This window comes from Notamacropus eugenii, chromosome 1 (assembly GCF_028372415.1).
Source record: "Notamacropus eugenii isolate mMacEug1 chromosome 1, mMacEug1.pri_v2, whole genome shotgun sequence".
Taxonomy (NCBI): domain Eukaryota; kingdom Metazoa; phylum Chordata; class Mammalia; order Diprotodontia; family Macropodidae; genus Notamacropus; species Notamacropus eugenii.
This window is the reverse complement of record NC_092872.1, coordinates 599,803,987-599,866,280: the sequence shown is the minus strand read 5'-3', so window position 1 is coordinate 599,866,280 and position 62,294 is coordinate 599,803,987. Positions and strand designations below refer to the sequence as shown.

Below are 62,294 nucleotides of genomic sequence, written 5' to 3'. Positions count from 1 at the left end.
TCTGCGGATAGGTTTTGACGCCTCTCCCCCCCCCAAAAAAATTGGTTTAGGCATCCATGTTCTCAAATTGTAAAACAGATTTTCATTTCCTTCAGATCTATTCCACCAGGGATCTGTAATGGCCTATTAGTTCAGGGGATAGTCTGGGTTTTTTGAAAGCTATAATTCAAGCCAGGTAGTATGGAGGTACCTTATTCCTTCTAGATACTTGTGGACATTTAGAGTACTATAATAGTCACAAAATATTATCACAAAACTAACTGGTATCATTGCTTTCTAATATTTGTTTTCAGTGTGTATTGTCAACCAAAATTTTAGGCCAAATATATCTGGTTTGTTTGACATACATTGAATAAATTTGCAGTGTTCTTTGCAAGGTATCAATTACTCATCAACTATTACATATACTTCAGGAATGAACGTCTTCTGACAATTCTCAGTGGATTTGCCCCAGTGAGAATACTGGACAAAATTCATCTTGAGATTTTGCTTGCGTTCAGTTTTCAGATCAAAGTGAAGTTACCTTATATCTAGAAACTGACATCGTTTTGTTGAACAAAGGATGGCTCCTCCTCCACCTTCCCCTGGGAACTATTCCACATGGTTTTTAAGGATAGGTTTCTTCCATAGATAATGCCATGGGCAACAATTAGATCAATGAACTTTTCTAATTCATCTAATATAATGGACCAGTTATAGCATTTCTCATTACATTGTGATCCTCACTCAGTTTCTATGCATTTCTTAATGTTCCTAAACATTTGTTCACCTAAAAATTAAAAAAAAAAATGGGACTTTTCTTGATGGGCAGTAGAATATGTTATAAAGCCAGACTGAAGTGTAATATTTAGATATTGCAAGTGTTATGGCACTGCTTGAGAAGCTTCAGTCCATTGCCAGGATGTAAAGGTGTCTTTACCTTTCACATTGTGGGTCTTTATCTCTTTTGTTGTGAACTTTGGACCCAAGAATGAAACATTTCAGATTGTCATTTTAAAAAGTTACTTCACTGATGGATTCATCATTCTGGAATCAGATGAAGAATATATTTTTTCTGCCTCATACTTTGCAGTTGTAACATTTACTACATCTGAATTCACTGTCTGCGAGTTTATCATCAGATGGGATGGGTTATTATTGGATCTAAAATCTGTTCGTCAGAGCGTATTTTGGACATTTTGTCAGTAAGGATGTAAGCAAAGTTATATTATTATGACAACCAAAGCATAAATTCTGGAAATTTTAAAAATCATAAAAATAAAAAGTAAAATGGTGGAAACTACATGCAAAAATAAAAATCTGTTTTACTCTGTAAATACATTTTTCACAAAGTTCTATCAACATTTGATGAATTTTTCTGATGCTCCAAGTGGAAAAAACTAATATAGAAAAAGATGTGACCCAATAAAAATAAATGTAGGATCAGTTCCTTTTTTACAACAAACGTCCGAAGCATTTAATCATAGGCACAGTTTGATGCATCTAGTCTTCATAGGAACTATACACGTTTTCTTTTATTTGAAGTCTTTAGAATGCTAAGGAATGTTAATAATATAGAAAAGTATTCATAAAGTATGAAACAAAAACATCTAAGTTGATTTCAAGTCCCCCACCCTAAATGCATCAATTGATGCGACTAGTCCTTGTATTAATTCAAACAAAATTCAATAAAGCAGTATTAGAGTATATAACAAAATGCTTTTAATCATTCCATTGCAGCTAAGTGGCACAGTGGATAAAGCACTAGGTCTGGAATCAGTAAGTCCTGAGTTCAAATGTGACCTCAGACATTAGTTATGTGACCCCGGCAAGGGATTTAACGTCTCTGCCTGCCTTAGCTTCAATTACAGTAATAGCAGCACTGACTTCCCAGTGCATCCCAGGGTAATTGTATCAAATGAGATATTTGTGAAGTGTTTAACATAGTGCCTGGCAGCAGTAGGTGCTTAGCAGCTGTTTATCCCGAAGTCTAATCCTTTGATGACAGTCTTTTTCAAATACTTGAATATAACTCTAATGCCCCTACTGTTCCTTCCTTCTCATCTGTGGGCTAAACATTCTGTTTCTTCGGTGATAGTCATATCACACATCTCAGAGCCCTACCTGAAGTGAGCATGCCCGTAACTGTTGGTTGGCTACTTAAGATTGTTCTCCTTAAAAGTCCTAAAAAGAATTTAGTCCTTAAACTCTGTTCCCTAAAGTTCACAATCAAAATCTTTTAAAATCAACACAGGAGGCTGTTTTGGAAACATCTCAAATAATCAGTGGTATGGGACAAACTAGTAAACGCTTATTAAGCATCTAGTACAAATACAAAATCTAGAGCTTCCATTCTGAAGGGATAGGAGAGAAGAGGGGAATAAATAGCATATATATTAATAAGCATAATATAAGGTAGCAAAAGAGATCCGAATTGTTCCAAGGGTTTTCAGACAACACAACCAGCTATGGGGAACAGACTGAACAAAGATGATGGTGATACCTTTCCATAAAGACCAGGAAATTTGAAAGGAAGAGTTGAAAAGGGAGTATATTCCAGGTAAGGGGGCTAACCTTGAGAGAATGGATGAATCATTTGAATAGAATATATGAGTAATGTGAAAGGAGGCTTGAAGTTAGGTTGAAGGCAGATTCTGGAGGACCTTAGAACAAGGTACATGCTTTTTCTGAGACTAAGCCACTAATTTTTTTTTTCCCCTTTAAGTCATTGTAGGACTGTGTAGCTGGAAGATTTTGGCTGTTGTATTGATGGATTCATGAAGCGGAAGACTAGAACAAAGTAGAAAGATTGGAATGTGGAAACAAAATTGAAATTATGATAGTTCAACTGAGCAGTGGTAGTATAAAAGGGGAGGGTCCTAATGCAAGAGATGTGAAAATTGAGGGCAATTGACAACTGTCTTCTTTATGTCATCACATCCAATGATTATACCAAGGTTTTGAACTTGGGCAAATGGAAGATGGTGGGTGGTATCCCTGATGAAAAATGGCAGTAATGCTGGAGGTAAGGGAAATTTTGGAAATCCTAAGTTTGAGATGCCCATAGGACACTAAAGATTCCTCAGTTCTCTTAACTATATCCCCACATAACAGAAGAAAACTCATTATTAGATTGCCAGACACAGTAACTCTCCCTGGTTTTTCTATACAATTCCAAACTTCAGTTAACAATGATATCCTTACCAATGAGGTGAAGGTGTTTTCCATACATATGACGGTTATAACCAGCAAGACTTCTATAGGACTCAATACTAGATGTATTTGCATGATAAAATGCTCTAACTTTAATGCTGCATCAAAGACACTGCAGTATATTTAGCTTTTACATAACAGAATTATGATGTAGAAATTTTCATGAGTTTGAAAAAAAATTTCTCTACACTGTCTCTACATAGGATTAAAAATTTACAGACAATTGAGGAATCCAAAGTTATAAAAAACAGTTTTAACATTTTAATATATATTTTAAAGTATTTTAACAGTATACCATAAAATAGCTTTACAGACCCTTGCTCTTAAAATTTGTTTGTACAATTAGACAGTTGATTGTGCTTTAGTCACAATAACTACTCAAGTTTTATCTGAGTCTAGAGTTCATTAAGTACTGGATATAAAGAAGTTAATAGCTACAACGCAGTGAATTTAAAGTAAACATTCATTCATCAAAAGATTGAACATGTAAAATTTTATTTTTCCTTGAAAAGTTACAAAAATTTAAGACCACCAAACTATCATTAAATAAAAATCTAGTATCCAAATTTCTTCTGAGTAACTGGTTTTTCAAGAAAAAGCAAGTTAGTGTATGTCCTCTCTCCAAAAAATTAAAAAAAAAAAAAAAAAGGCTGAAACCCAAGGAGGGAAAACAGCCTGCAAATTTTTACTCTGGATACAGATCTAGAATGAAGTTTTTAAATTGTGGTTGTGGTGGTGAAACTCTCAAGTCACTGAATATTTTACTAAAAAAAGCTTACACGTGTGACACTAATATAAGAAATGGTCAAATTACTGCAAAAAGAGTAAAACAGACTTTCTCCAGAGAAACCTACATGGTTAAAAGCACTTTCCAGTGATTTCATGAAAACAAAATACAACTACCCACACAATTTTGTACATAGAAAATTTGGCAAAATAAAACTTAAAAGAAACACAAATTATGGGCTAAAATATTTTGTGGTTCTGTAAAATTCTTGACATGAACATATAGATTTACACCAAGGACCATATCTGAACCAAAGTACTTCACCAAAATATAGTCAATTCAAAAATTGGAACACTCCTTTAGTACTGACTGTAGAGCTCAAACTTGTCAAAGTACATCTTCGTTTTATTAGCACCAGCAGCAAGTGCAACAAAATGGTTATACTAGGGAGTTTTAAATATCAGCTGAAACCTTTTAATTATTAAAATATAACCTAGCACTAAAATTGAGTCATGGTCATTTGGAACACCTCAAGTAAATGCATATCTGGAATGCTATAGTGTTAGGTGCTTGTCATTTAAAAATTCTGATCTTAAATAACCAGGTCTGAACAATTTTGCCTTTACCAACAAGTGGCAACAAATCAAGTCAGGAAAATTTACCTAAGTGAAAATCACAACAATGAATTCCAAATAATCCCATAATCACTACATTTTGCCAGAGGAATAAAACTGCTTCAGTAATTAATAAATTCTCAGGTTCTTGCATAATTTTTAAGCACCTTGCGACAAAAACTGCTGTACTGCTGGATTCTTTGGTAACAATTACTCTTGGAATTTCAGAAATGACTAAGTCATTTATGGTCTCATTTGTACAGCCTGTAAAGAGATTATTATTGGGTTTATTATTTAAAATTCTTAATTGGTCCTTTTCTGTGCCTAAGTGATATTAAAATGAGCTCAACACTTTTACACTTTTTACACTTTTTCAATATGAAAAAGGGTCGCACTGCAGTGATCCCAAAGCTCCAACTGCTTGGCTTGATTTTTTCAGGGAAGATGCTTGGGAAAATATGGTCCCAACATTATTTCATCAAGGAATTAACTGGAAAAAATACCCTAAGACAATCACATAAATACATCCACACAGAAGGTTAGGGTGGATTGAGACAATGAAAAAAATTGTGGAGGACCTATTCACAGGAAATTAAGAAACTAAATGGGTAAAAACTAGGTTCGAAAAAGCTTATCTGAACTTTTAAAAAATATAATAATAATCAAGCCTTAGAATAAATACAATAGAGCTACTCAAACAAAGTAGAATTATAACTGCTGAGGAAAGTATATCTGAAATCATGCAGATCAGGGTCTGGAAAGTGAGATTTTAAAAAACCTTTTGATAAAGATGTGCAAGTACCAGGATTTCAGGAAAATCTGGGGATGACATTCATAAAATCCCATATTTCCTTTATGTGCCCACTGGAAATTCTATGTCTATGCTTTTGGCATGGTTTTGAGCACAGGCAATGTGTATTCAAAGTCTCTATTGTTGGATTTTCTCGGGAAATAACTTGAAGCAATCATTCTATGTTTGACAAAGCATGAAGCGACGGCTGAATTGAGTCTGTCTGTGTATGAAGTACTGTAAGATCACTTAATGTGGTAGCTATGAGGGCTTCCTGGGGGACTACAGGATCATCTGATTTACAGTCTAGATCTGTAGTAGGACTACTTTCATGTAAAGCAGTCAGAGCTCCCTGGACTGCAGTCAAGTTTTGAAAGTGGCCATTTTCTGCAAATGAGAGCAGCTTTTCTGATATTTTGGGTGATGGATAGTCCTCATCCATTTGTTCTGTTTTATGGCTGTCTTCATTCTTGGGTGAACCTTCTACAATAACAAGGAAAGATTTCCATGGTGTATTCTTATCATGTATCTACAAAGAAAACAAACATCACCATTAAGTAATTCAAGGAATAATACAAATAAAATCTCTTGAATTTGATATTTATTTCTTTATGGGTCTATCCTTTCAAACTAATAGTGTATCTTCTGCTGAAACTAGGGTTCTGTACACTTTAGTTCTTGTCTCTACAAAATTGGACCTAGTACTAATATAACTGGAAAATGCTCAGAAATCCTTAAAAAGAAAATAGTTAATTTGTTTGGGCAAATCTAAACCAGTTACAGGAACTGAGATGAAACCAATTATCCAAACTCATCTGTCCTAAGAAAAAGGGGGAGTGGAGGGGTAGGGAGAATAAATGAAATTACTCTAAAAATACAAGCCAAGAACCACAAGCATAAACTTAAAGATTTATTTATATATTAACATTAATATATTATTAATATGTAATTAACATATTATTTATTTTTAACATCATTATCTTTATTTAAAAGCTTTAAGTGGGCCAGTGATGAAGAATGTTATCAACCTCCTGACAGAGAAGCAACTAAATGTTCAGTCATATATACTTTTTGGACTTGGCCAATGTGGGAATTTGTTTTATTTGAGGTGTTTTTTTTCCCTAGTAGGGATTTTAGAAGTAAAGAAAAAAATGCTTGTTACTTGAAAACAATAAAATTTAACTAAAAAAAAACTTTTAAATGACTAGTCACATAATATACTTTGCTTAATACTATATAAAGAAAAACTACTCTACTGGTCCAAATGTGGGGCAGGGAAGAGAAGGGAGATGTCTGCACTAATTCCAAGAATGGATATATATTCTATAGCCAACATGACATGTTGAAAATAGATGAACAGAATGAAAGACTAGTATGCAATTGGAGAAGGGATTTGGAGGGGAGACAGAGGGGAAAGAATCTGTTTATTTCACTGCTATCACATGTGGGAGCCATGGATGAGGGAAAACTGGCAAGATACTACTTCTTTCCAAAAGCTCTTAATACTAACATCCCCTGGCTTGATGAGAAATAACTGTTACATTTAATCTGAACAGAATGTTCCTGAGGCAGAACTTTTTGATCAAAATAGGGTAGAAGGTTACAGAACTTCAAAACGCCCTTTTTTTTTTTTTTTGGCTAGTTGCTAAGACTCTTATTTGAAATATAAATGAGAAATGCAGAGGAATGTTGTTTATGCTTTCTTCTAGATGAGGATCATGACATCAGGGAGGTAATACTGTGACATGCAAGTGAATTGGACTGAAGTGAGGGAGGGCTGTGTAAAGTCACCAGCCTCACTTTCTCCTTCCAGGCTACCTGGGTCCAGTGGCAAGATATAAATCAGGATGACTATAGATGGCTCTGAATGCAGTGGAAGACTCGGGTCTTTTTTAGCTAGTCTTCAACAGGTTTCAGTTTGAAGTAACTCCCAATCAGTGATTAAGGTTAGGTAAGAAATGAGGCAGAGAATGGCCTTTGTTACCTACTGAAAAAAAAAAATCAATCTGGGAGAGGATAGCCTCTCAGAGTTTCTAGTCAAAACAGAAACAATTGCTCCTTTACATTTACTCTGAGCCAATCATGGCCAAACAATGACCAAATGAGGCTTGGCCTGGGACCTACTGTTGGCCATTCAATGTAAGCCTGAGTGATTTGGGTTTAAGGCACCATCCTTAAGAAAGAAATCTAGGCTGTAAATCCCAAGATATCTTGCTAGGTTTCAGTGATCAAAATTTACATTCCTTTGGGAAGAGAACTGACAAGTAAGGGTATGGGACCCTATGTTTACAGAGGAATCTGAGAGTTGTTATATATTCCATGAAACTGCATTAAATATATTTGAGCAACTTAAAAACTCTTTACAGTAAGTTGTTTTTGCTTTAAATGTTTCAGGATTTTAAGAATTTTTCATGCTTTTACACTAATTTCTGATGTTTACTATTTTAAATTTCCCCACATTTCAGTGCAATAGCCCATTTACATGCTTTTAGAGAAACCTGAGCTCAAATAGGCCAATATTTCAATATGCTTTTATGTATATATTTTTTTCTTTCAGTTTTCATTTCTGGAATGCAGCTTTTACTGGATCAATTCTTGGTCTTGAAGTTATCACACCACTATTATTCCTCTTTAAAAAATTAGAGAACTGAAAAAGACTGTCCAGTAGCTAATAGAACTTACAAAATTATACAATTTTAATTATAATTATAATGCACTGGCTCACTGAACTGAAAAAATACATTTAAGGGGGGAAGGGAACAGGTGAAAGGGACCATGTAAATCACATATTCCTACTTACTGAAGTGTGCCGTCGTAGAGTGGACTTGTCTGTGAATGTCCGTCCACATGCATTGCACATGAATGGCTTCTCTCCTGTGTGGATCCGATGATGACGCTGCAAAGCATTAAGCTGTGTGAACTGCTTACCACATTGATCACAACAATATGGACGTTCACCTGAAAAAGAAATACTATGTATTGTCAAGGTCTTTACTGTCAAATACAGACACAATTTACTAATCTAATCACACTCTGAAAGGACTCTTTTCAAATTATGATGTTCTCCACTATTAGGAGAGAGAAAAGGCAAGTGAGAGCAACCTATTTGTGTTTGCCTCCTCAGTCACAAAAGTTTCAAGCTCTGAGGTCCAAGTAATTTTGGTCAGAAAGGTGTGAGTTCAGGCTAGACCTCAGAAAGCCTGCATTCTAGTTCAAGGTGAGGGAGAGCAAAGAAGGGAAAAGTTTACACCTAATTTGCAGTTATCTTCTAAACCTATAGCAAATAAAATATGGTGATGGTAGATGAATAGAATGAAAACATGCTATGGGACTGCAGAAGTGAAGGAATAAAGACAGGACTTTCATCAATTCCAATTTAATTTCTAAATAAAATTATGCCAAACATCTTGAATCAAGGCCACAAATGCCAGAGGGTAGCCCACCTGCAGGCAACCAAATTACTGTTGAAGTCTGCAGCAGAGGAACCTATCTTGTAGAGGCCCAAGGTCAGCTCTTCACTATACCATGGATGTTCATATATGTAGCAAAAAAACCCATTATTTGATAGTTTTTTAATTTAATTTTTAAATTTAAATCCTACCCCTCTCACCCATACTGGCTGTGTGAGTCTGGGGAAGTCACTTAACCTCTCAGAGCTCTAGGCAACACCCTAGAACTCTATGCCAATCTGCACTGGTAGAGGCAGTTACTCATCAGGGTGGTGCCTGGTAAAATCACAGGACCAAACGCTAGATAGACTGATGGATGGAAGCATAGGCAGACAGACAAATGATAGGTAGAAAAATGTATAACTTGGAACACAAATCATAACATTTAACATCTTCCTATTCATATGCCTATGCCTACTCAAAAAAAATTTCACACATTTTGATAGTTGGTAAAAACCTTTAACACAAAAGGGTACAAAGTCTCTCATCATGATGCCTAGAAAGAGATGTCTAACTTCCTATCTCCAGACTGAATTAATTACTACTCTGACTGATTATTCCATTTCCAGCCACACCAGAAGCTAGGACATATTAAATGTAAAACAGCATTTGTGTCAGGAAGACATGTTAAAGTCCTGTCTATGTTTTATACTAGCTGTGTGAGTCTGACCAAAACCACAATCTCTCAGTGTCAGCAAGCAACACTTGAAGACTTTCAGTTTCTGATGAGTTGCTGATCTATAATAGGTGGAGGGAGCTTTCACGCTGGGAGTTATTTATAAGGCCATAGGAACTCCTCTTTTTCTCTAGAGATGATAATGTGTTTTAGGATCTAGTCTCCCACCACCAACTGCAAAAAATTCCACTCTTCACAATCTTTGAGGACTTACCATTCCTGCCCTCCCACAACCTTAAACTGAGCCTTGAACTGGTTCTAGAAGATAAGAAAGGCTAAAGGAAAGGGAATGTCTGCCCCTACTGAAGGAGAAAGAAAAGAAGTGTGCTTGAAGCCCTGAGTTCTAAATGGACCTCCACCCCCCAAAGTGATCACATCTGGCGGTTACATTTTAGTACAATACTATGCTTTTGGTACTTCACAAGCAGATTGGCAACTAGACTGAGAACCATGCCACAATAAAGAACAGTTTTCTGTGGGAAAAAATTTTCCAAGGTACAAAACACAAGATTTACATGCACATTTTGGCATATAACCTATTTGTAAACTAAGGATACTTTTCTTATAAAACAATTCCCTTCTCTACATAGTTCAAGTCATACCTGTATGGACTTTAATATGCTGGTAAAGTGAATTCCTCTGTGCAAATGTCCTGAAGCAAACTTCACATTTAAAGGGTTTGGATCCTGTGTGAATCCGATTGTGATGTTTCAAATACTCCTTAGAAGCAAAACTTTTGCCACATGTTTCACACATAAAAGGCCTTTCCCCTAAATGAAATATGAAAACAGATTTAAACAAAAACTTCTACTAACATACATAAGGCAGAAAGAAACAAATGATCTCAATACCAACATGTATTTTGGTCAATCAACACTGTTAATAATCTATATCATTCAATAAAATAACTAGAAGCAACTGAGCCAATGCTTGGTAAGGTTAGAATATAAGAGTTACTCATACCTAATTCAAGATTCTACAAGCATTCTTAAGAGTTACAGATAATATTTTATCATATAAGAAATAGTTTGACCTTATTAAATCCCTTATAATTAATTTTTCATGTTTATCTTATGTTTCTTCTGATTCTTATAGGTCAGATTTTCTATTCAGTTCTGGTCTTTTCCTCAAGAATACCTGAAAGTCTTTTAATTCATTAAAAACACATTCTTTTCCTTGAAAAATTACACTCAGCTTTGCTGGGTAAGTTATTCTTGGTTGCAAACCCAGCTCCTTTGCTCTTTGGAATATCATGTTCCATGCCCTCAAGTCTGTTAATGCTGTTAAATCTTGTGTTATGCTAGAACAATGCTATAACATAACAATGTTATAATATAATAACATTGTTAGACTACTCGAAAGTTACGATAAAAAAGAGTCTAGACACTACAAGAAATTAAGGGAAGTTGCCCTGAAGTTTTAGAACTAGAGGGTAAAACAGAAATTGAAAAAAATCACTAATCGCCACCTGAAAGAAAAATTCCAAAATGAAAACTCATAAGAATATTACAAAGCTCCCAGGTCAAGGAGAAATACTACAAGCAACTAGAAAGACACCATTTAAATTCTGTGGGGCAAGAGTCAGCATAACACAAAATTTAACAGCATTAACAGACTTGAGGGCATGGAACATGATATTCCAAAGAGCAAAGGAGCTGGGTTTGCAACCAAGAATAACTTACCTAGCAAAGCTGAGTGTAATTCTTCAAGGGAAAAAAATGTGTTTTTAATGAATTAAAAAACTTTCAGGTATTCTTGAGGAAAAGACCAGAACTGAATAGAAAATCTGACCTACAAGAATCAGAAGAAACATAAGATAAACATGAAAAATTAATTATAAGGGATTTAATAAGGTCAAACTATTTTTTTATATGATAAAACATTATCTGTAACTCTTAAGAATGTTATCATTACTAGGGTAGTTAGATTATACATAGATAGAAGGTTTAGGGTTGAGTTCAGTATGATGGGATTATTCTAAAAGATAAAAATTGCTAGGAGGAGGTAAAATGGAACAATGGAAGAAATGTTACAGTAGAGGGTTTGAGAGGATAGAGGGCTGGTAGTGCTAGAATCTTATTTTCATTAGAATTGGGTTTAAGAGGGAATAACATATACATCTAGAAGGATATAAAGGTCTTCTTAATTAACCTAGAAATGGGAGGGCAAGAGCATAGGATGGGGGGGGGGGATTGATCTTAGAAGAATGTGCAGATTAAAAAACAGAAGGATAAAAGGAGAGAATAAGGGAGGAATTATTAGAAGGGGTATAGATTAAGGAGACAGTGGTCAGAAGTAAATTAGACATCTGAGAAGGGATAGTGAAAAAAGGGAGGAAGAAAAGGATTAGCAGTGAGAAAAACAGCATGGAAGGACATAAGACAACTAGTAAAGTAATTCAACTACAAAGAACCTATGAAGGAATGCTATCCCTTCAGACAAAGAATGAACATGAACACACACACACACACACACGCTCTCTCTCTCTCTCTCAAATGTGTGTCAAATGGTGGCCTTTTCTAGTGTGGGGTGGGAAGGGAGACAGTTCAGAACTTAAAATGTAAGAAAAAAAATCAATTTAATTTAAAAAAGAATTATAAACTTTTCATAATGAGTTGTTTGATTATTCCCAATCAAGAATGGCTATGGATCTTTATCAGAAACATAAAAATGGATTTGGAAAGAGGAAGATTGCTGCAAAGCATATGTAAACAGCAATTCTTTAAAAAAGGGGGGGGGGGGGGGTAGGGGAATGTCCAAGATAAAGATCACTTTAGTCATCCTGCACTGTGTGTACTCATGAAAGCAACACTATTCCACATAAATAATGTGTTAAAATATCTGTTTTCTTCTCAGGGCATTCTGGTGAATGATTAATGTATTCATCCTTTCATCCATTATGACCCTATCATTTCATATGGTTCTAGAAACACAAGCTACAGTAATATAAAAAGAAAAAAATCAATAGAAGCATAAAAAAGTCACTTTTTGCAAATGATATCTTCTATATTAAGAACCCAGAATATCTGTAAACTAAAAAAGTAAATGGAATAAATATTTCAACAAAGTTGAAAGATATAAAATAAATCCACAAAAAAGCCTGCATTTCCATATAATAACAACAAAATCTAGCCAGAGAAAGACAGAAAAATTCCATCACAAATAACTTCAGAATATATAAAATATTTGGGAATTTCCCAAGACACACTTGTCTGTGTTGACATAAGTGAACAGAGAAGAAAACAACCGGAGATATATTATTAATTGCTGGTGGATAGGCCAAGACAATATAATAAAAATGAAAATACTGCCCAAATTACTCATTTTGCTATATCCATCAAACCACCAGAGGATTACCAGACTTAGGGGCAATAACAACAAAATTCATCTGAAGAAACAAAAAGTCAAAAATCTCAAGAGAAACAATAATTTAAAAAAATGGGAAGGAAGGGAACTTAGCAATACCAAATCTCAAATTATACTACAAAGCAGTAATCATCAAAACTATATTTGGTGATGCTTAAATAAAAAGGTCTCTCAAAAGAACAAAATTCAACATACAATTTACAGAAGCAAACAAAAATTATAATTCCATGTTTTGATAAATCCAAAGACCCCAAATGCTGAGGTAAGAACTCGCTATTTGACATAAACGTATGAGAAACGTGGAAGGCAATTTGAAAGAGGTCAGGAATAGTACATCTCATACCATATAATTCATAAAAAATAGTATGTTAAGCAAATAAAAGGAGCAAGGAAGAGCTTCTCAACTGTGGATAGAAGAAAAATTCATTACCAAACAAATGATAAGAAGAATCAAAGGAGATAAAATAGGCATTTTTAGATTATATAAAATTTATTTTATTACATCACATTACATAAAAATAAGTGAGAACATATCTTTGGAGCTAATTTCTCTGATAAAGGTATCATATTCAAGATAAATATAAGGAACTGATTCAAACTTATAAAAACAAAAGCTTTTCTCCAACTGATAAATGATCAAAAGATAAGAACAAGGAGTTTTCAAAGAAAATAACCCTAAAAATCAAAAGCCACATTGGAAAAAATGCTCCAAATCACTACTAATTAGGGAAATGGGAATTAAAGGAATTAAAATAACCTTGAAGTTCCATTTCACACCCATGAGACTGGTCAAGATGACAGAACAGGAAAATGACATAAGAAATTGATTTCATGTAAATTTTTTAGTTGATCCTATTTACAACTGATTTTGTCCAGTAATTGCCTAAGTCATGGTTCTGTCTCAGAACTCAGTTCAGAAATTCAGCTTGCCTCTAGTGATCTAAGTTTTAAAATTCAGTTCTTCTACTAATCACCGTTTTATTCTTGCCTCAAAGAAATCTGCTATCCTTGAGGGATGCAGGTAGACACCAGAGAGTCTGGTCCACTATCTCTAACCATGAAAGTGGTCTTAAACAATGAACATTTCTTAGTCACAACAGTTAAGCTTCCCTCCAAATTAGTTTGAAGCTATAATTAATGGGAAGAACTGTTACCTACCGTACCTTCAGCTCCTAGGAAAATACCAAGACATCTGGTGTTATCTTTAAGCACTAAAGCAAACTGTAAGAGATATACTGTCCATCCTTGCCTGTACAACTAAGGAGGATTCTATCTCCATCCCTTGTCCACTATCAATTGCCTCAGGATGCAGGTGGGTCCCATAAATCAATCAAGGATCCCTCCAGGGCAGAAAGGTAGGTTTGCTAACCTACCCTTCTTAATATAATCAATCATGTTGTCCTCACCCTTATGATGCTGTCCAATCTGTAACCAACTGTATTATTTTTCTCACCTGCTCAGTTTTGTTCTTTATTCCATGCTTATATTCTTTTGACCTTAGGTAGCCATTTGATCTACTTTATTAACAGGTAAGTGCTGAAAACACTTGACAGCAAAATCTGGCAAAAATCAGGCTTAGACAACACCTCATACTATATATACTAAAATAAATTACAAGTGGATATATAAAAAGGTCACAATATCAACAAATCAGAGGAGTAAGGAAGAAATTTCCTTTCAGATCTATGGATAAGGGGAGAGTTCATAACTAACTAAGCAAGAGGCTCAAGTAAGATGGACAATTTTGATTATGTAAGTTTTTTTCCACAAATAAGACCAATGTAACTAAAATTGAGGCAAACAGGTAACTAGGAAAAATTACTTGCAGTAAGTTTATTTGATAAAACATTCAATATATACAAAGAACGGGTTCAAACATGTAAGACTTAAGAGTCATTCTCCAACAGACAGTCAAGCAATTTTCAAAGAAAGAAATACAAGCTATTAACAACACTCTGAAAAAGTGCTCTAAATCACTAATGATTACAGAAATACAAATTAAAAGCAACTTTAAGATTCCACCTTAAAGCTAGTGGACTGACAAAGATGGCAAGACAAAAGAGGAAAATGAAAAACATTGGAGGGGTAATGTTGGTGGATCTGTGAAATGGTATAGATCTTCCAGAAAGTAACTTGGAACTGTGCCCATAAATCTACTATACTATACATACCTCTCTGACTCAGAAATAGCACTACCAGATCTATACTTCAAGGAAATCAAAGAATGAGGAAAAAGACCTACATGTACAAAAATATTTAAAGGACCTTTTTGGTGGCTCTAAAATGGAAACTAAGGAAGTGTCCTATTTGGGAATGGCTAAAATTATTTGTATTATATGAATAAAATGAAATATCAAGTGTTAAAAGAAATGATGAAATGTACAGTTTAAGAGGAAACTATGAATATAAAGTAAGAAGAACTAGGAAAACAATCTATACAAAACATTATACAAAAAACAAGTATAGAAGACGTTTTTAGGACTCTGATTAGCACAACGATAAACTTTAAGTCCAAAAAAATGAAGAAGAAACACACCACCCTTCTCTGGCCAGAAAGTTCTGAACTTAAAATACAAAAGGCATACATTTTCAGACATGGAAAAAATGGGGAGATTTGTTTTGCAATTATCTATTGAGGGTCCCCCCCTTCTCAAGGGCAGGCAAAAGGGAGAGGCAGATTAAGCAAAAGAGTAGTTCTAAAAGAATTATATGTAGCAGTGTCAAAGACACAGTATTTTAAGAAACCTTAAAAATTAACAACAAAAAAAGTTCAACCAACATATTATTATGAGGAAGCTAGGTGGTACAATGGATAGATGTGGAGTCCGAAAGACCCGAGTTCAAATTCTCTTTCAGAAACCTGCAATTGGTATGACTGACCCGAGTCACTTAAGCTGTTTCCTCATCTGTAAAAAGGAGGATCTATTGGCACTTATCTCACTGTTACAGAGAGGATCAAATGATAATACATATGTAAAGCACTTCGCAAATCTCAAAGGCTAGTGATTTTTATATTTATTGCCTTAGAATTATATATGTGACATTATTTTAGTTTAAGATATTTATATTGGTTTATATGTTAATGAAAGTGTAATAAATTTTAAAAGAGAGGAAAGAAGGAAGGAAAACGTGGAGATGGGGAAGAAGAGAGAAGGAAATTTTCTTTTATTCTTCAGTTTGAGGGATAGGAATGGGACAGAGGGAGTGAGGAGCTAAAGACAGGGCTGCCTCCACACATCACTCAAAAAAAAAAGAGGGATAGAAATGTTTTTAAAACATAACCATTTGAATTTCTGTATATTATCAACAAAACTTAGCTGGAAAAAATAGAAAAATTCCATCACAAATAATTTCAGAATACATAAAATATTTTAGGAATTTATTGGGAACAGAAGGAAAGCTGAAAGAAGGAATATGCAAACATGTTGAATTTATTATATAATTCCCAAGTAAAGGGAGCTATACATAAAAAAAAAAATACTTAGAACATGGAGTTTATCCTTCAACTCAAATCATTTTACAGCCAAGAAAAGACTTGAGATAGCATAAAGCAAATGAATTCCAAAACAATACAAAACTAACATGTCTATTAAAGGAGATATGTCTTTTAAAGGTATAACTGTCATTAAAATATAAATTAAATCTGAACATGTACACTGGCAGTTAAGTCTTTCTGACAAAACAATGTTATCCACATACCGCTTCCCTTCTTCATGCCCCATTTCCCACCTCTAAGCTGTGTTTAACTGAACTTTTGACACTTTTAACTAGGGAATCTTGCTGCGAAATTAGCATGTAGAGAAATCATGTTACTTGTTTTTACAAACTCTGAATATTATGTCAATAGACATCTCAGCTATCTTTCTTTTAATTTAATTTTTACTTCAGTTTATACAAGACTTGTAGAGATAACTTTACAAGCAAGGAAATGAACCATTTCATAGATCATCACTGGAGTAATTTTTTAAGTTTCTTAAATTCTCTATTTTGTATTCACATTGCCTGGAAAAAGTTCTGAATTACTTGGAACTAGCGTTAAATCAGCAAGATGTAAGACAGTTGCAGCATGACGGAAAGAATACTTGAAATCAGAAGACCTGGGTTTGAATCTTGGTGCTAATCTGTACAATTTTAGGCAATTCATGCAATTCTTTTGGCCCTATTTGGCCATCTGTACATCTAAGGGATGTACTGTACATTTCTAAATTCTTTCTCAGTTGCAGCATTCAGTGATTCTGTCACTTTTTCTCTTACATGTATGACAACAGCACACTTACCTGTATGACACCTTTTATGATATATCAGCATGTGGTTTTGAGTGAATCTTGCACCACATTCATCACAGACAAAAGGTTTTTCACCAGTATGAATTCTGAAATTACAACATTCCAGCATAGTTCAGAATGCTTTTTACTTCAAAGTTCATGCCTGTCTCTCTCCAACTAAAGTGCCCCCCATTCCAATCTTCTTAAAATAAATTAATCTTGTTCAAAGCCATCTTTAGCAGACTAATGAAAAGTTCAAAGTAAATGAAGGTATCATCACACAACAAAATCTCAGATACTAAAATGATTATCTGATAATTTTATGAACATTATTCTATGAATTTTCATTTATATCTGCAGATTCATCTTAAAAGACATCTCTAAAGAGACCACATCTTCATATTTCTAGTTTAGAAAAGTTTTAATAAACTTTTATAAATTGGAAAACGAATACCACTATCTCAGGTTATACTCCTTAAAAATCCCCATGTAGTATAATTAACCATAAATTTCTAAGGAATCATTTTTTAAAATAATTCTTTATATATAATATGCCATAAGATTTCTAATTCTCAAAAAAAATAGGATAGTATTCATTTTCTAAGGAACCATTTTTTGATAAACTGTCACATATTTTCTCACTTTTAAGAAATTTATGAGAGTGCCTCATTTTTATGTGCTATAGCACCAATCAAAAATGGGAAAATGACCATAAAAGGATATAGAAACCTAATATTAGAAAGCAAATATGTATGCATTATGAGATTCTGACCACTATACTTCTGCCTCCTGCTACCTCCCTACCTCAAAAGGCTGAGATGACAGTATTTCCTATCCTACTGACTTTAAAAGTCAAATTCTTTCTGCCTCAGAGGTAGATTTATGGAAACAGGATTAATTACAAAGGGCTTTGTGGGTCACTGACTTATCTTTGGATATGAGGAATTAGGAAAAACTCCAGATCATCTAAAAGAAATGCTTAGACTGCTAGTGAAATTTATTAAAATTTGTTAAGCCAAAGTCAATTATATGATACTCAAAAAACAAAAATCTATCCCATTCTCCCTCCCAGTTCTAGAGATTGCATAATTAAGTAAGCAACAAGTATTTATTAATTACTTCCTAAGTGACAGGCACTGACCTAAGAGTATTTTTAAAATTCAAAAGAGGAATTAATGCATAAGTGTACTCTCCTTATCAGCTATCTTGACTGGGGCCTCCTGGTGGCTGAGGAGCCCTAATGCAGTCCCTAACCCTTGATTCCAGTTAATAATTATAGAATAAGAATAAGCTCCAACTCCCCCTCAGAAAATGTATTGGAAGAACAGCCCTTTTTAAGACACTATGGATCTTCTAGTTATGCACTGTAGGGTTATGGACAAGTGTTCTGAGAATTATACATGCCTTCTCCTATACCCTATAGTCTCTCTCAACACTGATAAGTTTTCCAGGTCAGATGGGAGATGACAGTCTAAGTTTAAACAGATCAGGAGAAGTTCTTAACCTTATTTGCGTCATGAACCATTCTGGCAGTTTGGTTAAGTCAATGAACCCCTTTTTCAGAATGTTTTTAAATGCATACAATAAAATATATAAGATTACGAAGGAAACCAATTACATTGAAAATTTTATCAAAATATTTTTTAAAAATTTATGGATCCTAGATTAAATAGTTCTGCTTTACATTAAGCTTGTGGAAATGACAGTTACTTCCTGCAATTTCTAGGCAAAGAAAAGGTATACCTCACAGATTCTCAAATCCAAAAACCACAAATTAAACATTCTTTCAGGCTCTAAAGGGCCTTAATTCAAATAGGCAAAAAACAAACAAACAAAAAAAAAACCTCTGGCCAAAGTAAGAGTTCAGCCTTGCTTTCTTCAAGCATAAAAACACTATCTGGAAATAAAAAATATTGCATTTTATAAGGATGCTTCCTTCTGATGTCCCAAAGTGTTGTCTCAGTATCTACCTCCTAAACTTTTCCGCAAGTACAGTGAAAACTATTCATACCTCATATGTGTTTTCAGTGCAGAAGGCTGAGAAAACTTTGCTTCGCATTCAGTGCACCCATATGGCTTGTCCCCTGTATGAGTTCGTTCATGAAGCCTCAGAGCTGTTTTGGAGCTCAAGCCCTTGCCACACTGCTGGCACTGATGGCGCTCCCCACCACCTTCATGAACCTGAAGAATATGCCTTTTAACATCTTTCTTTCTTTTGAATTTTTTTCCACAGAGTTCACAGGGAAAATGGCGTTCACTGCTATGAACATGTCGTTGATGGCTCTTCAAATTACATCGGTTTGCAAATGTTTGGCTGCAGGTATCACAGCGATAAATTATTTCAGCAGCAATGCCATGGTTATGTTTGATATGTTTCAGGAAACTCTTCTCATAGAGAAACTCTTTTTCACAGGTGGTGCACTTAAAATTGCTCTTTTTCTTATCATCTTCTTCATCAGCTTTTTTTAAAGCTTCCTCTAACTCAAAGCTGGCATCACATTCCTCATTCTTTGGCTCCACATTTTTTGTCACTGGCTCTATCACCATCTCCACATCAAGTATGCTTTGGTCTTCTGGGGATTTGTTCTCTCCAATATCATCTGCAGCATTTTTTTGCTGTTCTCTGAGTCTCCTTGTGTACTTCTTCTTAGGGATTTCAACAAACACCTTCCTACCAGCCAGCCTTCCACTAGCTCTCCTAATTTTAGGATAGGGAGGTTTCATAACTTCTTTTTTCTTATCTACTTTTTCCTTTGACTTTCTCAGTGGTGTCTGTGACACTAAACCATTGCTATTTCTTTCTACAGGGTAATCTGAAGAATCTGAAAGGCTATCAGCATTAGGGACTTCTACCATTATACTTGACTTAGAATCAAGTACAGCATCATTTGTTTGAGAGTTATTATTCTCTCCTGGCTCTTGAGACTCCGAAAAGTTCTGAAGCTCTAAAAGTACTGATTCTAACATCTGTTTCTTTAACTGAAAACAAGTTTCAGATAAGTCTAAACATTTCAATTTTTCAGCCATTTCTAACATTCTCTGCACACGATCTTCTTCTACCTGGACCTTTGCAGTATAGACAAACTCAAGAAAAGAAGCAAAGTCAACAACCTGTACTTCATTTAAATATACATTTGTCCTTGTTCCATCCATGGTCGTCTCATTAAGGAACATCTCCTTAAAAAACTTGCTGGTGGCTGCCAGTACAGCTTTATGAGCTACAAATTCTTCTCGTACACCTTGATATTCCACACTCACTGTTACATCACACAAGTGACCAAGAAGACGTAATTGATGCATTTCATTCAAAAGATTAATTGGCGATGATTTGGACTGTAGCAGAACTGCACCACTTTCCATCTTTCTTTCTGAAAACAGCTTTGAAAAGAAAAAAATAATTAAAATAGGATCAATTATTGACATTAAAACATTTTTTTCAAATGTATTGTTTTAATTTTATAGAGAATACAAAAGGTTCAAGGGTCCTTCCTCCTTTTGTACCCTTAAACACAGGCATCGCTCAAAGCCTAGTCACTACACCCCTCTACTTCTCTCTATTCTCTTTGAAAGCTCATCTAAAGGAATTCAATTATCAACTAAGTGTGGATGACTTTCATTGGCTTTAATCCCAAAGTAAACTTCATCCTCTGAGAGGTGGGCTTCTGCTTTATCTTGATTCAGGCCTTCACCCCTCTGGCATGCCCCAACTCCTGCATCTGTCCCCCTGCTTTCTATCCTCTGTTCATGTGTTGTCTTTCCCTATTATAAGGTGAACTTCTTGAAGGGCTGGCACCTCTGCTTGATAATAAGTGCTTAATACTTTAGCTATATCTCTATTACTGATACCAAACCTGAATTCCAGTTATGTATTTCTATCTGCTTGCTAGGCATTTCTACTCAAATACCCTGAAGAAAATAATATTTGGTTTCCCCAAACTAATCTCCACCTTCAGGTTACTGAAGAAATCATTTTCCTAGTTACCTACAACTTTATTCCATCCTCAACCCTGAACTATTTCAAGTCTCCAAACTCTTTTTCAAACAGTGTCTTATTAATCTTCCTCAAACAACCTTCAATGGTTTCCTAACACTAATGAATAAAATTAAGATCCTTAACCTCGCCTTCATGGTCATCCACAATTCAGTAATTCACCAATATGACGTCAACATTTATCTTCTTTATCTTCCATTACTTTCCTAATGTAAACTGTCTGCTCCACCCAAGGTGGCCTACTTCCCCTGATAGGCCACAACGTTGTTTTCCAGTTCTCCATGTGTTACTATTCCTTCAATCCCAGTTTAAATCTCTCACCGTCAAGGACGTATTCCCAGATTGCCCAAAGGCGAATATTCCCTCACTCAGGTCACTGAGCTTTAGATACTTTACTGCTAAGTATATTTATACACGTACACACATATTTACATGTTCTATCTCCCCAGTAAAACTGGAGCTCCTTGAGGGCAGCGACCTCATCTTCCCAGTCGCTGTATCACCCTGCACATAGTCGGTACTCGGATAAAATGTTATGTTTACGTCAAGTATGAAAATCTAGCGGACCTAACGGAAAACCCAACCAACAGCACGAAACCCTCCTCGTTCAGGCTTGGCGGGGCCGTCGGAGGGTTTTCCACAGGGTCACTACCAGAACCTAGAAAAGAACACTAAATCCATCCCCCCTGCACCCGCCTGCGGGCTTCCAGATCTGCCCTGTCACCCTGCCTTAGGAGCCCTGCTTTCCGTCTGCTTCCGCTCCCTTCCGGGGCAGGTTCTGCACCTGCACCAGAGGGGGGCCGGGAGTCGGGCTCCGATCCCGGACCCTGAAACCCACGGACGGGCCCCGGGAGCGGGGGAGCCGCTGCGCAGGGCGAGGGGGGCGCTGCCCCAACCCCCGGGAATTTCTCCACACTCGGGGCCCCTCCCGCCCTGCCCGGCGGCTTCCCTCGATGACTCTCGGGCTCGGGAGCCCCCAAGCCCCGCGCCCCTTCACCCAGGCCCGCGGGGGCGCCCCCACGACACAGCCGGGCCAAGGTGCACCAGGGGGCAGCCGCAGCTGCGGGGTCGGAGGGGCTCGGAACCGGCCGGGGCACCGCTGTAGAGGCCGAGGCCGGGGCCGGGACACTCACCCGGCACCGAACATCCGCCTGGACGAGGTCGGGGGAGGAGAAGGCAAAGGGGAAGAAGGTGGAGGCGGCCGCCGGGCAGCTCGGCTCCTTTCTGCTCGCAGCTCATTGGCTGTCGGGGCGCTCCCTCCCCCCGCTCCGCAGCACGCGCCTCTCCCTCACCGGCCGTTGCCCCAGCCTCGCCCCGCTCCCCTCGGGGAGGAGGGGGTTGGGGGGCACGCTTTCACAGTTCCTTTCCTACGGCACCCGCCCACAGCAACTACCGGAGCGACTTCGGGAACGCCATCTTGGGTCATATGACACGGCCACGCTGGGGTCACGTGGCGGACGTGCGCTCCATGATTACGTCATGGGTGCCCCCCGGAGCGGCTAGCTTGGTCGTCTCCTGCTGCCTCGGGTGGTTGTCGGGGGGAAGTGCAAGCAGCTGCTCGTCAGCGGGCGCTCCCCTTCCAGCTCCCCTCCCGCCAGCGCCGGGACAGGTGCAGGACTCCTTTAGCCGAAGGGGCCGGAGGGGCTTTCTTCTCCCCGGCCACACACACAGCCCCCATCAGCCGGGACTCAAAGCTCGAGCCTGGGGCGGGCGCAGCCCCACGTCTCGGCGGCGGCCGCTCTCACTCCCGCAGCGCCCGGTAGGGCCGCCCGTCACTGCGTGACCACCCAGGCCTGCGCTGAAAGTCCGGGCTTCCAAGAGGGTTAGCTGCGCTCCCTGCGCCGGTGAGCTCCGGCCGAGACCCCGAACACGTGTGCGGGCGCCGTGTCCAGAGCAGGCCTTCCTGAGCGTCCTGCTGTCCCAGTCCTGCATTTATTCGGCTCCCACAGTGTAAGTGTGGGGCACTTGGGAGAGTGGAGAGAGTGGCGGCTGGCTTCTGGAAGACCTCGGGTCTAATCCAGCCTTAGACATTAAAGGTTCCTCTCCACAGGTGAAGACTTCGCTAATCGGAGGGAATCTTGGATTCATTCATTCAAAGACAAGCAGAATCGTTAAAGATTAGTCCAAATAAAGGACAGCTGGGGTGTAAATAGAAGACGCTGAAAGGCTCTGCGGCCGTGGGAGCAGAACCCAAGGGTGAAGGAAGGCAAGAGCGCCGAGAGTTCATTAAGTGTATGTGTAGAACACGGTGCCAGGTCCTTGGGGTAGAGGAAAACCAGTACGTGCCCTGACCTCTAGTGGATCGAGATCTTGGGTCCGTCCAAGTTTGAGAGAGGCACCATATCCGTACCAATGCCATCTAATCACGTGCCTTGTTATTTCAGTGCCGATGGCATACGCCATTGTGTTGAAAATGGTGATGATTCAGGTATCTTTTTTAAATCCAAAGAACTGTATAAATTAGTTCGTGTCTTTGTCCATAGGATCAGCTAGTTGGAGGAGACAGAGAAGCAGGCAGAGTCAGGAAGACTCCTGACTGCATTCAAACCTGCCCTGACTGGCTGGGTGACCCTGGGCAAATCACTTACCCGGTTTGCCTCAGTTTCCTCATCTCTGAAATGAGCTGGAGAAGGAAATGGCAAACCACTCGAGTGTCTTTGTCGAGATGATCCCAAGTGGGGTCATGAAGAGTCGACATGACTGAAATGACTCAACAACAAACTTTGTAAAAGGCTTTGTATCTTACCCAGATGTTTTATTTTTTTCAAACACTGATTCCCACAGCTAACTCTGTTCACAGCTTAGAAAAGTTATTATTTAAAGTTAAACAGTGAGTTAGTCTTACCTGCATAAAAGGATGACACTCATTTTACTTAAAGTTGTTCCTCTGGACACAAGCAGTAACTGTCATTTATCTGATCCTTTGGTTATACTGGTAGTTAGCAGAAAATCTTCAAGAAATGTTTATCACCTAGCTAAAAAATGAAGGCATTTGCTACTGTCATGCTGCCCTAAAGGAATACTGTATGCAAAGAATGCAGCTTGCTTGTAGCCAAGAAAAACATTCAGAAAAGAAGAGAAAGGTCTTTCTAAAAGCCCTAGAACAGGTAGTTAATCAGAACACAATGCTTTCATAAAAATAATTGAACACCATTAGCAGTCTTTCTTTCAAATATGATAGACACAGATACTGAGAACATAGATTACATACGTATTTCAAAGTTCTGTGACCTTTGGCAAGGTTCTGAGCCGCAGTTTCCCTGTTGAAATTAGATGAATCTTAATGCTATATGATCCAGGTTATGTTAAAGAAATGGTAAAGTACAAATATGACACTAAAATTTTATTTTCATTTGTGGTTCTTTATGATTTCCTAAACTGCTAGTAAGTTTATACGGAACTATAAATCCATGAATACTTTTCTATTATATAATATATTGGTTTGCATTGTAAGAGCTAGTCTATTAATATACATCATAATGAAACCACACTGTTTGCTTAAAGATTCATGTAAGATGTTTACAAAATTTAAAACAACCACATCAATGTCAGTCAAGCAAAAGGTAAAATTTCACTTCCCATTTTTATTCATTTCTAAAAACTCTAAATCCTACCATTGCATGACTGATTTTATGTTTTTATACACAGAAAGCTTCTAAAAATCATTCTATGAGTACATACAGATAAATTAGTTACTAAGTAACTGATACTATATCGCTTCCTCTAGAATTAGCTTAATATAAATATAAACATAAATGCAATAGTTTATACAAATGGTATGCAGAATTTAATATAAAAGGATTATTAGAGGCATAATGCATTTATAGTATGTGAATAAAAGTTCCAAGAACTAACACCTATTAAAACAAACTTGTTTTTACTGATGGGAGTTTTATATCACTTCTGAAAAAAAAAAAAACAACAAATAACTAATAACTTACCATAACATCAAAGTCAAACATCTACAGTCGAACTAGGATTTTAAAATTCCTGATCATGTTTTGTTATGTGATTGAAGCTTTATCAATACAAGTCTTATTGTTACATATATACCAAGGAATGGTTATTGGTACTGGTAGGAACACTGGTGGCTGTGATGTTAGCAGTTTTCACAACTGCATTCTCTGGTTTATACAGTCTACCTTGGTCAACTGACCAAATTTCAGGTGTTGGCTCCTCACCCATACACACATCTGAGAAGGTCTCAATTTTTGACCAGTTGTGGTCTTTTTTAGTAGTAAGATCTATCAGGAAACTTCTCCAATGTGCATTTCGATCATGGATCTAATAGAAATGGGAGAAAAAAAAAGAGCACTCATTAAAAATGCTCTTGAGAAAAGCCAGTGTGTAGAAATCATAAGTATGTTTAATCATGATAATGGACATTTCTAATTAGCGGTGACTTATTAATATCATCAAATGTCGACTAAAATTCTGCCCACGCTATGAAACAAAAGGCTGATTTCACTGTTTACTACTGTGAACTCCCATGAGCTGATGCCCATTTCAGTTGCTTCCAATGTTAAATTCTGAACAGTGTATAGTCTGAGTGAAACTTCTTGATTTGGTTATTTTAGTTAGAATATTTAAAAAAATGATTTTGATTAGGTTTTATTACAGTGTACTGGACTAAAAGTAAGGAGGCCTTGCCCTATCTCTGATATTAACCTCATGACTTAGGTAAATCATTTAACTCTTCTTGGCTACAATTTCATCATTTGTCAAATGATGGAATTTAACTATATTATCTCTGTCTTCCCTTCTTATACTTTAAAGGGTGTCTCTATGGCCCTATCATAATAAGCAGTTATGGCATTGCCAATGCCTTCTATAAAAAATGGTATTAGTTCATTGGGTAATATTATTCAAAAATATTTGGTAAATAGTATCTTGCATGGTATAGCTCATAGCTTTTAAATAAAAACCTTAGGACATGGGTGGGTTCCTATGGCCTCGAGGCCTCATGTGACTCTTTAGATCCCCAAGTGCAGCTCTTTGACTGAATTTGAACTTCACAGAACAAATTCCCTTAATAAAAGGATTTGTTCTGTAAAACTTGTACTCAGTCCAAAGGCCACACCTGAGGCTCTAGAAGGTCACATTGGCCTCAAGCCCATAGGTTCCCCAGCCCTGACTTAGGACATCCCTGTGCATATAATATTTAGCACCCATCTATAGAATTCTATATTCTATATGATCATTCTACATAATCAGCAATCCAGAATTAGCTTTGGACTAGTAGAAATCTTTGTTCCTTTTGTTGCTTAACATTGTCAGGAAAGGACCACTGAAGTGCAAGTGTATGAAATACTAAAGTCTGTATAGCAAAATGTACCTTCTGTTTAATAAAAACATGAAACATCAAAAATAATTAACTGTAAAGCAGGAAAATAATTCTTTATGTAGAGGCAACATGAAACAATGGCTAGGTGATCAGCAGTCACATAACTCTCATGCTTACTAGCTCTAACTACAGACAGATCACTGAACCTCTTTCTAACCTCAATTCTTCATCTCTTAAACAGGGATGAGAGCTGGAATATCTACCTCACCTGGTTATTATCGAGTTATCTGAGGTAATGTATATAAAATACTAGGTAAATGTCAGTTACAGTTATTAGCTTTAATTTCCAAACTGTTTGCACAAATATTCTCTATTTTCTCCTCAAAATATCCCTGTGTGGTGTGCAGGGACAAGTGGGGACAGGATTTCATTTTGCAAATAGGAAAACTCAAAGTGAACAGTTATGCAATTGGCAACATCATATGAGAGGTTGGAGAAGTAAGCGAAGTCTATTGACTTCTCTACACTAGCATTTTATATTTTATTTATGCCATCTTCTACTTTAACCAGTACTACCAGAAGACAGAAAAGAATGATTTTTTACACAGTCATTATCTAAAAACCAAGTTAAAAATATGATCAGAATTTCCTGCAGTTCCAGGATGTGAGATCAGTTACCATGGTTAGTTATTCAGTGTGTGCTAATGAAGTATGACTATCAAGTGGAGCAGTAACTTTGTTCTGTTCCCCAGACAAAGGCTCCCGCTCAGCCAGCCACCTCATAAATGCATGTTGTATATCATAAGGATGACTGACAACAGAGTACAACTCTATTAGCCACAAATGGAGAAACAATGCAGAGCATATATTACTCCAGTACTATTGTCTTCATATTTAGAAAAGAACAAGGGCCAAACATATTTGGGATAAAAGAAAAATTAATTGGTAAATTTAGGTAAAGAAAATTCTTAACATTTGTTTATATTAATTTCAAGCAAACAAATATACATTCATACTATGGAGAATCAACCTACCGACACATGCCTCCTCAATGTTGACATGTCTGTAAAGGTTCTCTCACAAGCCCGACACTTATATGGTTTTTCTCCTGTGTGAATGCGCTGATGGCGTCTGAGAGCTCCTTGCTGAGTGAAAGTTTTCCCACACTGTTCACAGAAATATGGACGAGTCTCTGGAAACCAGTAACAAAATCAGTGGCATTGTTACATAACACAAAAATTTAAAAACAAGATTTTTAGAAGAAAGAAACACTAAATACTGCCCCAAAAACCCAAAACAGCTGCAAACTGGGGGCCCATCATTTGGCTAAATGCTAACCAAACTGATATATCAGCGTTACACAGTAAGAAATGGCAAATATGAGAAATTCAAATCTGAGAAAGTTCCTAAGAATTGATGCAGAATGATCCCTGTAACAGATAATGAAACATACCCCTGTTTTCATTAGAGAGGTGGGTGACTACAGGTCATGTCCAGTGTCGAATTTTGCTGAACTATTTTTCCTGGTCATGAGAAGCTTCAGAAAAGGGGAAGGGTAAACAAGGAAATAACTATGACATAAAAACAAAAGGTATCAAAACAGTACAGTATAGTGATAGAGAGATCATGGGAGTTGAGAGTCAGAGACTTTAGATTGTGAGTCCTGTTGTGAACTAGGGCAACTCATTGAACCTTTCAAAGCTTCTGTTTCCTAACCAGTAAAATGACAGTAATAATAGTTGTATTAGCTATTATGAGAATTCAATATATAATAAATTTTTTAAAGTACAGACTTCGTAGAAAGTGTCAGGCTAGGTAGTGGGAGTATTTTTAAGTTTAGATTAAAGACTTAATCCCTACCCTAATGTAGATTATAATCTAGTAGTTCAAACAAAAGAATTTGGAAGTGCTTTACATTAATACATAATAATATGTATAAAAATGTGTGCTATCATTAAGGAAGATAAACAAGGTTCCAAAAGTTAAGTGCAGTTTAAGTGATTTTAAAAAAAGGTGTTTTAGTGCTGTTTTAAATTACTGAAAATTAAAACTACACAAAACTCTTAGGACACCCTGTGTAAGAAAATGTTAATGCTATAGTGAATAATCAAAACTTTCATCAATATCAGTGTTGATTTCCAAAGAAAATGCCTTATTTGTTCAGTTCTTTAAGGATATTTTTACCTGCATGAACATTGCTATGTTGAGCTAATGAGGCTCTCAATCCAAATGTTTTTCCACACACATCGCATTTATAAGGCTTAGCTCCCATATGACATCGTTTGTGGCATTTTAAGTATTCATTGGTAGCAAAATGTTTTCCACAGACATCACATTTAAACAGCCGTTCTCCTAAAAACATAAAATAAAGTCAAGGATTGCAAATGTCTTAATGTCAGTTTTGTTACTGCTGCTTTCATCATAACTTGAGAGCTGGAAGTATTAGCCCTCACATATCACATACATTATTTTACATTTAAATTGTAAGTTAAACTGTCCCCTTCAGTGTTAAATTTCCACATTGCAATTTTGTCCATGTTCCTCTGCCTCCTCTATTCAGTCATGAGGATAACTAATGACTTTTTTATGCATTCCTGAATCATTTTTTTCAGGCCGATATACTAAATGTTCCTTCAAGGGGTTTTTCATACTTAAATTTTAAAGAACATACTGTGCTTTGAAGAGAAATGTTTTATTTCATCTCCTCCCCTCTTCTTAACTTTCTTGTTACTGTCAAGGTTACTACCATTCTTCAGTTACTCAAGTTTGAAATCTAGGTGTCATCCTCACCCTGTATCTCTTATTCCCCATATCCAATCTGTTGCCAGGTCCTGTTGCCATCTCTTGCATGTGACCCCATCTCTCATCTGACCCTGGCGCAGAAACTTAGCACCTCATTCCTCCTGCTTCCTAAAACTGGTTGGTCTCCTTTTCACATCTCTTACCACCACAGTTCATCCTCTACTTAATTGTCAAATTGATCTTCCTAAGGCTTAGGTCTACCATGTCATCCATTGCTCAGTAAACACCAGTGGCTCGCTATCACCTTCAGGATCAAATATAAAATCCTCCTTTTGCCAACAATTCCATCATAACCTACTCTCACCTACTTTTCAGCGTTCTTAGACCTTTCTCACTCCAATACAGTGTGTGATCCAGTGACACTGGCCTTCTTGCTGCTCCTCCCAAAAGACATTTCATCTCCCAACTACCAATTATCACAGGCTGTCCCTTATCCCTAGAATTCTCTCCCTCCTCATCTTAACCTCCTGGTTTCCTTCAAGTCCCAGAAAAAATCGCACCTTCTCCAAGAAGCCCTTCCTGATCCATCTTAATGCTAGGGCCTTCCTTCTGTTGATTATCTCTAATTGATCCTGTATTTATCTTGTTTCTACTAGTTGTTCCCATGTTCTTTTCCCCATTCTTTGTATTCTTAGTGCTTAGCACAGTTCCTGGCATGTAATGGGTACTTAATAAGTGCTAGTTAACTGACTGGTCATTTTGCCATTTGCAGACATTAATTTCTACCCATTTCCTGAGAAACTGAAATTGAATTCTGGTCATTTCGTGGAATAATGACAACCTCTTCATTCACAATAAAAATTGTTGACTTGTGTTGTTAGAAACCACTAATCCTTTATTAGATAAAGAACTTTCTCAAGGCCATTATTTGTGATTATAAATGTGTAAGGGAGATAAATGGCACAAACATTTTGGCCACTTCTTAAAGAAAGGATTATTGAGACATGTGGTAACAGCTTAAAAGTCTTTAAATCCATATCTGAAACTAGAGAGGTGAATATTTCACAGATATTACCATTTTTCAACTGTGTCCCCTGAAAAATTCACCACAGGAATTCAGCAATGGGCTGGAAACCTTCCTTATTTTCTCTTTATAGTACAAGGATCTCATTGGAGCACTCGGGCTATTCACATGGCATCTGTCAGCTAATGTTACTAATGACTAATATATCTTCTTTTACTCTCATACATTTTTCTGCTAAAACTGTTCAGTTTTTCTTTAGGATTTGTGTGTTATATGTTGTACCCAGCTCATACCCAATGTGCCCCTCTCTCTCTTGCTCTCTGTGTGATATTCATTGTGAATTCATCAGACTGTTTCATAGCTTGCCCCTGTACACCAATAATAAAATACTAGCATTAAGAAGATAGGTCTTTGTTTGTGGAAGAATTTTTAAGATCATTATAGGAGTTTTGAAATTTTTCGAAGGCAAGATAGGACTTGATTCATCCAGATAGGCTCTAACTGAAATCTTGGTTTATATTATAAAATGAGATTTCCTGCATCTAAAGTTTTTTTTTTTTTTGCATGACTGAAATGTTTGTGCCTTTTACAAAGTGTTTTTATCAAAAAAAAGTTTATATTTGATTAATCTAGAATGGATTCTATTCAGTTTTCCAAATTTTTTATACTTCTTAACTTCATCTAAAAACTCTAAGGATGGACAGCCCCAGAGAATTACCACATTCCACCAACTTTGGTATAAACTTCCTGAATTAATCAACCATGAAGTATTTAATAAATATCTATTATGTACCAGGCTTAGGAGCTAAGCATACAAATACAAAAGTGAGCCAGTCCTTGCCTTCAAGGAGCATATATTGCCACAGGTATACTGCAATAATGTCTTTTACTTCTTTCTGTTCTCCAGAGGGTCTTGCACGTAGTAGCACTCAGTGCTTTGTGATTAAGCTCTAGAAAGTAGGGTCAAAAGATCCTGACAGCCTAGCTTCCAGCCCCAAATTGTATATAAATTGTGACTAAGTGTTTTCAACTCCTCAGGAGACAGAATTTTTTATTGTAAATAACATCTTGTTTTTGGTAAACTCTAGTATGTCAATCTATATTTATATATAGGAAAAATAATTTATAATCAATTCATCTGAATTTATAGAGAGTTACTTTTGAATATCAAGTAAGGGTTTATTCTATACATGAAGATATTACAAGCCTATAGTGTTAAATACAAACCTGTGTGAGTCCTCTTGTGGCCATTTAGTTTTCCTTTATCTGCAAAGCTAGCTCCACAGTCCTCACAAATATATGGTTTTTCTCCAGTATGAGATCTGTATCCAGTAAGTAAAGAGAACAGCATGTACGTTCAATAGTGGCATAAAAACAACCTATAGATTATTTGATCTTGAACTTATTTTATTGACCAATATTTGTGGGAACAGTTTATAAGGGAGGTACAAAAATAATCTATATCTACTTCCTTCTTTGTAGATATAAATGACTAATGTATGGAATGTCACATGTCAAATTTTGTTGATAATTTATTGATTAGTTTTGTTGACTTGATTTTTTTCTTTTTTTTTCTTAATTCATTTTTACAAATGATGACTTCCTGGGTAGGAGAAAAACAAATTTGCGTATTTGGATATGATGTTGATGTAAAAGGAAAAAAAATAATAATAAAATGTAAAAGCAAATAAGAAAAACAATACACACGCCATCATATTTATGTAACCACATATATATCAAGTATCCAATGTTAAACCCAATTCTTAAAAGAAACTGCATGATATAATTGCTAGTTCACTAAATTGAAATTAGGGGACTTTTGTTGAAATCCTGGTTCTACTGATCATCACTTATCCCACCTTAGATGAGACTCTTCATCTCTCTGGCCCTCAGTCCCTCATGTGGATAATGAAAAGGATGAACTAGATGACATCTAAGATTCCTTGAATAAATTCTATGATTAAGTTAATCTCCATCATCCTTAGTAATTTAGGATTTTGGGTCCTACATTTGATTTTGCAGACTGAGAAAGTCAAGGACAAAACAAATGAGGATGTTTGGGCAAATGAGCAAGTGTTAAAGGAAAATAATCATAACCCCAACATGCCTATTTTAGAAAATCAAATTATTTTCTAAATTTTCTTCATAAAACCATATCTTCATTCCTTTTTAAATGACTGGAAATTAAAAACTAGTGACTGTTAATACTGTCAAATTTTAATCAAGAATCAGGAAGCAAAGGAAATCTGCTACACCACATTTAATTCAGTCTTAACACTGATTGTTTCCTGTTTTTGCATTTCATAGAATATTCCCTTGAAGTTCACAGGTAGTTACACATATATTGAGAGTAAAACATCCCTAAAGTTATCCCTTTAAACATAACATTTTAGGATTATATTATAAAGTGGAAGACTTAAAAAGATTATAATAACAATTTAAAATTACATGCTTTAGATGATTCACTTCTAACTCTGGGGGCTAAAAAGAGTTCATTTATTAAATTTCCCATCTTAACAAAATAAAGAATCTTAAAGTTCCGTTTGACAAAAAAAAGCAAATTATTTTTAATTCATTAGCACGAATAGAAATATTATATTGATATTAAAAGTTAACTCGAGAGACAGTCATGAAAAAAATGAGGGCAGAAATATATGATAAAAGAGAGTTAAGAGGAGTTGGCAAAAGCTAACCTTGTGTGAATTTTAAGCTGGGATGGTTGAGCAAATTTAGCATGGCAGACACCACATTCATAAGGTTTCTCCCCTGTATGTGTTCTCATATGGAATACCAGTGCTGTTCTAGAACTCAAAATTTTTCCACACACAGAACAAAGTGGTCGTTTTACTCTTCCTTCATGCTTCCTCATATAATGAGTTCTTACATCTCGCTTTCGTTTGAAAGTAGCATTACAGAGAGTGCAGGCAAACTGCCTCTCTTCTGTATGCACACAAGCTCGATGTTCTTTACAGCTGTTATAACTAGCAAAGGACTTGCTACAAATATCACACTGATAGACCTTCCCCGGAAGAGACTGATGTACATCTTTGCAGTGATCCACATATTTTTTCCGGGATACAAACTGTTGATCACACTTATCACAAGTTATAACATAAGTTGATTTCTTCATTACTGTCATATTATTTACTTTCTTTATCTTAAACTCTTCATCAGATTCATTATCTTCTGCATCTTTTTCATTTGAAAAGTCATCATCTGTGCAGACTTCATTATCTTTGCTATCATTCATTTCTACTTCAGAAAAACCAGCTTCATAATCTCCTTCCTCTTCTCCTTTAACACTTGATTTTTCATCCTCATCTCCTGCTCTACTCATTTCAGTTTCGTTATCATTTTTTTCATTTTCCTTTTCTTCTGCTTCATTACTAGAATCAACTGCATTAGATGAGTTGCCAGCATCTTCTTTGTAGCTGAGGATGGCCTTGCTACTGGTTTCCATTGGTAAATTATTATTTGAGGACTGTTCCCATGTTTCTTTAGTGAAATCTATTTCATACTCTGTTGTCTCTGATCTGCTAGTAGGTGGAACAACCATCCAGTAAACTGGCATAGTTTTTCTATCTTGTTTTGATTCGTGTATTTTTCTGTAGGGGGAAAAATGCAACTTCAGTAAGAACTTATATTTAACTAAATATCCTGCAAAGTCAAAGAGACTGCAAAAATTCAAACCTTTCTTGATTCTGACCTTCCAGAGAACCCTACAAAGCTAATATGATTTTCTCCTAACTTAAAAGTGTCTCATGACTTAAGTCTTTTCCATTTTTTCAAAATAATGAAGTAGTATGAAAACCAGTTCTTTTCACAGAACTAGCAGAAATCATTGGCCAGTATAACAATAATTCCTCTACAGAATCTGTTGGAGACAGAAAATAGTGTGGTGTAGTGAAAAGTATAGACTAGAAGTCTGATGACATGGATTCTAAAATACTGCCTCTGCCACTAATTAGCTGTATGATTTTGGATAACTGTATAGCAGAAAGAATGCTGGATTTAGGATCAGACAAGCTGGGTTCAAATCCTAATGAAATTGTACAGCTAGGTGGTACAGTTGATAGAACACTGGGCTTGTAATCAGAAAGAATCATCTTCATGGAGTTGTCAACTGATACAGTAATTCTGGAAAGCAATGAGGAATTATGCAAATTAAGTGGCTAAAATATCTATACCCTTTGACCCAGTGATTTCACTGCTAAGCATATACTCCAAGGAGGTCACTGACAAAAATAGGGCTGCATACCAAAGTATTTATAACAGCACTTTTTGTAATACACAGAACAAGGAACAAAGTTGATGCCCATCAATGGGTGAATGGCTAAATAAATTGTGGTACATTAATGCAATGGGAAATTATTGAAAGAAGTAATTAACATGATAAACAGAGAATTAAGTAAAAGCTTATATGATGATACAAAATAAAGTAAGCAAGAGACAGGAAAACAATATACAGTTTCCCCTCAACATTTGCAGGGTTTGGGGGCACAGAACTCCTGTGAATGTGAAAAAACACAAATAACTTTAGGCCCCACCCCAAACCTTTACTTTTAATAATTATAATCATATTTATTTAACACAAAAAGCAAGTAAAACAACATAATGCACCCATTAAAAAAGCTGCAGTTTCTATTGTCTCAAGACAGATTAGTATCTTACATACTATGCAGAGTCTTGGTATAGCTGAAGTAAGTGCTTCACAGATTTCCTTCTACAAAAAGCACAAGATACAACAATCACTGTGGGACAAAATCACATGACTGAGTCTTGATGGTAGAGACAGAGAGGAAGCATTCCCAAAGGAAGTTTATAGCCCATAATTCCTTAGTGCACTGACACTTTTAACAAAATCTGTTTATAATAAATTTACGTATGTATACTTACAGGAGTAAATGACAAAACAGATATAATTATGACTTCATAATTTTTTTTAGTTTTCTATACATACTCATGTTGTCTGTGATTTTTCCCAATATGCCACAAATCTCCAAAAGTTCCCATTTAGTTACAGATAGCCAACCCATGAATAACCATAACCATGAAGGTGAAACCCTAATGTTTAGGGAAGACTGTACACAATGACTGAAACAGTGCAAATGGGAAGAAAAACTACAAGGCAATAAAAACATAATATTGTGAAAGTATAAAGAATGAGTTTGGCCCCAAAGAGTGGTTAAGAAATGGTATTTTCCCCCTATAAATCTTTGGAGAGATGGGGTATCCACAGGTGGGGAACATTTTCTATAATGTCAGATATTTTCAATATATGAATGGGTTTTACTAAATTTTTTTTCCCTCTGGAGAGAGAGTCAGAAAGAGGGGGATTTGGAGTGATAATCTGTTCCGCTTTAGACATGGTGAGATTAATATGCCTATAGAACAGCTCCAATTGTGATTGGAACCCTGGAGAGAAAGTGGGGTGGAAATGTGGATTTCAGAAGCATAAAGATGAAATTGAACTCATGAGAGCTGATGAAGTCACCAAATGAAATAGTATAAATGAAAAAGAATAGGACAGGACAGAGGTTTGGAAGCCACCCATGGTTAAGGGGCATGACATGGATGAAAATCCAGCAAAGGAGACTGAGGAGAGGTCAGACAGGTGAGAGGAGAACCAGGAGAGAGCCCTGTCATGAAAACCTAGATAATAATGAGTCTACAGTAGTAGAGGTGATCAACAATATCAGAGATTGCAGAGTAGTCAAAAGGGATGAGCATTGAGAAAAGGTCTTCAGATTTAGTAATTAAGAGACCATTGGTAACTTTGGAGAGGATAGTTTTCACTACATGAGGAGGTTGAAAGCTGGAGAGCAGTTAGAAAAGAGAGAGGAGAGGACGTGGAACAGCAAGTTTAGATGGCTTTCTTAAGGAGTGTAGTGAAGAAGGAAGAGAAGGGGTGTGTCAGAATGATAGGAGATGAAGGAGGAAGAAAAAGGGACTCAAATTTTTAGTGAAGAATAAGGTGAGCTCCTCACCTGAGAGGGTGTGAGAGGCGGGTGTAGAGGGAGGCTTGAGGAGAGATAAGATAGATAAAAGAACAGCTACTAATCATCAAGGGAGGAAGAGAATGATTTCCTTGCATCAGTAAGAACCAGCTGAAATTAGATTGAGAAAATTCTAATGGATACAATCAGCACAGTTTTTGTGATTTTTTTTCTGTTTCCATTCAGCAGCACATAAATAGAGCAAAGGCAGTGGATGGTGGGAGTAGTCCAGGGCTGGGTTTTGGCTGTATTTGACTGGCAACTGGACAAATGAACTAGAGAGTCAAGAGTATATAATAGAATGGAGTTGAACTGTTTTCACCAAGGGGTGAGATAGGAAAGGGAGGAAAGTGTAACCGATGCAGAAGTGATAGTCTGGGAAAGAAGTGAAGGCTGGAGAGAGTAGAGATCATGAGGATGAAGAATGGGGATAGGGGTTGTAAGGTGGAATGATAAAAGATTATGATCAGATAAAGGAATTTCAGAGTTCATGAATGTGTAATTGTAACACTTATGAGTAGGTGATGGTGAGATCAAGGGTATGATTATCTAAGGTAATGTTTAGGAGAAAGTCATAGGAATTGAATTGATTGTGGAAATGGAAAGTTAGGTTTTTAATAATGGAGCACCAGAGATGTATTCTTAAGTCCCTTGGTATGAGAACAGGAGTTGGAGTGGAGAGAGATACTGTGAACTAGGTTATAAATTTATTAAGGAAGGAAGGAAAATGGGGTAGGTTAGGGAAAGGAGAAGGAGGAGACTGAATTAGTTATACATTTTGATGGCAAACCTCAGAAGAGAAAAGATTCCTGAGTGATGTTGGTGGAGGGAGAGTTTAGAAGCAGCAACGGGAGTTAGGAGATACGAGAGAAAGTTACAGGCAAGAGTGGAGTGAAGCAATGTCTTTAGGAGTGAGCCAGGTCTCAGTAAGTTCCAGATGATGGAGTGAGTGAGAAAGGAAGAAGTTCAAGATGAAAGGATTTGTTAATTACGGACCAGGAATTCCAGAACACAGGTGAAGTACTGATAGGAACTGAGGAAGCAGACAACTAGAGGTGGGAAAGGGATGAGAAGAATTAAAAAAAAAAAGTGGGACTATGGTAGTTGTTGGGTAAAGTCCTTGGACAGGGAGAGGTCCAGTTTAGAAGGCAGGTAAATAAATAATTCAAGGTCATTCCTCAATTTCCCAACTGTTACCAAGCATACATTGAACTACAGAGGAGAAATTAACACAACAACAATAGTCCTTCAAGCCATTCAGTAAGACAGCTATATTTGGAAGGCCCTTGTTGGGGGAAGAGTTTTTTTTTATCAGAGTTCCTGAAGGTATTTATTCAAATGTCTTCAGATGTATATTCCAAAAACTATTTTTCTATTACAAATAATGCAGTCAAACTGAAATTAATTTTTTTTGTTACCTTAACCTTCCATGTAACTGTCAAATCGAGATTCCCCAAAAAGAGATATAAAAGTATTACCCTCTTTACTAAAAAAATCTTCCATAGGTCCCAACTGACTCTAGGATAACATACAAACTTCTCAAGTCTGGTATTTAAAACCTTCCACAGTCTGATTCCCATTTTTTCTAAGCTTATTTCACATACTCTCCATTTCAAATTGGCCTATGAGTTGTTCCCTCTAGACAAGGTCTGTCTCCTAGCTTCATACTTCTGAACACATGCTTGCCCAAGTCTGGAATGCACTTCCTCCTCATCTTCAATTCTTAAAATCCCTAGCTTCCTTTCCTATCTCTGTTGTTGCCTAACTCTCCTTGCACTACTTAGATATTTTGTATTTAATTCCTTAAATACATATTGTATTTCCCTGGAAGAATGCAAGCTCTTTCAGGGCAGGAACTATTTAAATTTTGTCTTTATATTTAGAGGCTGCTAGGTGGTGGATACAGTGTTGGATCTGTAGTCAGGAAGTCCTGCATTTGCCTTACCAGCTGTATGATCTTGGGCAAATTACCTCTGTGTTTTTCTCAGCTGTAAAATAGGGATATGATAGCACCTACCTCCCACTGTTGCTGTTGTATTAGTTGGAAATACAGAGTCAGAGTGCTATTTTTTAAAACAAGTATCACTATACTTCTATAATACTAATTATAGCTGATTATTTTATTGATGTATATACCACAAATTTTACAACAAAAATTCCTGAATGATAGATCTGTTTAACAAGAGGTTTAGTTACCTGTCAGTTTCAGTATTTATTTATTGTCACCATATTTGAACACTTTGTCTCAGAGCATATAAGGCAAAATTAAATGAGAAGCAATGACCAGACAATTCAATAGCAGCCCTCTTAAAGGGTCGAGAAAAGGGAAAATGACAAGAGATAAAGAAAAATGAAATCATTTTGTAAAGCCTTAAAGCCTTTACGCTCTGTAGTTTCCCTGGCCTATGTCATAATTCCTCCATCCAACACTTTGACCCTCCTAACCATGATATACCTCCCTCCAGGAACTATCACGCATCTCCCATCCAACTACTTGAATCTTGAACCCTGCCATATGACTTAGTAGGCAGTACCAGGGTAGGAACTAAGAAGGATGTATTTTGCACCCAAGGGGAAAAGAATTCTTCAGCATTTGACAAAAATTCTCAACACAATTTTGAAGTATGAAAAGCTAAGAGTATCATCTATTGAATTCAAATACATTTACAAATAAGGTGATTAATTACCCCATGTGAAGAAGATAATTACTCTAAAGAGAATAGGGATTTACTTCCTTTACTCTCTCTTGAGATTACAAGCCTAAACCTGAATTAAAATTCCCAGACTTTCTGGCCAGATGTTCATTGAACCCACCTTCCTTTAATTCAGTTCAGGTGAAGGAAGGGCTAAAACACTTTTATGAGAAATTAAAGAAAAAAGTTAAAGCAAAATCCATTAGTAGAATGGTTGGACTACAAAGACAGCATTGTGGAAACAACACGTCTGACAGGATTCTGAGTTGCAGCACTGATAATTTACAAGCCATGTGACCTTGGACAAGGCACTTAACCTTTCTGAGCCTGTTTCCTCACCTATGAAATGGGAAAAATACTACCTTTCTCACAGTATTATTGTGCTATATAAAATGTTTTGTGAACTATCACAGATTCTTAGAATTGGAAGGGACCTCAGCAATGATATGGTCTAACTGGTATCCAAGAGCTCCCTTATAAGACATCCCCAACAAGTAATCATCTGGCTGATGTTGAGACTCCAAGGCTCCTTGCCATCCTGGCCACCCTTCTCTGGATAATCCCTAGCTCACTAATGTCCTTTTTAAAATTTAGTCCTCTGAACTTAACATAGTACTCCAGATATACTCTGACTAGGGCAAATACAGCAAGACTATCATCTTATTATCATATTCTATCATATCATTAAGTAATGCTATATATAAATGATATTTTAATTAAATTATATAATTCAAATCTTATATGGTTGTTAATTAAACAAGTAAAATAAAATAATTTTAAAATAATAATAATAGCTGGCATTTATATAATACCTACTAAGTGCCAGACACTATGGTTAAAACTTTACAATTATTCTCTCATTTGATCCTCACAAAAACCTAGGGAGGCAGGTGCTGTTATTATCATGTCCATTTTGCAGATGACACAAATGAGGTTAAGTGTTTATGCAGGGTCATACAATTAGAAAGTGGAGGATCTAAGCTCAGGTTTTCCTTACTTTAGACTTTATCCACTCAACCAGCAAACTGAGGGATGTTTGAATGCAACTTAACATCACACTAGCTTTTTTGTCAGCTATGTCATAACTATTAATGTAGTTAGATGGATTCAGAACCAATTGGATGACCAGACTCAAAAATTAGTTGTTTATGGTTCAGTGTCAAGATGGCAGGATGTCTGTAGTACAATATGCCAGCATCTTTCCTTAGCCTTATGCTATTTTTTTTATCAGTGACTTATATGAAGGCATAGATAATATACTCATTTAATTTGTAAATGACAAAGCTGGGAGGGATGGCTAACATACTAAGTGACATTAGGGATCCAAAAAAATCTGGATATCTTGATGGGCTGAATCTAATAAGAAGAAATTCAAAATCTTTCACTTGAGTTCAAAGAATCAACACCCCGAGTTTAGGAAGGGGAAGGTATGTTTAGACAGCAGTTTGTCTGAAAAGGTCCAAAGGTTTTAGTGGACTTCAGGTTCAGTGTGAATGAGCAGTGTGATATGGTAGCTAAAAGAGCTAGTGTAATTCTAGGCTACGTTAAATCATTCCAAGAATAAGTAAGTGATAGACCCTTTTGCTTTACCCTAGTCAGACATATAAAATATTATGTTCAGTTCTTAATGCCACAGTTTAGTAAGGGTAAGTTAGAAGGGCCAGAGGAAGGTAACCAAGATAGTAAAATCCAAGTCATATGAGGATGGGATGAAAGAACTAAAGATGTTTAGTCTTGGGGAGAGGGGAAGGTGCAGGGGGATATAATGTTTGTGTTCAAGTATTTGTTGAAGGGTTATCATGTAGAAGAGGGGTCAGACTGTTCTAATTAGCCTCAGAGGGCAGAACCAGGGACAGTGAGCAGAAGATGAAAAGTTAGATTTGAGGTCAATAAAAACTTCTTTATAATTAGCACTGTCCAAAGTGAAATAGGATGCCTAGGAAAGTGGTGAGTTCCCTTCTTACTGGAGTTCTTCAAGTAGGGAATGGATCACCATATGTCATATATGTTATAAGAGGAATCACATTTGAGTATGATTTGGAATAGATGCCATCTGAATTCCTTTCCAGCTCTAAATTTCTGTGAGTCTGCCAAGGTCAAGGAATTGCTATCTAAAGCTAAAAATGCAGCCTAGACTCTCTCTTAGAAATGAAAGTAAATAGGACTTTGGGAAACTTCTCTGCTTTGAAGGTTATCAAGTAAAAAGCACATGTTCCATTAATAAAAAGGAAGAGGTTCAATATTGAAAATAAAGGATGTGAACAGGCAGAGAAGAATACTAACCTATACTGGGAAGTTAGATGGCTCAAACAAAATATATCCTCCAGTAACAACAAAAACATATGTCATATATATAGCATTTTAAGGTTTTCAAAATGCTTTACAAATATTATCTTATTCTCACAATAGTACTAGGAGGTATATGCTATTATTATATCCATTTTATAGATTAAGAAACTGAGACAGAGGCTAAGGGATTTGCCAAATGTCACAGAGCTCATAAGTGTTCAAGGCTTCATCTGAACTCAGGTCTTCCTGACTTCAAGCTCAGTGCCCTGTCTGTTGTGCTACCTCTCTGCTACTATGAAAAGGAAGAGAAGCTTTATTACCTATTAAGAAGAAGGGTGGAAAGAGAAGGATAAAAATCTGAATTATAATCTACATTTCTTGCCTTTTATCTCTATCCATTATGCCACCTTGGTGTATTGAAGGTGTTGGCAAATGTGATTTCTGAGCCATAGCCAGTGATCTTTAAAAGATCACGAAGAATAGGAAAAGTATTAGAGAACTGGAGAAGGGCAACTATTTTCCCAATTTTCAAAATAGTTAAAGTCTATAAAACATAGGCCAAGAGCTTGACTTTGAATCTTGATAAAATTCTAAATCATACTACCTTGTTTCCTTTTGATCAGGAGAGTTCTATAGATAGTTTACCTAGATTTTAACAAACATTTGATAAAGCCTCTTTCACCATCCTTGTGAAATACATGGAGAATATTACAGTTAGATGGATTCAGAATCAGTTCAATGACCATTTCCAAACAGTAATTATTAATTGTTCAATCAAACTTGGATTGTGGTTTCTAGGGAGTGCCCGAGGGATATGTACTTGGCCCTGTACTGTTTAACGTGTTTTTATGAGATGGGTGGAGCCAAGATGGCAGAGTAGAAAGACCCACATACTCTAGCTCTTCCCACACATCCCATAAAATACCTGTAAAAAAAATGACTCTAAACAAATTCTAGAGCAGCAGAAGCCACAAAACGACAGAGTGAAAGAGATTTGCAGCCCAAGGTAGCCTGGAAGGCCAACAGGAAAGGTCTATCATGTGGAATGCAGAGCAGAGCACAGCCCACAGAGCCCAGCCTAGCCTTGTCTGTGTGGTGCAGGAGGGACAGGACCAGAACAGGTCTCTGGGGTGGAATCCTCAGCAGCAGTGGCAGTTCTCAGATCCTTCTACCCACAAGTGCCAAAGACACTTCAGAAGTCAGTGAAAAAGCGTTTTCTCCTGGGTAAGAAGGGAGCAGGGTCCTCCCCTAGCCCTGGCCCCAGGCAGCTGCAACAACAGGATGAGGAGAGTCTATTTTTAGAGCCCTTGGCCTAAAGGCCATGGGGGAATTGAGCCACTGCTTTGGGTCTTAGTCCTGAGTGGCAGTCCAGGGGTAAGGAAGAGTGCTGGTGTGGTGGAGCTCGTGGAGGCTCTGGAAAGGGAATTCTACTTCCAGATCCTAGGCAGAAAAGCTTTGGTAACTCTCAGACCAGAGTACAGGCCAGGAGAGGAGTAAACTCCTCTCCCTTGATTGTGCTACCTTAGAGGAACTGAGAACTTACAGGTCCCCAGAGTATACCCTCCTCTTGACAAAGGACTCAAAAGTCAAACTGGCTGGAAAATGCCCAAGAAAGGAAAAAAAAATAAGACTATAGATGGTTACTTTCTTGGTGAACAGGTGTTTTCTTCCATCCTTTCGGATGAGGAAGAACAACACTTACCATCAAAGGTCTCCAAAATAAATATGCAATGGTCTCAGGCCATGGAAAAGCTCAAAAAGGATTTTGAAAATCAAATAAGAGAGGTAGAGGAAAAATTGGGAAGAGAAATGAGAGTGTTGCAAGAAAATCATGAAAGGTGAGTCAACAGTTTGCTAAAGAAGGCCCAAAAAAATGCTGAAAAAAATAACATGGTAAAAAAATAGGCTAACTCAATTGGAAAAAAGAGGTCCAAAAAGCCAATGAAGAGATAAATGCTTTAAAAAGCAGAATTAGCCAAATGGAAAAGGAGGTTCAAAAGCTCACTGAAGAAAATTAGAATGGAGCAGAAGGAAGCTAATGACTTTATGAGAAACCAAGAAATTACAAAATAAAACCAAAAGAATGAAAAAAATGGAAGATAATGTGAACTATCTCATTGGAAAAACAACTGACCTGGAAAATAGATCCAGGAGAGACAATTTAAAAATTATGGGGCTACCTGAAAGCCATGACCAAAAAAAAAGCCTAGACATCATCTTTCATGAAATTATCTAGGAAAAGTGCCCTGATATTCTAGAACCAGAGGGTAAAATAAATATTGAAAGAACCCACCAGTCACCTCCTGAAAGAGATCCCAAAAGAGAAACTCTTAGGAATATTATAGTCAAATTCCAGAGTTCCCAGGTCAAGGAGAAAATATTGCAAGCAGCTAGAAAGAAACAATTCAAGTATTGTGGAAATACAATCAGGATAACCCATGATCTGGCAGCTTCTACATTAAGGGATCGAAGGGCTTGGAATATGATATTCCAGAAGTCAAAGGAACTGGGATTAAAACCAAGAATCACCTACCCTGAGTATAATACTTCAGTGGAAAAAATGGTCATTCAATGATATAGAGGACTTTCAAGCATTCTTGATGAAAAAACCAGAACTGAAGAGAAAATTTGACTTTCACACACAAGAATCAAGAGAAGCATGAAAAGGTAAACAGGAAAAAGAAATCGTAAAGGACTTTCTAAAGTTGAACTGTTTACATTCCTACATGGAAAGATAATATTGGTAACTCTTGAGACTTTTCTCAGTATTTGGGTAGTTGAAGGGATTATACACACACACACACACACACACACACACACACACACAGCACAGGTTGAGTTGAATAAGAAGGGATGTTATCTAAAAAAATTAAATTAAGGCGTGAGAGAGGAAAATATTAGGAGGAGAAAGGGAGAAATGAGAATGGAGCAAATTATCACTCATAAAAGAGGCAAGAAAAAGCTTTTTCAATGAAGAAGAAAAGAGAGGAGGTGAGAGGGGAAAAGTGAAGCTTACTCTCTTCACATTTGGCTTAAAGAGGGAATAACATGCTCACTCAATTTGGTATGAAAATCTATCCTACACTACAGGAAAGTAGAGGAACAGGGGATAAGTGGGGTGGGAGGGATGATAGAAGGGAGGGAAATGGGAGGAGGGAGTAATTAGAAGTAAACACTTGAGAAGGGACAAGGTCAAACGAAAGAATAGAAGAAATGGGGAGCAGGATAGGATGGAGGGAAATATAGATAGTCTTATACAACATAACTATTATGGAAGTCTTTTTTAAAACTACACATACTGCCTATAATGAATTGCTTGCCTTCTCAGTGGGGATGGGTGGGGAGGGAGGAAGAGAGAGAAATTGGAATTCAATGTATTAGAAATGAATGTTGAGAATTGTTTTTGCATACAGCTGGGAAATAAGAAATACAGGTAATGAGGTACAGAAATCTATCTTGCCCTACAAGAAAAGAGAGAAGATGGGGATAAGGGAAGGGAGGGGTGTGATAGAAGGGAGGGCATATTGAGGGAGGGGATAATCAAAATGCAGGCCATTATGGGGTGGGGGAGGGGAGAGATGGGGAGAAAATTTGGAGCTCAAAATTGTGTGGAAATGCATGTTGAAAATTAAAAATAAATGTTAAAAAAACATGTTTTTATGAGTAACTTAAATGCACAGATGATATGTTTTTCAGATCTATAGATGACAAAAAGTCAGTAAGGAAAGCTAATACACTAGATATGTCAGGATTCAAAAAGATTTCAAAAGGCTAAGGAATATTGGGCCAAATCTGATAAGATGAATGTGGGTAAAATCTAACTTGTTGTTGTTGTTCAGTCACTTAGTCACATCCAACTCTTCATGACCCCATGCTAAGACCTTCTTCTATCCCCCTAAAGTCTATTATTTGGCTTCAAAAAAACAGGTGTTTAGATTGTTTGAAAAGATCTGAGGGATTTTACAGATAAAAACTCAATATGAATTAAGAGTGCGACATGTATGACAATCTACATTTAAGAATGGCCTAGTGTCCAAGTTCTCTGATTAGATTACATCTCCAGTACTATGTTCAACTCTGAGTGCCACATTTTATAACAGATGTCAGATAAGCTTAAAAATATGCAACGGTGGGTAACAGAGGAAAAGGGCTTAGAGTTCATGAGATTTGAAGATGAACTGAAGGAACTGAGGATGTATGACCTGAAATCAAGGCTTAGCAAGGACATGATCCCAGTCTTCAAGTTCCCTTCAGGTGGAAAAGTGCTGTCAGATGGAAAAAGGATTAGAATTGTTTTACTTAAACCCCAAGAACTTGAAACAATGGGTAGCCGTTACAAAGAGGCTTTGTCTTTCTAACAATAAAAGTTATCCAAAAGTAGGGGGAAGTAGTGGATTGCCCATCATTTTAGTCCAAGAAAAAGGTCAGATGACCACTTATTGAGTATGCTATATAAAGTATTTTTCTGTTATTGGCTGGAACTGGATGTCTTCTGAGGTCCTTTTTGTAGTTCTGTGAATTCTGACTCCTTATTTAAAAAATGAACAATATTGGATATCAATTATACTGCTGTTGGGAGAATTTTCTATATCAACACATAATTTTAATGTGTTAGGGCCCTAAGATAAAATTTATTATTTTTGATCTCCTATGATTAAACATACCTCTCACTTTACTTAAAGATTTTCCTAAGATCACGATGAATTATATACCAACAACAGATATAGGCTTTTCCCCTAATTCTTAAAAATGTATTTCTGGTATTTAAATGTTTTATTATCATTCCCACCCTAAATCTCATGATCAAGTCAAATAATGTAATAAATTGAAAATAAAGATCACTAAATAACCTTGGGTCCACTTCTCAGTACCTGTGTCCAGACATACATACATACATACGTACATACATACATACATACATAAAATGTACCTTACATGGGTATTGTAAGCAGACCTCTGGGCAAAACTTGCAGGGCAATAGCCACATTTATAAGGTTTCTCTCCCGTGTGGGTTCTGATGTGAACGGTCAGGCCACACTTGGAGCTGATGACCTTGTCACAGTAGGGACAAGCTTGAGGATTCCTTTTCTTTTCATGCACTCTTCGTACATGACACTTTATATCCTTTTGACGTTTAAACTTCTTGTCACAAAATGTGCAAGGGAAGCGCCGCTCATCATTATGAACTGTGAGTCGGTGTTGCCGCAGGTTCTGGCGATTGGAAAAAATCTGGTCACACACATTACAGCTGTACTTGATGACAACATTAATCCCATGTTCAGTCTCCATGTGTGACTGATATGATTTGATGAAAGGGAAAGATTGTTCACATTTTTCACACTCATAGGCTTCTGTCGATACCTGAGGCAAATCCTCCAGTGTGTTGTTGGATTCATTTGAATTCAGAGGCTGGGAAATATGAGAATTATCATCCTCATCTTGCTCAGATAATACACTCCTGATGACAAGACAAGTTTCTTTGGCCTCCAATCTACACAAAGAAGGGTGGCTTTTTTTCCCTTCTGAATTGATTAGCTCTGTGGTATAGTTCTCGGCGGGCTTTATTTTGTTGTGTTTCACTATCTTGGCTATTTCAGTTTTCACATCAGTTACAACCATGCAAGCTTGATCTGAACTGCCTGCTAACAGTGTTCTATGTTTCTGCATATCCCAGAGTTTTCTCTTCACGGGAGTTACTACAACTGGTGGAGAAGCACTCAATTTGGTCTGATGAGCATGTTGATCACAGACCCATGAAGTCCCACCATTTTCACATACCTGAGTTTTCAAATGGAGACTTAAATCTAAGCCATTCATTTTACTTTCTGTCTTCATTTCCTCACAAATATCAAGTAGGTCCTTACATTCAAGCTTCTCTGCTACCTCTCTCATTCGATGCAATTTCTCTGGTTCAATCTCAATTTTTGCAGTATAGATGAATTCCAGAAAGGATGTGAATTCCTCTGTGTAAATGTCATCTAAAACAACAGTACACCTCTTAATGTCTGACATCTCATCACTTAGAAAAAGGCCTTTAAAGTAGTTGCTTGAAGCGGCCAAGACTGCTTTGTGTACCAAAAACTCTTCTTGGATTCCAAGATGTACTGTATGAACAGTTACATCACAGAAATGACCAAACTTATAGAGAGAATGCAAGGCACTCAGAAGGTTTGAGGCAGCCACTTTGGATCTCACCAAGATTTTCTTTTTCTCCATTCTGTTATTAAGGAAAAGAGAAAACAATTAGAAGAAGCTATTTACCACAGTAATATTTGTTTCACTGTCCTTTTTTAGGGGTTGTCTAGATGACCCATGAAACTGAGAGTAGTTACTTTTCCATTGTTAAGCATACTCATGAACACTAAGCCTTTAGCATCTTACTAGAAGCTTGTAGTTTTTCTGTAAAGGTTATTAGTATTATTTAGAAATATTAGCTAAATTTATAGTTGATCATATTTTTTGGTATGTTGCTTTTAAGGAATGGGCAAAAGCATTAACTGGTCCGCAAGTATTTATTAAGCACCTACTCTATCCTAGGTTACAAATGTAGTTACAAAAATGTAAGTGAAATATGAGGAGCTTATAATCTACAGAGGAAGAACCCATGTACATACATAAGTATTACAAAATAGAGACACAATAATTTTGGGATTACGTTAGTAGATCAAGGGACTAGGGGATCAGGAAGAGCTTAACACAGAAAGTAGCACTTGAGCTGAGCCTTAAAGGAACAAGGGATTCCAAGATGTAGAGGTGAGTCATCTCAACAGAAACTGCTAAGTTTAGAAGAAGGTTGTGCTTGAGGAGGAAAGAGAGTAAGTTCTTTGGACATACTGAATTTGAGAACTCTACAGGACATGCAGTTTGAAACGTATAAAAGGCAGTTGGTGTTTTGGGGCTAGAGCTCAGGAAAGACCAGGTTTGGATAAATACAGAATGAGGAGTCATTAGCTTAGATGTGATAATTAAACCTATGCAGGCTGATAAAGTTATTAAGAGAGAGATTATAGAGAAAAAAGAGAAGGTCTAAGTCTAAAATGAAGACACCTGTATGGGGAGTAGACAACCTACAGCACTGCAATTGCAACTTTAAACTTCATGTGAAATAGAGGAGATAAGGAGAGAGGAGAGAATGTATAGATAGGTGAATGACTGTTTGAAACAGTATAATTACAGTGAAACCTACAGGTGCCAGTATAATTGGAAGGGAGCATTTAGCTGATCTGTAAGTAATATGACCATAATACTATTAAAAGTCATGTCTGACAGTGCTATGGCCCTAATAAAGAGTCTGTCCAAAAATGACATTTTATTAGGACAGTCATTATTGTCTGGTAATTACTAGGTAATTACTATGTTGACATCTATACTCAGTATTTACTTTGCTGGGGGAATAACACACACACACACACATATACACACACACACACATACACATACACACACCCCTTTGAAATCCAGGTCCTTGACAGAGTATGTTCCCAGAACAGAATGGATTACAGAAAGTAGCTGGACAAGGAATGTAGAACATTGGATATTCAAACAGAATACCTTCTATAACCAATCTTATGTCTTGGACAAATCATGTATTCCTCATTTCTGTGCCTCAGTTTCTTGATTTGGAAAGTGAGGATAATAATACATCACTATAAAAATAATACAGCACAGAGTTATTAAGAAAATCAAATAAGAGAATTATGCAAAGTATTCTGAAAATGGTAAAATACTATGTAAATGCCATATTATAAGTAATAAAAGGGAAACGAAGGGGCTGAGTCAGTTTTTTGTAGAGTGTTCATAACTTTAAGCAAATTCTGAGAACATTAGACCTCCCTGAGAAGCAGGTGCTGTTATTATTCTCATTTTTACAGGTGAAGAAACACTGAAGCAGATATAAGTCAAATGACTTTCCCATGGCTGGATCTAAACTCAAGACTTCTGATTCTAAACCTAGTATTCCTTTATTACACCATTTCCTATTCATGTCAGATAGCAATTCAATACATTAAGTAATTATTGTATTCACCAAACCACTGGAATTTATAACTGTGGGGGACCTTATAATCTAGTCTAATGCCCTTATTTTTTAGGGGGAAAATCCCAAGCAAATTCAAATCCAAAAAGGTGTGATCTATTACCATTATCTAGAATGTACTTGAAACACCAGATCTTGTGATGAAGAGACTAATATTCTTCTACTACAATACATATAACTAACGCAAATTTTAAAAGAAAAACCCATCAATAATGTTGAAATTCTGAATTCAGGTACCAAATCTAGAGCCACTGATTTCTGATCTTTTGAATCCACACAGAAGGAAAGAATGTACAGCTAAACAGCCGACTTTCATGAGAATTCTCCCTTGAAAGTACACATTATGATTTGAGTTTGATTTTATTTATCTACACCTGTATTATCATTGATGAGGGTAACCTCCTCTACTAATGCAAGTTAGTTACTGCTGTACAAATTAAAATCTTCCCTACAAAGTAATAAGTAGGTGCTTGGGGCACTGAGCAGCTAGCTATAGGAGCTATCTAGAATCTCAAGTCAGTATGGGTCAGAGGCAGGCCTTGAACCCTAGGTGCTTTATTTGGCCTAGCAACTAGAGCTAAAGCAAAGATCTAGGTTCAGAAATTTCTGGAAAATTGGCACTTAAGAAGCTAAGACAATCAAGTACTTTATTATTATGTGGCACAGCAAGTGAGCAAAAGAAAGCATATACAAACTATATGGCAATATAAAGACAAGTTCATCCCCAGGAATGCAAAAGCTCAGTTACCTGGACAGGGAGAAGGACACGTAAGGAAAGAAACATGCTCAGAGTTGGGGTTCATGTGACAAAATTACAAACCCTAAGAACAGGTAATCAGTACTAGATATGAGAGGGGGCATTCCTAATCAGACCCTGATGTGGTGAAGAAGTTCTTGGGGCCACTTATTGTTGATATTAGGCTTGGGTGAAGCTCAAGTAGGCAGCGTCTATATGACTACAAACAGGAGAGGATCTGGTTGGTTGGTTGTCGTCCTTCATTCTTGAAGAAGACCAAAATGACATCACCATGATAAAGTGAAGTTTCAGTGTGTCAGACTGTGGCTGATCAGACCAATACGAACTTGGAATGCTCTATTACAGGTTGGGCACAGATTCAGGGATTGTGAATATTTAGGGTGGATACTCCAGATTTGCTCATCCTACATTTACTTCATGCTGTCTCAGTTCTGCTTTGCTCATAGAGCACAGCACCCTTTCTGATGTGGGTATGCCATGCTGACCAGTCCTGTGCCAGTGTCTCCCATGTTGCACAGTCAAATCGAAAATTCTTGAGAGGGACCTTGAGAGTGTCCTTGTATCGCTTCTTCTGACCACCATGTGATCACATGCCCCATGTGAGTTCTCCATAAAATAGTCTTTTTGGCGAGCATACATTTTGCATTTGAACAACATGACCAGTCCATCCGGGTTGCACTCTCTGAAGCATAGTTTGAATGCTTGGCAGTTCAGCTAGAGCTAGAACTTTAGTGTCTGGTACCTTATCCTGCCAGGTAATCTCAGTATCTTCCTAACACAGTTCAAATGGAAACGATTAAGATTACTGGCTTGGTGTTGGTAGACTGTCCATGCTTCACAGGCATACAACAATGAAGTCAGCACAATGGCTCTGTAGACCTTCAGTTTGGTAGTCAGTCTAATACCTCTTCTCTCCCACACTTTCCTTTGGAGCCCCCCAAGTACTGAGCTAGCTCTGGCAATGTGTGTGTTAACTTCATTATCAATGTATACATTCCTGGAAAGTAAAAGTCATAACAAGGTTTCCGTAGGTGGTCCTGTGGAAGGATCAAGAGAGGATCTAACTTAACCATCTAAGACTTCCAAAGTCAAAGAGAGCACTAGCTCAGGCTGCTGCAGCTACTTAAGAGTATCATCCAACCAGAAGTGCCTTATCTTCCTGACACAGAGTTAACAGTGGAAAACTACAAACTGTCTTTGCCTCCATGTTTCTATGAACATTAGGACCACTTAGCTTGGGAGACTTCACGTTGGAGTCCTATCATGATAATTATAACATCAGTCTATAACTATAACATAAAACAATATAATGTTTCCAATTTCCACACTAGGTTTTCCTAACTCAGAAGCTAGCTCTTTCACTAATATACCACATAGCATTTCTTGAATTTGTTAATTTGGAAATAATTCTGTTCTATCTGTTTCAGTCCAAAGTAGCAAATAAACAAGAAAAGGCAATATTACTTTAAGGGTAAAATCATAAAGAGAGAAAGAGAAAGAATCCAAGTAAAACAACCAGAATTCTTTGAGATAGTGATCATATACTATACTATTTATCTAAAAGTGAAAGATGTTGAAAAAAGAGAAAGCTATTTTATTATGCAAACAATGACATATATATACAGCTCTATTCTCTAAATTCCTTTTAACAAATACAGAAAAATCTGACCTTGTTGTCTGCCCTTTTTATACTCTTATTTCCTCTTTCCCTTTAGGTTATAGAGTAGAAGCAACTGGCAATACTCCAGATTGATCGATGAGAATATCAATATTAATAGAATGGATTTACATTTGGGAATATCTACTGACTCTTTTCCTCTAGACTTGAAATATCCCTGTCTGGATTCTTCCAACATTTCTTTACTACTTTCAAATGCTTCTAGAATCCTCTAAGATGCTTCAACTCCTGGGGGCCAGAGGTGGAGGGAGGGGGGATTGAATAAGCATGTGCTAGTCTACCCAGTCAAGATGAGCAACACTCCTGAATTATAATATCCTTAATTAGCAAAACTGTCAATCATCAGGCATAAAGATAAAAAAGTTTTATGGTCAATAATAATGATACAGCTTTGTTTTTAGATTCATCATGCATATAATAAAAAGTACACATTTCCAGTTTTTCAAATGTGTGATCCTGGAAAATGGACTTAGAAACACTAGTAGAAAACATTCCAACTTCCTACTAGGGAAAGAGAGAAATTAATTTTTTGCCTGTAATTTATATAATTTCTAAGTAGCATTATTTTAAAATCATATTCAATGAAATGCCTTATATACAATTATATCATTTCAGTACTTCAAGGAATTATGATTCCATCAATATATTTTCTCCCTTTACTAACATCTTAAATGCAATATAAAACTAAGTATATAATCTTCACAAGTTGCCAAGGATTCTACCCAACTTGGTAATGAGCTTGTTTGAATAAAGTTGGACTGATCTGCCAATGACTGATATAATCTGTAACTAGATCAGTACTCAGCTTTTCCAGGTTGGTGGTATCTGTCAGTCCTCAAGCTCTGCTGTTTCTGCCTTCTGAGAACCCAGAGCCATGATCATACCATAATAAATACCTAAATATAGTATAATTCATTTTAAAGAGCATATTATAATTATATACTAAAACATTGTTTACTAAGAATGTCATTATTTTATAAAAAGTCAGGATTGTCATAAGCTGCTTAATCACATACAACCAACTTTTCTAATAACAGATCTTTTTTTCTAAACTATCACATAAATGTTCTTTTAATTGATTTTTCTATGCATTTTCACACCCAAAAGTGCTGCCCAATGCAGCATTGTGATCCATGCATACAAGTGTTGCTAAAAAACAAAACCCAGGCACCCAAAAGTGAATCTAGAGTATCTATATTTTGGTCCCCATGTAGAAAGCCTCTTCCCAAGATAAACATAAAAACAAATGACTCCTCATTTCTTACTATGGCATGCCAATAAATTCTTCTGTTATTTGTTCTTAATATTAGCTTGGAGGATATCAAAGCTTAATTTCGACAATGGGGGCCTTTATCCCCTTGCAAAAAAAATCAACCATTTTGTCATACAAATTGTTGCTAAAAATAGCTCATAGGAGTTACTAATGTTAGTAACTTTTCAAAGCTAACTGTACCTGAAATAAATTCAAAACTTATATCAAGTAGTAGATTGGAAAGCAATTTTGCTTTTTTTTTTTTTTTATCTTTAGCTTCTTTTGAAATTTGATGAAGCTTCCATGCTATACTGAGGCTATTAAGGTGATATAGTGGAGAAAATGCTGGACTTGGGAGTTAGGAAGACCCAAGTTTGAATCTTGCCTCAATTAACTGTTATTTAATTAATTAATTAATCTGGAAAAATCACTTATTTTCTCTCTGAGCTTTAGCAGTATGAGGGAATTGGACTTGACAGTTTTTTACATACATTCCAGTTTTAGACATATGATCCTATGTTGGGTAGCATATAAAAGATATATCTGTATCTATACATACATATATGTGTAATAAAAATCCAAGTATAGGTTTTAGCTTTGGATCATCAACAAAGTTTAAAAATAGCAACAAACACGGGGAAAAAAAACCCGGAGTAATCCAACTATATGCCCAGAATTGCTGCCTGCAATCAAATACAGAAGTTGTTAGACGAAAACTGAAAAGGAAGATTAAAGGTATTATAATATTTTAGAAATAGCAAGGATGACAGAGATCTGAGTTAGTAATGTTGTTCAGTTGTTTCAGTGATATCTGACTCTTTGTAACCCCATTTGGGGTTTTCTTGGCAAAGATACTAAAGTAGTTTGTCATTTCTTTCTCCAGCTCATTTTTTTTGCAGATAGGGAAACTGAGGCAAATAGGGTTAAGTGACTTGCCCAGGGTCACAGTAGCAAGCAAGTGTTTGAGGCTGGATTTGAACTCAGAAAGATCAGTCTTCCTGATTCCAGACCCAGTGCTCTACTGTGCCACTTAGCTGCCTTTTTCCTATTAGCTTTGTGATGTGCCCTTTGTACCCTTAGTACCCTAAGTGATATTCTTATCAAAATGAGTTCTTAGAGAAACATATCATTGAAAGACAAGCTAACTTGAAAGAAGTTAAAGGCCTATCTGTCAAAAATAAAAGACCAACAATTTTTCCATGCTTGTCTTAGAAGATCCTATAGTAAGAAGGGATGCTTGCTAGACTGTTGCTTTCTGTGCATCTCTATCAAAAGGTGATATTATAGCAGGCAGAGGAAATGTCAGACAATTAGATTTATTATATAAGGTTGATTTCTAGCTAGAATCTAGAATAAATATGAAGGGATTGTCTTTTGTAACTGAACTATCTCTAAACCATATAATCACTTCTGTTAGGACCCATTTGCTAATCGCAATGGTTACATTAACTCAAACATAATGCTGAGTAAGAGTGCTGGAGGTGGAAAAAGATGGCCTGAGTTTAAGCCCCAGTTCTGTCATTTACTAATTATGTGACCTTGGGCAAATCATTTAATCTCTACAAACTTTAGTTTCCTCAACCTGAAAAATGTGCATAACAATATTTGCACCACTGAGCTCCTAACTTAACAGAGATGAGGTAGAAAACCTAATTTAAATTGCATATAGTGTTTTTAACTAGCAAAGTTTCACCAAACCCCATCATGTCATAAAATTCCAAATTGATCCCTTGAAATGAAAAGTGAATAGTTAGCAACAATTTAAATGAGCATAAAAGTCTAGTGGTTTTAATTCCTTGGAGGATGAGCAGACTGATAGTCTGAGGCTTAAAAAGGGAAGTTAATTTACTTAATTAAGTGTATGCGAACATATTGCTCTCCCCTACCCCACAAAGGTTAAGTTTCTTGAAGGAAGGTATTGTTTCATTTTTGTCTTTCTATTTCCTAGTATTTAATTGATGCTTTATTAATGGTTGTTAAATTAAAATGCTTATGGAATTCTTGATTTGCCTAATGATAATTTCATCTTCTGAAAGTGGAACTTCTATCCTAGATCTGATTTTTCCAGTAATTAAGGCTAAATGAGAGAAATTTTAGGGAAACAGTGTTCATTCCATCTCCGAATTTGTATAAGGGAAAGCCAGGTATAGTCTATGTTCTAGTTTGGTGGAGAACCAGTTTCAGACAATTTAGAAAAAGGATAGGTAAGATTACATGGCCTAAAATTCTACACAGGAAGTCAGCCCAAGAGGGAAAAGAAATTCTTACAAATGAAATTCTGAGAACACAAATGGAAAATTCTAATAAGGAAGAAAAGTAGTTACATAAAGAGACCAATATAAATATACAGTGAACTCATAAAGTAACTTGGATTTTAAAAAAATCACATATAGCAAACATAGAAAGGCAAGTAACATGCTATGAATACAAAATGTAGCAAAGTCCTGGAAGAATGCTATCAACAGGCCCATAGTTCAGAATGAACTATGGCTAACAAAGAAAGCTAAAAACAAAAAATAAAGGGTGAGTTCAGATTTTTTTAAAGTGATATTGAGAAAAAGAAGGGATCAAAAAAAGGCAAAGGACCACTGCACATAGTGGATGGCATCATAAACAACTGAAATGAGAGAAAGTTGAACTGCTTTGTTCTTATTTTGCTCTTATTTTTGGAAAAATCACTTTGTTTTAGGAAAACCACTGACAGATAATGGAGAATGGACTAGAGTGGAGAAAAACTCGAGGCGGGGATCAACCAAGAGGCAACAGACCAGGAATGAGGTGATAAGGGCCTGTACCAGAATGGTTGGGATGTCAGAGTAGAGAAGGGGGCATATATAACATTATGCCAAATAGTGGATTTTAAAACTGATTGAGGTAATAGTGTATTGTATATTTTTCCTTTTCTTTCCTCTCACAACCAATGAAACAAAACAAAACAAAACCAACCCTAGGTCTTTTGCTTGTCTTATTTTACTCCCATTGTGATTTTGTGACTGGAAAGATGTGAAGCTTTTAAATACCAGATTGAGGATTTAAATTTTATTCTGGAAACAAAATAAAACCATCAGATCTGTGTTTCATTCAAATTGATATTTTGTATCTGCATAGAAATAGGAGAAAATCAAAGCAGAGAAATCAAATGGAAGGCTATTGCAATTTAGACAAGAGATAATAAAGAAATATCCTAGGGTGATGACTATACAGAGAGAATGGGATAGATGTGAGAAATGTTATGGAGGTGTGGAATAGACAACACTTAGAAACTGATTGGCTATGAGGATGAAGGAGAGGGAGGAGTCAGGAGTGACTCCTGAGGTTGCAAACCTGGTTGACTGGAAGGATGATGATGCCCTCAACAGAAACAGGGAAATTGGGAAGAAGGGTATGTATACCTATTATTTAACCATTATATAAATTATATTATATTATATTATTTTCTACTATGGACAGCCAGTTTGGCTTTTACATAGGATTTGCTTGCCAGTTTGGTATTTTACATAGAATTTGCTTGATATAGACTGATGTGACCTTAGCATTCTTTAGGAAAAATGTAAAATATTTTAGTAGAGATATACAAATTTTCCAGACAAAAATTTTCCTTCTTAATAGCAGCTACTAGTATATTTATTGTATCATTAAATACAGATCTATATGTGGATAATACATTTTTGCTTATTGTTAATGTAATTTTGCTTCTTAATGGGAACATCTTTCCCATCCATTGATAGGCCCATGTGACCTGCTTAAGTCACATGGAACCCTGAGTCACATGAGTTTGAGTCACATGGAACAGGAAGGGGTGGAGCAGAAGGAGTGGAACAGGAAGGGGTGGAGCTAGAGCAGAGCTGAGAGGAAATTAGTCAGAGAGGAACTAGAGCTGGGAAAGACTGGCTAGTGTGAGTGGGAGAGCTTGTTAAGGGAGCCTGTTTGTGATTTGTTTTAAGGGTTCTGGTTTGTGGGAAGCCTAAGAGGGAAGGCTTGGGGCTGGTGTTGCCCTTTGCATTGTTATTGTGTATAGATTTCTTTGTTTATTATGATAGACTTGGTTTTCTGGTGTTGGGATTTGGCTTTCTGGTATCTGAATAAATGTTTTGGTTCTGCTTTCCATGTGAAGAGTCTGTTGCATTTTACGATTCAGAATTGCACTGACATATTCATGGCTGCCATAGTCACTGTGAATATCATGTTGGTGCTACAATATGATAAAGTGAATTAAGCAAATTATATACATGTGCTTCATTAGATATAGTCTAGAGAATAAATCAGATAAATTGCCAGCGATATTAATAATAATAAGTATAGAGTTATCTCATGATCTCATTTACCTTTTTTTAACCCAAATTTTTATTAATAATGCTAGGTTCAGTAACAACCATAGCAGAGGTATCAGACATACAGAACCAGATTGAAATACAGTTGGGAAATATATAACAAAACAAATAAAAGTACACTAGAACACAGACATTAGTATGTGGTTTTCTAAATCAATAAGCAGCCTACAGGGATCCTTACTTTCTATATGAATTTGACATTATTGAACCACAGCAGCACAGAGCCCAAGAATTGTGGTTGAAAAGAACTAGACCATGTAGTCTATCTCACACATATCTGAAAATAATTCCCTCTTCAACAATGGTTGTTGTCCTTCATGCTTGAAGAGGACCAAAACAATATCGCTATGCTGGGGTCAAGGTATAGTGTGTCCAACTGTGCCTGATCAGACCAATATGAGCTTGGAAGGCTGTACCACAGGTCAGGCACAAATAGTTAATATGAACATTTGGAGTGATGTCTCTAAGTTTGCTTGCCTCGTGTTTCATTTGAGTACTATAATTCTGATTTGTTTAGAGAGCACAGTGCTTTCTTTGATGAAAGCATGTCATGCTGGGTGGTCCTGTGGCAGTGTTTCCCTTTTTCCACAATCAATTCCAAAGTTCTTCAGAGATACCTTGAGAGTGTCCTTGGATAGCTTCTTCGGATCTACACGTGAGTGCTTGCTTTGTGTTAGTTCTCTATAAAACAGTCTTTTAGACAAATGTATATTTAGCATTTGAACAATATAGCTAGCCCACTGGAGTCATGCTCTCTGCATAGAGTTTGAATGCTTGGCTGTTCAGCTTGTACCTTATCTTGCCAGGTGATCTTCAGAATCTTCCTAAGACAATTCAAATGGAAGTGATTCAGTTTCCAGGCATGGTGCTGGTATGCTGTCTGGGTTTCACAGGCATACAACAGTGAGGTCTGCACAGTGGCTCTGTAGACGTTTAATTTGATAGGCAGCCTAATACTTCTTCTTTCTCACACTTTTTTTTTTCAGAGTCTTCCAAACACAGAGCTAGCAGTTGCAATGTGTGCATCAACCTCACCTCTATATGTACATCCCTGAAAAGTATACTGCCAAGGTGAGTGAACTTATCCACAGCATTAAAAATTTCTCTAATTGCTGTTACTGATGGTTCCATGAATGGTGTGGTGCTGGCTGGTAGAGAACCTCTATTTTCTTGGAGTTAATTGTCAGGCCAAAATTAGCATAAGCACCAAAGGATCAATCCATAATCTAGGTAAAAAATAGTAAAATGGTATGGATGATGTCTTTTGATTTGAGCAGAAATTGCATTTAAGTGAATCAGAATTGCTCAGAGTCCTAAGCCTCACTGTCTCTTCCACAATCATCAGAGTCCAGTGGCAATACATAAGTCAAGATGACTGCAAATGGCTCAGGGATGCTGTGGATGACCTTGGCATTGTCAGTGTCTAATCAAGTTCTAAGCACTCCACTGTGCTTGCTTCAGCTGCCTTTCTCACAATTGGAACAAATTGTTCTCATCCACCCATTCTGCTAGGGGAAGACTCCACATCCTTGGGGTAGACACCCCTCAGTTCACTGACAGGTTTGAGGTCCATCTGTCACCCGTACTCTGGTTTAGTCTGTCTGCCTAAAAGGTTTCCGACGGTGTAGCTGCTGTGCATGCTATAGCTTATTAGAATCATGGGTAAGCATTGGGTGCCAAGAGCCAGGTGGACACCAAAGGTGGATGAGCAGCCCTGAAAAGGGCTCAGCAGCCTTCATACTACAGGTACTAGTGTTCTCTGAATACCCATATACCCCAAGTCCAATGTACCTGCCAGGGGACACCCTTTACTTGAAAACTTAAAGATTTCAACAAAATCTAAACAATTATAGGGCAAAACAAAATATGCTTACCTTTTCCACTATTTAGCACCTCAGTCTTCAAAATGTGGTCCAGAGACTCCTAGGGATGACTAAGAAACTTTAAGGGAGTCTGTAAAGTGAAAACTATTTCATAATAATACTAATTTCATAATGATACTAAAACATTTTAGCTTCTCATATGGTAAATATCAATAGATATAATCCACAAAATCACTGTGGGGGTTCTTCAATAAGTTTTAAGAGTTTAAATGACCCTGAGACCAAAAAGTTTGAGATGAGCTGTTTGAGCAGAGTCATTCTTCTATTATTTTTAAAGTGCTAAAGCATTTCATTGTTGCAGAATTCTGCTTACTGAGGGATATACTTTTATCTCCTTTATCCATTATCTCCTTCAAGCTGAATGAGCTATTATTTCTAGGAGTTTTATATGGTAAGATTCTCTGATACCCATCTGTACAGTTAGAATGGATCTCAGTGATTACAAATTGAATATGTGTTCTGTATGGATTTCTTTATCAGTAATAATAACTAATGCATATAACAGCTAACGTATATAATATTTTATGGTTTACAAAGAAATCACTTTAAATTCATTATATCATTAGATTTGATCCTCACAACAACCTTTTGTGGTAGGTGCTGTTATATTCCTCATTGTAGAGATGAGAAAACTGAGGCTAAGAAAGAATAATTGAATTGGCCAGTCCTAAGGCAGGATTTGAAATCAGTGTTTGTCACTCAAAGCCTCGCATTCTGTGTATTATTGTACTATGCCCACCTACCTGCCTGGACATTTAGAAGTTTACCTTATCACCCTTCAAGAGGACCCAAACCCTTAGCATTTTAATTATACAATTCAGTTATACAACATTCAGAACGCCAACACCAGAACAAGAATCTTGGTACAGCCAACATACCTAGGAATAACACTACAGGATTTGCAACATACCAACTGATGTTTGGTTAAGAATCATGTTTTCTTTTTGACTTGTGTTTCTGAGACCTTGAGAGTGGAAATGAAAATTATTTACCTTAGAAACACTTATCTATTATACGTAATTTCCTGTTTGCCTTTTTGCACAGATATTACTATTTGCACATGTTGTTATTGTGTAAACCAATTATTATTGCATTCCTTTCTGGGCATATTTACTTGCATGTACTATGCACGTATTACTGTAGCATGTATTGCCACAGTATGTCCTGCATGTAATTTAGACATGTAGTCACTAGAGGAAAATCCAGAATTTAGGACTGACCTATCTGCTCAGCACACTCTGACTTATTTGCTAGGGACAGCAAATATTTCACAGGAGGGAAAAGTCCAGAACCTACTCACACACATAAAAAACAGTACTAGCATTGAAATGACAGACTAAATATATTGATGCAGCCACACCTGGTGATCCCTCTGAAATGGGAAATAGTTCTTTCATTGAGTCCGAAAGGAAACAGCCCTCTAGGATGAGGAATGACAGGACACATCTCAGGGTAACAGTTAAAAACCAGTTCACTGAGTACAGAAAACGGACTTTTGAAGAGGAACCCAGATTCTGAAGGGATAAACTGAACATTCATGGAGCTAGGGCAGCAAAAACAAACAGAGGTGACAACCAGCCTGAGGCTGCTTGGGCCAGTTGGCACAAAGTACATCAAGACAGAAGCTGTGTTGCTGAAACAACCCTGCACTACATACCCTAAGGCAATAATCCTGTACCTCCTTTCTCTCCATGCCTTTTCCCTGGGCACAGGAAAATCTGTTTACCCAGCTTTGTTTGAAATGTTTACTTTTTCTTAAACATTTTTTTAACCACTAGCATTTGTTTAAGCAGTGTATTTACTTATTGGGAATAAAGTTGGGAGGACAACTGAAGGGAGAATCTCCCAGAAAAGAAAGAAATAAATTTAACACTTAGATGTTTTGCCAGAAGCACTTTCTCTGTCTGGGCAAGTGAAGCAAATAAAAAGAGACAACTACAGATCCTTAGACACTACTTCCTAGAGTAAAAAGGGACATTTAAACAGGGAGAAACCATGTAGGTCATGAGTCAATAGTAGGATAAAAGGCAAATAGAAGTGCCCAAATAACTCTGATTACTCTAACAGTGAAACTGAGACACTTCAGTTGTATGTCTTGCTCCATAAACACCTTTAAACTAAATTAATGAATAGTTCTTGGTTTGTTATAGTGGATTTTCTTGGAAAGAGGAACCTACTGTTATACGTGAACTTGATTTTACAAGCTAAAGAAAATTTTACTTATGGTTGTTCATTAAAGAATTGCAAATGTTAGTATGTTTTTGGTGTTGCAGATAGATGTTTGATTTCAAATCACTCTAATCAAATTAGTTCTAACAACATTTGTGGACTTGGTAACTGAGCTCTCAACTAAAGCACACAGAGAGGAAGAATTCGGAGAAGAGGATGTGAAAATTTATTTTGAAGTACTCTTTTGGCCATTTTACAGTATTCTCATATTGAATTTAATTCTTTCAAGTTGGGAATATGCTCACACACGTGTACAATTCCACCAAGGATATTTGATATTCATTGAAGGATTACCATTAGTGAAACCAGCTCTTCTACCTCCACAACATTTCTTACATCTTTCCCCTCCTCTACATTCATATAACCCCAACCATTGTTTAGGTCCTCCTAATTGGTATCACTGCCCCATAAATTTCTCCCTTTTCTAATCCCTATCCTTCACACAGCTAATGAAGTGATGGTCCTAAAGCACAGGTCAGACTGTGTTCAATAAGTCTTGCTCATTTAGTTCGAGCATCCTCCTTATTGTCTCTAGGATAAAATTTAAAACTGATCTGTTTGATATTTAAAGTCTTTTACAAATAGGCTCTACTATACCTTTCCAGGCTTATTATATACTACTAGGCTTCACAAAATGTTTAGTCCAGCCAACATGCCTTATGTTCCTCACACAAGTTATATGTCTCCCATCTCTGTGTCTTTTCCCGAAGCCTGGAATGTATTTACTTTTCATCTTTACCTCTTAGAAATAATACTACCTACCTCCCAGGGTTGTTGTGAGAAACAAAAGTTATTTGTCAATTGCTTGCAAAACTGAAAGTTATACAAATGCTAGGTATAATTAATTATTATTACCAATGCCTAGCTTCCTTACCCACTTTAAATTACTACGTATAAATCTGTATTCCCATCCACACACCCACCATGTAAGCTCCCTTTGGTCAAGGACTGTTGATTTTTGGTAGGTGCTTAATGTATAAATTAATTGATGAAACAAAAAAGCAAACATAATTCATAAGAAAGGGAAATAT

At 36.7% G+C, this 62,294-nt stretch overlaps 2 protein-coding genes across 3 annotated transcripts; both read right to left on the bottom strand.

Annotated features, from left to right (window-relative positions):
* Positions 1–3,670: 3,670 nt before the first annotated feature.
* Positions 3,671–22,509, bottom strand: GZF1 (GDNF inducible zinc finger protein 1). Of its 2 annotated transcripts, none has more exons than XM_072634615.1 (6): positions 22,363–22,509; positions 19,091–20,457; positions 17,092–17,186; positions 10,051–10,218; positions 8,124–8,281; positions 3,671–5,852 (listed from the first exon to the last, which is right to left on the bottom strand). In XM_072634615.1, exons 2-6 carry the CDS (start codon positions 20,437–20,439, stop codon positions 5,499–5,501), a joined length of 2,124 nt encoding a protein of 707 aa, XP_072490716.1. In that variant the 5' UTR covers positions 20,440–20,457; positions 22,363–22,509; the 3' UTR covers positions 3,671–5,498. The 2 variants fall into 2 exon arrangements, with proteins under 2 accessions (XP_072490716.1, XP_072490714.1); XM_072634613.1 differs by lacking the exon at positions 22,363–22,509 and adding an exon at positions 22,204–22,336.
* Positions 22,510–23,710: 1,201 nt separating this feature from the next.
* LOC140520598 (uncharacterized) lies at positions 23,711–55,514 on the bottom strand. The gene is made up of 7 exons (XM_072634612.1): positions 48,650–55,514; positions 46,029–47,315; positions 32,814–33,725; positions 31,348–31,442; positions 28,539–28,706; positions 27,389–27,546; positions 23,711–25,354 (listed from the first exon to the last, which is right to left on the bottom strand). The coding sequence occupies exons 1-7, from the start codon at positions 48,682–48,684 to the stop codon at positions 25,112–25,114; spliced, it is 2,898 nt and encodes a 965-aa protein (XP_072490713.1). The 5' UTR covers positions 48,685–55,514; the 3' UTR covers positions 23,711–25,111.
* Between the last annotated feature and the right edge of the window lie 6,780 nt (positions 55,515–62,294).

Excerpts from the sequence above, each read along its gene's own strand:
- GZF1 (XM_072634615.1), bottom strand. The coding sequence starts at position 20,439 with ATGGAAAGTGGTGCAGTTCTGCTACAGTCCAAATCATCGCCAATTAAT. Across the intron at positions 17,187-19,090 it reads GCACTGAAAACACATATGAG|AATTCATACTGGTGAAAAAC; the intron begins GTATGAATAGTT and ends TTGTAATTTCAG. Across the intron at positions 8,282-10,050 it reads GCATATTAAAGTCCATACAG|GTGAACGTCCATATTGTTGT; the intron begins GTATGACTTGAA and ends TTTCTTTTTCAG.
- LOC140520598 (XM_072634612.1), bottom strand. The coding sequence starts at position 48,684 with ATGATTTGTCCAAGACATAAGATTGGTTATAGAAG. Across the intron at positions 33,726-46,028 it reads GCTTACAATACCCATGTAAG|AAAAATACACGAATCAAAAC; the intron begins GTACATTTTATG and ends TTCCCCCTACAG. Across the intron at positions 25,355-27,388 it reads CATTGAGGAGGCATGTGTCG|ATCCATGATCGAAATGCACA; the intron begins GTAGGTTGATTC and ends CATTTCTATTAG.